Below are 72089 nucleotides of genomic sequence, written 5' to 3'. Positions count from 1 at the left end.
TTTACAGTAGCTATTTGTTCTCCTTGCTCAACTGCAACAACTGTTCCTAAATATTCATTTTTCTCTAAAATAATTAAAATAGAAGGAACAATATAACCTGTACAAAGATATAAGGTGCCTAATTTCACACCTTTTGCTACTATAAGGGAGCCTTTTGAAACCTTCCAATTTTTATTATTAAAAGTAACTACACAACCCTCATCACCAAGTTGCCCTACTGAAATTAAATTCGTACTCAACCTTGGAACATGTCTTAGCTCATGTAGTAGCCAATGATTCCCATTCTGCAACTTAATCTTAACTTTTCCTTTTCTAATAGTCTAACAACGTTCATTATCCCCCAAATAAACAAGTCCAAAATACCCTAGGACATAATCAATGAAATAACTTGTATGAGGTGTAGCATGAAATGAAGCACCAAAATCTAAAACCCATGTATCATAAATAGTTTCTAAAGATAGAAGCAAAGCATCCTCTTTGAATTTGTTACTTACCACATTTTCCTCCTTGTCTCCATCTAGTTGATCTCCTTCATTTTTTGTTCAATTCCAACAATATTTCTTTTTATGCCCTGGTTTTACATAGTACCAACAATCATTCGGTCCTCTTGATTGAGACCTCCTCCCCTTTGACTTGCCTCTTCATTTCGTATGATTTACATAATTAATTCCTCTCTCATTCATTCTACCTCTACCTTGGGCATTCAAAGCACTTCCTTGATCTAGATCCACTTGAGGTTTTCCTATGAGTTTCTTCAGTCAAAACAACACCGATCACATCATCATATTTTAGGGTACTAGAGCTAGGAACACAATTACTCATAGCCATTACCAAGCTATTCCAACTTTCAGGCAAAGAACACAAAATCAAGAGTGCCCTAATTTCTTCATCAAAATTGATACCCACAGAAGATAAGTGACTAGTAATAGTATTAAATTCATTTAAATGATCTACAATAGATCCACATACCATTTTCATATTAAATAAATGCTTCATGAGAAATACCTTGTTTGAAGCAGAGGGCTTTTTATACATTTTTGTTAGGTTTTGCATCAACTCTTATGTTGTCTTTTCTTTTGTAATATTAAATGCCACTAATGGTGCTAGGCATAATCAAATGCTTCCAAGTGCCTTTCTGTTTGAAAGATTCCAGTCGTCATTTGACATAGATCCCTGATTCTTGGTTTTGCCTTCCAACAACTTCCATAAATCCTTTTGATAAATATAGTCTTCCATTTGCATCTTCTATAACTAAAATTTTTGTCCATTAAACCTGTCAACCCTTAGCTTACTCTCATCTGCCATCGCTCCCACTCAACTGTGAGACTTTCTTATAGAGGATAACTAAGAAAAAACAACCTTGCTCTAATACCACTTGTTAGGATTAAACCACTGATAGAACTAACAATTACATGCAAATATAACCAATATTAGAAAATAATAGATCACACATAAAGAGAACACAAGACACCAAGATTTAATGTGGTTCACCCAATCCTTGGGCTACATCCACCAAACAACAAGTCTGATATTATTATGATCCAGTGATTACTACTTGATTACAATTTGTAATCCCTTACAGCTCAATACCGCCACAAGAACCAATTTTTGCATCACCACTATGAAATAATCCCTAATCCTAAGCTCTTTTAAATAAGTAATTTTACCAGTTTAGGGTTATAATTAATAATTACATGTCAGCCCAAACTCTTGATAAAATAGGGCCCAATGTTTTTTTTTTGGGGGCTCTACCCCAAAACTACTAGATAGTCATAGCCTAATGGCCCTAGCTGATTAGTCACCACAATCTAACAATCTCCCACTTGGGGAATGATTAGGCTCCACACTAAACAAAAATAAGACCATATATTGAGTATAAAAGTCTCTTAATACCATGCATTATGTTAAATTTTAATATGAAACCATAAGTCATAAGATGCTGAGAGTTATCAAAAATAGAAATCATAAAGCACCTTAAAAAATTATAAGAGTCGATATTAACAAGGCTTCTATGCTTAGGATATTATTCCTAAGATATAGGAGGGTCACCCATATTAACAAATGTGCAAGCAATTACTCTACCATACCAAAGATGTTTCCAACAACGAAGGTGATTTTACCTAGCTCACCAAAGATGCAAGTTGCCTCCCTTAGGTCTAATCTAGCACTAGCATTGGCTGCATTCTAAGCAACACCTTCTTTTTCAAATTAGTTCTCTAACAAATTCACATTAGTAAGGATGATAATCTCTAAGATGGTCATTAGAAACTTCATGTTTCTTTCAACGACATAATGTTAAGCCCAAAATCCCTCCATGTCCTTTGAAAATAAAATGTGATATATGTAGATGCTCAATATTGTCCTATAATATGTAATACCCATCCCTTTTCACTATCATTGTGTATTCTCTTTCAAGCTCTATTTGAATCTCATGTGAATGTGTTAGCCCATCAGTGATATTTGAATGCAAATACTTAATATGTAAATGTAATTATTTTCTTGATGATACCATATGATATGTCTTTAAATGATGATTATTTTATATTTATGATGATGAGTTGTTATGTTTGAATATGTGATTATTGGTACTCAAGATTTATTATAGTACTTGCCCCATACTTGCATGTGTATGGTGTGCATGTTTGTTTTACTTTTCTATCTAATGTGTCTAATGTGGTTAAGGGAGGGAGTTGTAGTCACCTCTTAGTTGGGATCTTCAAAATGTACCACTCACTTCTATTATTATTTTTAGCTTAGATGTATATATGCATATGCACATGCTCGTCTTTTATGTAGGTTGCAGGTATCAAACATTAACTTCCCTTAATTGCTAGGATGAGCGTACTGTATCACAATAACTCAATGGTAAGAATGAAAAGTTAATGATCAGATGCAATCCTAGCCATAGCCTAAATACTCATCCTACAAGGAGGAATTGTATATGACTCTCTACCCCTTTTAAACACATGAGTCTTTATGTGCATATGTTGTTTGACTTTTGCTTTTGTTGGTTTTCCTTATGCATTTCATGTGGTTTGACTTTGTGATTTTCTTGGTAAAACACTTATTTATGATTTTCGGATTAATCATTAATATTTGAATTACTAAAATGTTATTTAATTAAAAAGGGAAAATATTAAAATAAGAGGATATTTCATTTGTTAGAATTGTTGGAATATTTGGCTAAATTAAAATATTTAATTTGAGGTCTTAATTTAGAAAATCAAATTAAAATATTAAAATATTAGATATTGCTTAGTGTGAATATTTAATTAATATTGATTAAAATTAGAGTTGCATTCAAATAATGAACTCTAATTATCTTTATTGATTAAAATAATAAATAATTACTTTTATGTGTATGCATTAAATAATAAAGTGGGAAAATAAACTAAAAGAGTTTATTTAATTAAAAGGTGAGTTAGAAAATTTTTGAACACCTTTTTTTGAAATAGAGAAAGATTGGAGATCACTCTGCTAGGGTTTTGCATGTAGTATGCCTTTTTTTTCTTTTGAATTCACCTTTGCTTTTGTACTTGTCATATCACATTAATTGCTAGAGCATTAGTGATTTTTATTATGGCTACAACCAACTTTAGCCTAATAGGTGATACTAGTGTTAGAGTTACTATGATAAATGCTAATGGCACCTTATCTGAACAAATGATCATGAAAGTTTTTTCCGAAAGTGTTTCATGAGGTAAGCCCTCCCCTGATATTGTTCTTAACATTCAGGAGTTTGATGATGCATGTAGCTAGTTAGAGAAGCATACCTTGATAGGTTACTTTGGGGGTTGGTCTCCTCATGAAAGCATGCTCAAAGAATGGGTTGCCAAGAATTGGACTCCTCATGGAGTCTGCCTCAAGTGCATTCAAAGCCTTACCAAGGGATTTTTTTTATTTCAATGTGCAAACCCTTCCTAAGCTAACACAGTCTTCAAACATAGGCCCTGGTTAGTTAGGTCTTCACTGTTGGTTTTCTAGTAGTGGTCTTAGGATTTCTCTATCTCATATGACAAGAAACCAAAAGTCCCTATCTAGGTCAAGTTTTTGGGTCTTGCCATACCTTGCCAAAAGTTTATCCATGACATTGCTCAAACCCTTGGCAAAGTAGTTTGCATGGGACTAGAAAAATTCTTCAATGCATGTCCTCAAAGGAGGGTTTACATTGAAGTGGACCTCTCCTGTGATCTCAAATAAACCATTAAGGTTCAAGTTGGAGCACACACCTTCACTCATAAGGTGTTATATTTTAACCTATTGAACACTTATTATCAATGTCAATTAGCTGAACATAAGATCAAGGACTACCCTCTAGCCATGCCTTGTAGGCCGACTCCTATCAAAAAGACCTAGGAAAAGCCTATTGAAAATACCAAAAAAGATGAGTGAACTATTGTAGTGTGCAAGGGAAAAACTTCCTTTCTACTCAAGCAAAAACGGTCCTCCTCTGCTTAGCCTTTGTTGGAGATTTTTATTGTTAGCTCTGTCAAGGGACCAATCACACTGGTGATTTCACCACTCATTTCAAACCTTGTCCACCAAGGGATGACTTTTTTTGTGGGTGCTTCTTGACCCACATCGATCCACACTCCTTAAGTGGTGTCCATGGTTGTCCCACTTGGGTCTCGGCTCTTGTGATGCTCTCATAGCCTAGATGGTAATGAAGAAAACCTTGATGGTAGTTTAGAGAAGAGGAGAATCATCTTTGGTGGTGACTCTTCTCCTACTTTCACCTCTAGTTCATTTTTGCATAACAGTTTCCCCTCTCATGGGGATGAGGATGATATGCAAGAACTGTTTCCATGAATTTTCTCTCATGGAATGTGCAAGGTCTCACAAACCTCCCTCATAAATATTATGTGCAAGATACTAGATGTTAGCTTGGTATCCTGGACATCCTTTGTCTATAGGAAGTTAAGATTTTAGGATTTTCTCTCAACGATGCTTGTTGTGCTATTTGGTGAAACAACATGATTTTTTCTTCCCAACATGAAGCTAGTCAAGATGGTGTAGTCACTCTCCTTTCACCTTGTTTCTCTTCTTCTATTATTGCTCATGGTTCTGACCCCATCTACATGATTGTGTGGATCTTGATGTCCTCCCATAATCATTCTTTTGGGATACTTAATGTTTATGCTCCCAATTGTGGCATTGGATGATAGATTCTTTTCCAACAACCACTTGGGTTATCTTTGACGAATTCAATATGATTGGGATGGCCTATGATAAAGAAGGTATTCTTCCATTCTGATGGACAACTAGAGAAAGACAAGCATGGTATTACATGCACAATAAATTAGGTCTTTTGGATACTAATGCCCATCATCATCATTCTGGTGGGAATTAACATACTTGGTCTAATTTCATAGCTAGCTTTAATAGGGTATTTTTAAGACTCGATCATGCGATGATATATGTAGAATCTTTTTTTTTTCTTTTTTTCTTGAAGAAATAGATCTATTTTCCATTCCTCTATTAGATGTGACCTTTTCAGATCATTTTCCCATTCTCTTCATTCTCACTTGGCAAACAGCTTAGAGGCATCCTTTCAAAACTCATTTTTTTGTCAACACATCATTGTTGAGTCATGAACCCACTATGGCTCACATATTGCATGTTTTGAATTTAAAGCTTTAGCTCCACACCCATTTTGGGTGGATTCAGTGGTGGAATGATGCTATCACCCATATGACAAGATTTCTTTGGATCTGTGGTAGGAAACTTTCCTTATACCATAGGTAGTCCTATGATGTCACTACCAAAGCTCTTTATGTGGCTTTGGAGGCTCTAGCCTTGAATTTATTTGATCCAAACATGTAACTTCAGCTTGCCAATCTCCATCTTGACAATTGTGCCACTAGGGGGCCCTAGATCAAAGCCCGTCTCAACTAGCTTGAGGTTGGCAACCAAGCCTCAAAAGAATTCTATCAAGATCTTAGTGTAGTGCCTTGTTAGGGAACCCAAAAGAAATTAACCTATTATGTCACTAAGTTTGCTAAAAAATATATTTAAAGATTAAAACAAACAAGAGATAACATAATGGAAGCAATAAATCATATACATACATAAAAAGTACAATAAAAGTTACGTCTCTTAAGGGTTCCTTAATGTTGAATCACACACATAAGTTTTATTAATATTAAATCTAATAAGTAAACAAAGTCCATTTCATAGAATAATCATAAGTATGAAATCACATGAAATACTATACAAGTACATAAGATGCCAAATGACATAACCAAAATGCATAATTATGCTCTGTAGAAGTCACAGTGTATGAAATACTAAAAGAATATACATCATGATAGGGATGACTGCAAGAAGTTGGGTTGCAATTTTGCAAAATTCAGATTCGTGGAATTGTACTTCTCAAAAATGGGTACCCAATTTTTAAAAAATTGGGTAACCATTTCTAAAATTAAGCTTCGGGCACTCGAGCCTAATTTCAAAAATCCGGTACCTGATATTCAAAAGCGGATCGGGTGCCCGAGGCACTCAAATATCAAGCACTTGATTACTTTTGAAAAATAGGTACCCGATTTGGAAGACTTTATTTAACCCCATTTTTTGGCATTTTCGAAGTCATTTTCATGACCTCAAAAATAGGAGCCCGATTATAGACGCATATGGGAGCTTGACTTTTAGCCCTACCAACTACCCCCTTGCTACTAGTTTTTGATATACTAGGTATTTTAATATGTTTTGTATTATTTTACTTTATTTTTTTCAATTTTCAATTTAATATGTATGTTAATTTATTATTTTTTATTATTTTTAATATACTTAAAATTGTAAATTTACATTGTTAATGAGTACATGTTTAAATTTTTGTACTTGTTAATTAAAATATAGTTTCATAAATGTTTATTTAAAAAATTATTATTTTAGATGTTTTGAAATGTATTTAATTTATGTATTTATTACAATATTGAATGATTAGATTAGATGTAAATTCATTTTTTAAACATGTAATTTTACAAATAAATATAACCTTGACCTAGAACCATATAACCTTGACCTTGTTTTAACTATAACCTCGACCTAAATTCATTATTTAAACTATAATCTCGACCTAACCATATAGTTATGCACAATAAAACCCTAAACATATATAATTAAGTACTTAATCACATAACAACCCACCAAGGGATCCAAACGAAAAACTTCTAGTATTTAAAATGATTTTACTTAAATTGTATTGTACTTTGTTTCATGGATCAAAAATGGATGATGTAAACTATTTTATAAATGTATATTCTTTCAGCCTTTCATATCCTATGACATTTACAGTGGATGATTGTAAATTCTGAATTAATTTGCCAAGTGGCATTCAGAAAAAATGTATATAAATTACTTAAATGGATTGAACTGAAGTAGTTAATATTATTTCATGTGGATGTGTTATTTATTTTACTTTTAGTACTTATAATTATTTAAAAATGAAATGTAAATGTGCTCATTAAGGAATGCAATCTCTTATGATTTTTATAAATGTAAATTATTGTATGTATGTTATTGCTTGCTTAGTAAAACTTTTGATTAGTTCTTTGGATCCCTTGGCTGGGCATCATTTAGGATTAACTATAATGTCAATTTGTATTGAATTTAACTCTAATCATAACCCTTACTATCATCTTAACCTTAATTTTAATTTGCTAAAACCTACACTAGGTAATATATAAATAATTAAATAACTTTCTTATCTTACCTTGAGTACTAATTTGATAAATGTCAAACCCTAAAATTGTAACCTTATTTATGATTTAAACTAAATTATCCTAGAGGAACATCATATCTACATCTACATGTCATGTACATGTGAATCTAAAAACATTTGTACATATCTAATTACATCATTTATTGCATAGGAAGGATTTAAATTTTTTATTATATATATTATCCATGCATATCATATCAAAAGAATCATATAGAGATATGTCATTTGCAACACGTCCATCATAAATAATCAAGAAGGGTATGTAGGTAAATTTATATATATTTAACACTATATATTATAAGAAAAGAAAAACACCATATATAGGAGCATCTCATGTACATAAACTAAAAAAAATTACCATGACACGTAATGAGATCAAATAATATTTGTAAGATTCGTCGCATATAAGTTATCAACATGTATAGGGGTGATATAATAAAAATATCAAAAAATGAGTGATATCAAAGCATTATATCTTAATATTTAACACTAAAATAAGCTAACCCCTGGGTTAACCGTAAACCAAATTGAATATATCAAACTAGATTGAAAGGTAACCCTGGCCCTTAACTAATTAATATTATACTTATAAACCAAATTGAATTAAACTATGATCATAAACCTAATTATATATCCCAACTTAACAGTAGAAACCTTGAATTTAACCTTAAATCCTTTCCCCAACCATTAACCAAATTGAACCATTACCCTAAGATTGAACCAAGTTAAACATTGACCTTAAGACTAAACCAAATCACCCTAAAATAGAACTCAATAATATATTCAACACTTTAAAACAAAATTCAAACCTAACTTTTTTGAATTAATGTTGGTTTTTAATCTAAAAGCTCTAACTATAATTCTATATCTAAAACCAAATTTAGCACTTTAAAACTAAATTCAATTTATTAACTCTTGTCCTAATTGAAACCTAAGCATGTAAACCTAATCAAACAGTACAAACTAAATTGAACCCTAATCCTAAAACTAATTAAACATTGATATCAAGGTCTCAATATGATACATCATAAAAAAATTAGAAGATACTTGACTGAATCAAGCATCTAATTAAGTAACCCTCCCTCACCATCAAGAGGTGGAGGTGTCCACATCAGTGCGAGTAGGAGCTCGGACTACACCCTTGGATGCCTAAGAATATATCTAAAGTAGTGAATAACTTGTCTTTCCACTAGATGCCTAAACCTTTATATCCTAAGTGAGCATTCATCATGTAATATCTAATTAGGAGGGTATTGAAGCACTCTAACACCCCAATCCCTAACTAGATAATTATGTTAGGGTGGACTAATTTCTATTTATCTTGGGTTGGAAGTGCCTAAAAGTTTTTTTTGGAGATTGGAGATTCCCCTATTTGTTTCCTATTTTCCTGTATGGGTAGCCTAAATGTTAATTGCCTTTGTAGAATGGAAGGCCACATAACACAATATTGCCTTACTCTATAAAAAGAAATACCCACCCCCTAATGATATATAGTAAGATCTTTTTCCTAATTTTACTATCAATTTTTTTGGTTAGAAGATGATGATAGTTCAAAATAATTTAGAAGATAGGGATAAAATGAGAACCATCATTCCTAGAATGAAGATGCATTATTCCTTGATAAACCCATTTCTATCATAAATCAGCTCCTCCATCCAAAAAATTAGTAATGAGAAATCCCTATGTCAAGTAATCAATGGAGGGCTCATAAAATTGATCAAGCGATCAATGGAGGGCTCATAAAACCCCTAGATCAAGTAATCAATGGAGGGATCATAAAATTGATCCCCAAGGGGAGATACGAATCTCATTAAAAAATAGAGACAAGACACTCCTAAATACATATCATACAAAATTATTGCCAAGGTCTTAGCCTCTAGACTAGAAGATATCCTACCCAAGATCATTAACCCTACACAAAAGTGTTTTGGTAAGGATATTTATGCATATTGGAGAACTTGATAACCTATTGGAAGACTTTGGATTGGGAAACATTTCCAGGATAGAGCATAGGCATGCTCAAGTAATTGATTATGAAAATGTCTACAAAAGGGTGGAATGGAGTTTCACTATGATGATGTTGCAAGCCCAGGATTCCATCCAATATTATGTCAAATGGTGTCCTCTCTTATGATTGGTGTCAAGGTTTTAGTAAAGAAATTAATGGGGTTAGATCATAATTTTTAGGACTCTCTAGATAAATTATGAAAGGGTGTCCTCTTGCATCCTCTTTATTTTTTTATTGTTGTTGACTCATTACATTATCTCCTTAGAGATAACCAGTTGAAATAATTAATAAGTATCTAATGTATAGTTTGTTGATAATATTTGTATTATTTTTAAGCTAGAAGAGTGCAACATGAGTCATTTAATGATCAAATTGGACCTCTTTTCTTTGTATCAGGTAGTAAGATTTATGTCTATACATCTATCTTATTGGGGCTAAATATTGAGTCCCCTACCTTGTGTAGTAAATATGGTATTGGATGGAGATTTCATAATTGAGTGGTTAGGTACCTAGGGATTCCATTTGTAGTAAACCCTAACACATAAATGAAATGTGTCTTTATATCAACAAGAAAATCTTTGGAAAACTCAACAACTAGAACTCTAATTATCTCACTTTGGTTGGTAGAATTCAAGTATGATAAAAGATTCTCTCCTCATATTGGGTGTAAGTTTCTCTTCTTCCTACTCATTTTATTTAAATCAGTTTGGTCTTCTATATAAATCTATTAGGAACATTTTGTGGTCACATGGAAAAAGAAATATGAAGAATCATGCTACCAGGAGTAGTTCACATAAAGAAAGGAGATTAGTAAGTTGGAATGAAAACTTTAAGAAAGTTTAAGGGATTACTTTGGAAATAAAATGGATAGCCAAAGCTTCATAAGGTAATGAATTATGGATTATGATTAGAATTAGGATTATTATATGGTTAGGGATAGGGTTCACATGTATTAGTTCATTACCTGACATGATCTACACTTATAGTTTGCATTAAAAAGCGAATAATATTTAGGATTCAAACTACAATCATAAATATTTTTTAATCAAATCATAATTCTATCTCTAAGCTTTCATTCTAATTGTAACCTTAACTCTCATCCTAATGCCATCTATTATATATCCTATAAACAATAGGACCATAATAAATATCTGAAACCTAAATATAATTCTAACTAAAACCATAATCCTAGGTAAGTTCCCTAACATTAAAGGACCATAATAATTATAATAATCTTAAGCTTAGCCATCATGAAAACCATTAACATAACAAAATTGAAAACCATAACCTTGGACTATTATATTATGATTAGACTTAAAAATTTGGTATTTAATGTTTAATTTGACTTAAGTGTTTAACTTTATTTATTTAATTGATATGATTTTAATAAAGATATGCACATTTATATAGATCTAGTTGATAAATTTTAGATTTAAATTTTATTAAATAGTAATTTTGTCATGTTTTATGTTGTGATGTATTTTTGTCATGTTTTATGTTTTATGTTGTTTAAACATATATGCAGATTATATTTGATGGAACGACCACCACCCCCTCCCCCTCCCATACCCCTGCCTCCACCCCCTCCATCTCCACCTCCACCTCCAACTCCACCTCCACCCACACCTCCACCCACAACTCTACCACCCACCATAGATGTCTTGCAGAAAGCATGCAAGGCATGGTTGATTCCATCCATCATTTTGATTTAGACATTGATTCATTTAGATTGTGGAGGGAAAGCATGCGTGCCTTCTACTTTGACAGCTTATCATACAGAGATGATTATAACCTACATATAGGTAAAGGGAATTTTCAACATTATTTTGTAAACCCCAAGATGGGTGAAGCAATTAGTGATAAGAAGCCTCACATTTCCATTAGGTAGTGTACACATCTGCGTATAGCAACACATTTTTGGGAGTGGTGGTGGATGGTATTTGACCATCCACCACACGCTAACCATGAGGTGCCTATGTACTTCCTTAGGAATTTACGGGCTAAGTTTGAGTTGGGTTTGAAACCCAACTATTTTGATATGAAAGCATTTTAGGGGGTTGGTAGAGGGATACCTCAGGATAGGCCTAGGGAAAAGCTGAGTGATAGAATGAGAAATTGTAGGTGAGTTGAGCCCCTTGTACCTCTTCCTGCACCTGTTGTGCCTCCTCCTCACCATCATCAAGTAGTTTCATCGGCTTTTACCCATTTGAGTGCCCTTTTGAGAAATTTAGTACAGTAGTGGATGTAGGTAGTACACGCTTCTCCACTTGGACATGTTTGTACTAGTTGTCGAGGCATATGCATAGGCCCCCAAAGTGATCCTAGTGTAGCACACGATGGCCATTATGATGAGGGTGTAGATTTTGATGATGATGTATATGCTGCCCATGGTGATGGTAGTGATGAGATAGATGTGTCATCATTTGTTGACCTCATGCAGTAGGGAGAACCTGGAGAGAGTCAAGAGCAGTAGGTAAAATTTTAATTTTAATATAAATATAAAGTACACATAATTATTTACTTTCTACATACATGTGTAATTGTATTAACTTTATTAATTTGTAATTTTGAAATAACAGAGGATGGATGATACTGTTCCTCCTAGGAGGTAGTATAGTCTTTTTTTGAAACCTGCAGATGTTGGCATCCCTTATACATATGCATTTTGAATTACACTGTAAAAATGTACATTAAAATTCGAATTTAATAACATGTGCTCATATGTTCTTTTTATCTAATTTTGTAGGGATTGTCTGCATCTACACAGATTGATGTTAGTACAAGTCCTACTCCAGTAACCATTGAGGCACAACCTCAAATACATGTGGTATGAACTTTTGAGTGAAGACAAATAATTTGTATTATTTTTATATATGTACATTATTATTAACTTATAATCTAAACAATTTTGACTCACATGTATATATATTTTATGTGTTTTGATTTTACAAACAAGAGACATATCATACTCATCCATACAGGCCTCAGTATAGTTTATTTTTGACTCCATCTTATGATTATCGTGCTAGCATACCTGTAGACAGATATGTGACATTGGCTACCACTCAAGTATGATATATATTATATATATGTTAAATTTATAGTGTATAAAAAATGTAGTGTACAAATTATGTACTTTGTAATTATTCATGTATATTTAATTTTGACTAAACATTTATGTATCCATAATTTTAGGACTATGTCACCATGAGTGTTGTTGAGAGCACAGAACTTAGCCAAATGGAGGTACCTAAATCATCATTTGAGGTCAGTATTGTGATTTATGTACATAATGTATAGTTCATTATGCTCTAAAATTAAATTTAAAAAATGTATGTATTGTAAATTACATTTGGCAGTTTTGACAGTACGCCTCCTCCCATTACTGAGGGACACCTAGCTCGTGTGGTATTTATTTTACTATGTAGTGAATATTTAATTTAATTTCAAGCTAGATTTTGAGACCCATTTCAATTAAGCATGTACACGATGAGATGTGCCTCATGTTACATAGGGTGATCCATTTACCTCACAGGGTGTTTGACATAACCAGATGGCTCATATTACACATGATGATCCATCCAAGTCCTCTTCGTGTGGAGTAAAGAGGACATTTGATCAGATAGATTAGGTCTTGTTGGTACCTATAGATTGTGTTTTTATGATGTATATTATTTATGATGTATACACTTTGTGTTAGGATAGTTAAAACTGTATGTTAGACCATGTGTTTTTTCACTTCATAGATCATGTTATGATGTATGTTAGACCATGTACTATTTTTTTACGACTTCTTATCATGCTTGTGTATGTAGTATATATTATTATGTTTTACCATGTTTTAAGTATATTCAAACCATTTTCTTTATTTTGACATATTTTATTCATAAACATATGACACATTTTGTAAGTATATATGAAAGATAAACAATAATTTAAACTATCTATAGAGCATTATTGGATAAATATCACATCAAATTTATGCATTGAGATTCATACAAATAAAATTGACCTACTAGATTAAAAAATGTATTGATAACATACCTAACAATGTATCATAAGTGATCTTAATGTGTTGTTTGGTAATGTAAGACTCATTATCACCTAATAAGACCTATTATGTTGTAGTAAACATATGAATACCTATCATAACCTATAACAGACATAATGACCTATTAGGACTCCCATCTCCCCTTAAGACACACATGTATGGATAATTTACCTAACAACATATCATAAGTGATCTTAATGTGTTGTTTGGTAATGTAAGACTCATTATCAACTAATAATACCTATTATGTGCTACTAAACATATTAAGACTTATTAAAATGTATAGAAATTATTATGACCTATCAGGACTCCCATGTCCCCTTAAGACACACATGTATGAATAACGTACCTAAAAATGTATCATAAGTGATCTTAATGTGTTGTTTGGTAATGTAAGATATAATCAATAGAACGAATACAATGAGTAATGATCTAACATATAATCAATACAATGAGTAATGATCTTTAAATTATCATGTGAAAGTGACTTGTTTTTAATATTACAATCAATAGTAATTTGAAAATTCAAACAAACATTAATTTAAACATGCTTGAATGTAAAATTAATGGAACAAAATAGGAGGTCATTACTGAAATTGACAATTAATTTGTAATATATCAAGTGCATACCTTTAACTTTCAAATAGAAGTAAACTCTCATTTTTGAATTAGTTTGTACAACATATTTCACAATATATGTAAGACAATGTCAATGATATATTTATAGTTCAATTAACTCAAAACATAAAATTGGTTCAACACATCTCTTCAAATGAGGTCTTGTAAAATAAAAATGCAAAACAAAAACACACATGTTAATAAATACATAAATTAATATTCAAGATATTTGAACTATGTAAATATATGTGTAATTTGTATGTACTTACTATGTGAAATTGCACAAGATGTTGATGTTTGATCCACTTTAACATTTAAATTTGCATAAATTGTAATTGAGACTTGAATAAGAGGTATATAAGTTCTCAAAATTGGTATTGACAACACAAACATACATGTAATTAAATTATATAAGTACATATATATAAAAATAACACAATAATGAAAAAACTTACATGTGTTTGATTTAAATGTAGTCATCCCACTATACCATCTGCATCCTCTCTCTTTTGCAATGCATCTATGATTGTCTTGTGCTCATCCATTGAAATTGTCCATAATACCTTATTGGCGGGTCTCCCTTTGTATCTTTCTAATTTGATATTTGTTGCCACAACCAAATGAGAATAGTGTAAAATCTTCTTTTCGGTTTGGTAGTCTTCAAATGCTGGCAAACCATTTCTTCTTGTTAGGCATCTACGTAGCCAAGTGCCAGCTACAATGACAGACCCGATTGGATACTCAAAACCATCATCGTCTACTTGATGACATGTCAATTTTTTCTTAGGTTCCACACATCTAGCTAGCCAATACTCAGTCTGTTCATCATTATCACTAGGTGCAATAACAACATAAACATGTCCTACAAGATAAGATAAAGTATAGAAAAACTTTAATCACATGAGTGTACATATGCAAATTATATAAATTGAAACATGAGATCACAAAAAAATCTAATTAAATTGTGCATACCAGGTTCTATGAGGTTTGAAATACAATCATAGTCTTCCGATGCAAAAGCAACATTCTGGCCTTCATTTACTATATCATCTTCAAAATGCATGTCAGTAGGTGCTAATGATCTTTGTTGCCAATCTTCAACTCATTTTGTATTCTCACATTCTTCCCATTCACCTGCAAGACAAAATTGACAAAAACAAGCAAACTCCCTAGTCCATATAGTCCAAGTGTTAGAATCTGAACTCCTAAATGAATGCCATTTAGCTAACCCACTAATTGTATCACAATCATATCTTGAAGGGATATTATTTTCTTCAACTAGGTAGAAGAAATGTTTGATTGTAGAGTTTTGACTTGATCCTGTGTGTAAATATTTGCTACACCATTCGACAATCTCATGTGCATTTTTGAATTTAGCTTTTTTCTCAAATTTTAATTGCTCTCTACTAAGGGCTCTCTTCACGCATGCACTAGCACCATCATGTTCTCCTTTACCATGTCTAGCCTCAAAAAAACTCCACACATGTTGGATGTTAGTTTTCCTATGTGTCCTACTCAACCAATAGAACATTCTAGCATTCTTGAATTGTCCTGTAAAATTATTTGACCATATCCAATGTTGTGTCATTTGAATTTGTCTCTCTTTTAAATTATCATAAAAGACCTTGAAACAATATTGGACAAATTTAGATGAATGGAGTTTATTATCACTTAAATAAAAATGGCACTCTCTCAATATTTTTTGATCCTCCTCTGTACTATTAGGTGCATGCCTATAAACTATATGAACCTAAATTGTTACTTGCATTGAATTGTAATATTGTGGTTGTACCTCTTCTTGTGGTGCAAGTGTGTAGTTATTTGCAAAGTCAACAACTAAAAGTATAGTACCAATTGGAAATTTATTTTTACATCTACAAAATTGTCCATCAAGCCATCTAGAATATTGAGAGTGTTTAACATATTTTGGTATGATCACACTCTTAAAATCATCCATAAATGCATGCCAACTAATTTTATCTGTAACTAGATCACACCTTCTTCCAATCTTCCCATCCTTCAATGGATATTCAATAGCTTTGAATCTTTTTACCTCAACTAATTGTTGTCCAAAAGTAATCAAAGCATTTTCATGCAAACATTCATCTAACAAAGAAAGATTTCCAAACATATCACATGCACTAGAAAGACATGCATTAAAAAGAAAGTATTGATCATTAGGTGGCTTAAAAAACAAACTTGATATGAAATCTTTTATAGTTTGAGATGGTATTTTTACACCACATTCTTGCAACATTTCTTTACTATGCATGGTACCACGTATAGATCAAAATACATCATAATGGTAATGAAATTGAATATGAGTTTTACAACAACATGTGATTCTTTCCTTGTTAATCCTTACATACCATGGTTTACACTTTTCAAAAGATCTTTGACTAATGGTAATATTTAATACCTTACCATCTACAATTTTTTAAAATAATTCAGTTTGAGTCATGTCCAAAAGGTGTTTAGGATGTGGATCACATATTTTTGACCAAATTCTCAATTTAAGAACATCTCTTGAATTAGGTGACACTCTTGTTTTATCATGCTAAAAATTTTCAATCAAACTTTTGACTTCACTAGTAAGTTTCATATCACATCTCGAGAATCTACCACTAGAAGTACATAAAATATTTGCTGGATCACATTCAAAGTTAACCCTTCTCTTTATAGCTCTTTCTAAAGTCTTACGATTCACATTAAGATATCCACTTATGTTGCTAATCAATCTTTTGTCAGATGTTGATTTGTTAACTAAAGCTATTGTTATTTCTCATCATGCTGCATTCTTATCTTTAGATCAACTTCTCTTTCCGATAACATTAAAGGCACTAGCAATAGTGGATACAACTTGTTTTAAAGACTCATTTTTATTCTTCAATTTTGCATACATTCCCAACCTTCTCATTACTTTTCGCATTTTAGAAATTTTAATTGGTTGCAACATTAGCTGACATTGAAACCCAAATTTCTTATTATAAAAAAAATGCCTTTGCAATCTATTAGCATGTGTCCTAATTTGTCTCCATGAAACCAATCCCTCAATATTATGTAACACATCATTAGGAATATGAAAATTATGTTCAAACACTTTACTATTACCCTGACATGTTTGTTCAGTAGTTGGTGTTTCTATGTCTACATTCATGCAATTTTTATTTTCAGACACTTTACTATTTTCACTGTTATTTGAGATTTGAATATCATTTTAAAATTTTCTTGGTATTTCTTTTGGGGCAGGCATTTCAATTGGAGTGTTTTTTGCATGATCATTTGACAATTACTTCTCATGAAGAAAATCTAAATCGTTTAAATCATAACCTGCTTCTAAAAAATCACCAATTTTATCACGAGAGAAAATTTGAGGGTTTGGAGACACACCTGTATTGAATGCATGATTAGAATGTGCACCTAAATTTTCTTGTACTGGGTTCTCTTCTTTGACCTCTTCATCCATCGTGGTATCCTCAATGTCTTTCTCCTTTGAAACATTGTTCAAGTCTCTAATTCTCTATCTTCTCTCTTATTGATGTCATGCTTCATTCTCTTTATTTGCTGCAATCTCCTTATCTATAAGAACTTTTGCTTTCTTCTTTCTTCGTTGTTTTGATCCAATGGTTGCACCAATTTTGAATTTGAATCAGTAGCTTGCAAATTGTATATAAGAGGACAGAAAATAGAATAAGCATGACATAATTCATTGTTGCAGATCGAAACTATTATTCAATCATTTCAATCATTGAAACTCAGTTTGTGGTGTAGCTTTTGGGGCCCAACAGGTACATTAGAAATAGGTACTCGATTTCTTACAAATCGGGCACCCGATTCTTTAAAAATTGGGTACCCGTTTATAAATTGGGTACCCAATTTTAAAAAGAATCGGGTGCCCGATTTGTAAGCAATCGAGTGCAACAGTTGAAAGCAATCAGACACCTGATTTTTGAATTACAAATCGGGTGCCTGATTCTTGAGACATGAGCGGGAATTTGGTATGGCTCCTGACTTTTTCTAGGGGTTTTGCCTTGGGGAAAGGCATGGCATAGGCTTGGTCCCACCAATCCATGCCTTTATGATCTCTTTTTCTAAGGCATTTAATCAACAATTTCTGGTATTGTCATAATTTTTTTATAGTCGTTCCTATTGAATTTTTTGATGAGACAAAAACCCATTATAGGTCTTACTGTTCTAATTTCAAAAATGTAAATTTTATAGTGTTATTATTTTATTTTCTATTTTTCCATTATTTATTAATCAAAACTATCTCCTGAACATTGAAAAGTGACATTCACTAAAACTTTAATAACTTTTTTATTTTATAACTTTTCTTAAATTAATTTATATGTCATCAATCTACATACAATTCTTTTGATGTTAAAAAAAAAAATTGAAAAAAGTGAGATTTTGATCAAATTATGTGGTCCGTACACAAGAGGTTTTAAAATTTACCTTTATAGCTAATTAATAATTAATAATAAAATAATTATTCAATAAAAAATTAAGAAAACATATTGTCATCAATCTTAGGTGTATTAGGTAACTCCCTTTAAAAGGATTTGTGAAAATTCATTTATTTGTGTCAAATTATGGTGTCCATACACGAGTGTGGTATGGTCCTGAAACAAACATTTTGGAAAAGTCATTTTTAAAGATCCATACCAAAAAAATAATCTATCATATGGGTACACAAATAAATTACATATTCAAAAACTAGATTTTGAACACTAAAATTTTTATTTTGGAGTTTTTTTATATTCAATCTCTAAATACCTCAAATTTTGACATCAATTGACAAAAAATTTCAAAAATAGGAAAAACAATTCCACTTTTTGGCCAGAAGTGAGACCCAACTTCTTGCACTGACCCATAGGATACAACATCTCATAGGATCTTAATAATTGAAGTAAAATAAATTAGAATATGACCATAGAACATAATCACAAGATCAAAAGAATAGAACAATGGCACAAGGTATGTCTAGCATGACATCTAGCTATCGAATCTTAATGGTATAAGAAAAACTACCACCTAACCTTGTGGAACCTAAATAACCCACTCCCATCATGTTAAGGAGATAATATCAATACCCAAATAGATAACAATCCAAAGTCATAACAAGAATATAGGTCAAGGAATTCTGATAGAAATCTATCTCAAAGGTACCAAGTATACACATAACATCTAATCTCAAAGGAAACAAAGACACATATGAAACCTAATATGCATGTGGGAAAGTGTCATCACATGAGTTAACTCTAAGGTTGCCTTGGTAGTCTCTTTGGACTCTACCTCACTAGTGACTCTATGCGACATCAATATCCTTTCTTATAGACAAGGCATACTAACAAGGTAAGATCACAACTGAGCATCCTTTCTACTCCCATCCAAAAGCCTTTACTAGCACTCGAGGCATGGGTGAGGTAATACACTTGCTCTTGTTAATTCATTTTAACCCCATTAATGAAATGTTATCACTTATTAATACAACTTACAATGGGTTACCCAGGCATCCTCTTTAGGGCTCTGACCTCCATTGCAAGCCACTTCCTAGCATACATAAAGATAACCTACCCTAAGCTCATAACATAATATCTCATAAAATCAAAATAACCACATCAAACCTATACAAGCAACTGAAAAGCACAAACAGATAATTGATCAACCCTCAAAGATTATGTCATGAAAATCACAACAGGAACTTACATAATAGAACTGGTTCTCACCACAAAAATACATGATAGTATCACAATGGTCGAGAATGAAACAATCGTGACTAAACAACATTACTTAACAACATCATAATTTAATCTCTTCCCAAGCCTTTGATACACATACCTAACTAGTCAAAATACTAGGTTTTCCTGAAAACATCGCAAGAATAAAGTATGACATTTCGACATGCATTTACAACAGGTGTAGTAATTTAGCCATTTTAATTTTCCATAATAATTCTCTAAAGTTTGATTTGAATAATAATTAGGGTTTTAGTTTGACAAAGTTTTTAATTGATAAATTTAAAAATCTTAGTTTGATGAAACAAAATTTCATTTTTAGTTTAAGAATTCATATTTTCCCAATAACTATGTATTATCCTCTGAGTTCAATGACCAAATATCTAAATTAGAAAACATCCCCCTTTAAGCAAAATAAAAAACTATACAAAGAAATTAATAATATTTAATATTTAATTATAATTACATTAAATAATAATTACATTAAATAATAATTACATTTAATTAATTCAAGTTAATTAGCATTAAATAATAATTGAAAACTAAATATAATTAAATTTTAAATTAAATAATACTAAAATAAACTAAATTATTATTATAAACTAAAATTAACCAATTAAAAATAATACTAAACTAAATTTAATTTTTTTATAATAATAAAACAATAATAAAATATATCCTTTTGGGGGTGGGGCCCACGTTCATAGCCCATAGGGCCCACGCAGACCCTCTCCCAAAAGGGAGGTGACTTCACAAGCAATCATGCACTACTTGTAACTAGTTACAGGCTACCTTAGTAGTTACGACTTGCTTGTAGCAACAACACACTGCTTGGTAGTCATAGCAAGCGAAGGTAAGAGCGAGGGTCAGGGGTCATGGCCTGACTCCCCAAATTTTTTTTTTTAAAATAATTTTTTCTTACAAGAAATATATTCAATAAAATTTTATTCAGATCATATATTGAGATTTGTGCAGGTACATGCTTGGAAGATGACTTTTCAGTAACCCTCTTTTTTTTAAAAATAGATGAAAGGATACTTAAAACAAATTCCAATTTCAATCTAAATTAAATTTCAATTAAACCCTACCTTTACAAATTCATTTTCTCCCCAGGATTTCTTCTATAAACAATTAAGAATCATATTTCATTCATACAGATCTAAAAGAAGTAACCATAATGACAAACATGATTCAAACACCCAATCAAACATGAACCAAACAATTATTTTCCAATGAAAAATTAAACCTCAGGTATTTAAACCCTAGTTTATGCAAATGCTAAAAAAATATGATAGTGGGTGAAATTCGTGTAGCAACAAAATTCTTCAAGCCACCAAGATTCTCTTCTTTTCAAAAACTCAGAGTTGCTCTCCGAAACCCGTGTGTGGAGAAATGGGCTCTAATCTCTTAATAAAGAGTTTAACTCCTCTTAGGGTTTTGGATTTACAAACATGCAAAGGGCTCTTCTTTTATTATTTCAATTTATTTAATTCCTTTGTGTACACTTTTTGCCTTTAATTAAAATAAAACTAATTTAATTTTTTTTTGAAATCATATTTATTAATTTAACTAATAATAATATTTAAAGTTCATTATTTAAGGAAACTTCTAAATTTATTATTATTAAATTAAATAAATATAATTATGCTAAATTTTATGTTTTAATTAAATCTTTAAATTTATTTCTCCCATTTAATTAATTTCTTAATTTATTAAATATAATTAAAATTTGAGTTTTCTTTATTATTTTTTTGAATTAATTATCTCTTTGGTTGATTTAATTATATCCAAAAATCACAGAAGACCCACAAAATCAATAAGAAAACTTGTCTAAATGACAAAGTATGAACCAAACTCAAAGGTTAAAAGTCTTGAATTCACGTCACTTTGACAAATTTGGAAAGGTAAATAATTGTCCTAATTTTTTTAGGACAATTGGCTTAGGTTTAGGATTTGGACTTGAGAACTATCTCCCAACTTTTCCAATTGAGATACTATCATAGGACATGCTCATCCTGGTAACTCAGGGAAGTCGATGCTCAGTACCTACAATCTGCATAAAAGCCAAACATCTAGATATGCATATATATCTAAACTAAATAGATAATGATAGACAGTGGTACATCGTATAGATCCTAACTAGTAGGTGACTATGACTCCTTCCCTCAATGATATAACAAATATCAAGCATAAAGTGAAACATACATGTCCACCATACACATGCAAGTATGGGGTAAGTAACAAAAAGACCCATATAACTATCATTATGAAAACAAATGAGATCACTATATGAAGTATACAAAGCATTATCATCAAAAGAATAGCCATGAACACATGAAATATCTGAGTATAAAGTAGGTCATCAAATATATAATCTAAGTATAGAAAAACATCAACCGAATTAGGTAAACAAGTACCACTAAATCGCATCACATAACCATGAAAGTTGGCCTAAAGGAATTCAACAATATAACATAAATGTAAACTAGGGGTAGGCACTACATCCTCCCCCCTAGACTCAGGCTTACTCTTGTAAGCCTATAAATAAGTAGGGATATAAATCATTAATCTAGATGTATCCTCCCATGTAGTTGATGACTCATTAGTAGGGTCTCATTGGACCCTTGCCTACTATATGGTTTGACCCTTGAGGGTCAAATCCCACTCTTGAAGAATGCACACTGGCTCCAAAGCCAATTGCACATCCTCTACTTGTAACACATTCCAATCAAGAACATGTATCACATTAGGAATATATTTTCTAAGAAGAGAAAAACGGAAAACATCAAGTACATAAGCTAAGTTGGGTGACAATGCAACATAGTAGGCAACTGGACCTATCCTCTCAAGAATTTGAAATGACCTCACAAACTGAGATGCTAGCTTTGAACCCTTTCCATAATAGATTGGACTCTTCCACAAACACACTCTCAAGAATACCTTCTCTCCAAATGCAAACTGCTTATCTATCCTATGAGTATCTGCATAATTTATCTATCTATTTGATGGAAAACCGACATGGGAAGAATTTGTAGAGCATATAAAACAAGAATATTACCCTGAGGATACCTATGAACAAAAATATATGCAATGGAAATTACTCTAATAGAAGAAATACCAATCAGCTCAAGAGTACACCAACATATTTCATGCTCTCTCTACAAAGCTTAGCAATAAAGACTCATAAAAACACTGAGTTCTAAAGTATAAGAGTGGTCTTCATAGATACATTCAGACTGAAATAGATTTCTTGAATATATAAATATTGTCCAGTGCTTTCAAATAAGCATAAAAAATTGAGGAGAAGTTCAAACAAAAAAGGAGGAGGTAACATCCAATGAACAAAAAATGGAAAGGTGAAGGTAATAGGTCAATGGGAAAATAAATAGCCAAGGAACCATCTCCAAATTCACTAGAAAATAAGACATGGCAGGTAAAGAAAACATGGCAAGAATTAGGTATGTGGTGTGAGGTCCATAAAAGTCCCTCTCATAACACTAAATATTGTAGAACTATAAAGAATTTAATGATAGAAACCCATGAAGAAGTTATTGAACTCGAGGTGATAGATTTTGGAAAATAAAAGGAGGATGAACAAATCATTGAAGTGGACCCATATGCCACAACAACTACTGCAAAGGTATTTGCTTACGATGATGAAGAGAGATTACTCCATTCAAAAATGTGGGTAGGAGGAAAAGCTTTGCATTTTATTGTTGATAATGGTAGTCAAAAAAATTTGATATCTCCTAAGACTATAAAAAGATTGAATCTAAAGACACCATCACACCTGCAACCAGATTCTATGGGGTGGGTGAGCCAAGGGTGAGATATTCAAGTAAACAAGAAATGCCATCTTTCATTTCCCATAAAACCATCAAAGATGATGTAATCTATGATGTAGCTCCTCTTGATATGTGTTATATTTTGTTGGGACAACCATGCATGTATCAACATCATGGAGTGTATGAGTCAAGGCCATAAAGTGTCACAATTAAATTAGGTGGAAAAAGGTACCAGATTCTAGAGGTAAGTCCTGCACACTCTGCATCTTTAATTAGTGAAAAATAATGTAGAACGTTAATAGCCCAAATTGGTACATTTGTGTTATTAATGATCTGTTTGGAGGAACAAAAGAAAAATGTGTGTAATTCCCATTCAATAGTGTCCATCACAAGAAAACAACAAAGATCAATGGATCATATTTTAACAAAATATCAAAATGTGTTTGAGTTACCAATAGGGGTACCTTCACATTTCCTAGTTAGACACTCTACTAATTTGATACTAGGAACTCCATTGCCTAATGAACCAATATATAAGAGGTCACTTCTAGAAAATGATGAGATAAAAAGGGAAATACAATAATTAATTCAGAAAGGACATACCCACCCAAGTGCATCTCCCCATAGTAGCCTAATTGTTCTTGCAAAGAAAAAGGATGGTACATGGAGGCTCTATATTAATTATAGAGCATTGAATAAGATCACTGCAAAAATAGATATCCAATTCCTCGGATAGATGATCTCTTAGACCAACAAAGAGGGGAAAAATTCTTCACTAACATTGACTTAAAATTTGGGTACCATCAAGTACCAATTTATCCAACAGATGTATGGAAGACTGCTTTTAAATCTAAAGATGGACTATTTGAATGGCTGGTGATCTTGGTCTCACAAATTCCCCAACCACATTTCTGAGGATTATGAATGATGTTCTTAGGCCATTCATTGACTCATTTGTAGTTGTATATCTGGATGATATTCTAATTTTCAGTAAAACTTGGGAAGAACATCTACAACATGTGGAACTCATATTTTCTACATTACAAGTCCATGGACTCTATGCAAATAAGGAAAAATGTTATTTTGGTATGAAAAGTATCAAGTAATTGGGATATGATATTGATAGTGAGGGTGTTCATGTCGATCCTAAAATGATTTATGTAATGAAATATTGGCCTACTCCAAGGAATCTCACAGAGTTGTGTAGCTTCTTGGGGTTCATTAAATTTTATCGCAGATTTGTGTTTGGATTTTCACATTTGTCTTGGCATTTGAATCACTCATTATGAGGAGGTATGAAAGAAAAATTAAAGTGGATAGGTGCTCAAAAAAAAATTTGAGGATTTAAACTAAAGATTATGTTCTGCACCAAGTTTAGCTCTTTTTGTTTTACAACAGTCTTTTGAAATACAAATTGATGCATTTGAATATGCCTTGAAAGCAATCCTCATGTGACATGGGCATCTAGTTGCCTACAATAGTGAGACTTTTTCTGATATAGTCTGTCAACATGGCACCTATTATAAAGAATTATATGCCATTGTTCAAGCTTGCAAGCAATGAAAACATTATATATTGGGAAAGGAGACTATCATCCACACAAATTACAAACCCCTTCAATTTTTGCAAACACAAGGAAAATTATAGAATGATAGGCATCAAAGATGGTTGGTTTATCTTCAACAATTTCATCTCAACATGCATCATAAGAAAGGAAGCACCAATAAGGTAGAAAATTGTCTGAGTAGGCCTCCAATTTTAGGAATATGTATGGTATTAGAATCATGTTGTCACCAAATAGTAAATTGGGCCCACTTGTATGGACATGATAATGATTTTTTTGATATTTATAATTAGCTTGTGGAAGGTAAACATGTGAATGATTAGTACTTGCATGGTGGAATGCTTTTCCACTTTGGACAAATTTATGTTCCTGAGGAAGAACATAAGAAGTTAATATGGGAAGCTCACTACAATAAGGTTGGTAGTGATTTTGGAATAGGTAAGACTTCTACGATTCTACAAAGATATTTTTACTGACCAAAAATGAAAAATGATGTGATAGAATACATTCAAGCATGTACATCATGTGTCATTGCAAAGCCCACAAATCATAAGATGGGTTTATATTTATCACTTCCTATCCCAAGTAAACCTTGGCATTCAATTTCAATGGATTTTATGTGTAGTTTTCCTACCACTAAACATGGGCATGATTGTGTATATGTTATAGTCAATAGATTTTCAAAAATGGTAATCTTTGTGGCGTGTAGAAAGGAAATCTCTACAAAAGAAACTATAACACTCTTTTTTGAGCATGTTTAGGTTCATTTTAGGCTACCAAAAAGCATTATTTCAAATAGGGATAATCATTTTCTTAGTAAATTTTGGTCTTCATTATGGGCAATGTTGGATACAAAACTAACAAAGTCTACTACATTCCACCCTCAAATAGATGGTCAAACAGAGGTTGTTAATTGAATGATTATTTAAATCCTATGTATGTATCACTCCAAACATCCTCATACATGGGATGAGAGCCTTCCCTATGTACAACTTAGCTACAACATGGAAATTCACAGTTCAAATAGCCATAACACATTTGAATTTTGTCTCACATATCAACCCTTAGCACCAATAATTGTTTCTATTCCTCTTATGCAACCTAACTTGCTACCATGCTTGGATAAGGAGAAGGAAAAAGAAATGAAGTTAATTAATAGAATTTATCATTTGCAGCAACAAGTTCATGAAATTTTGGGGCAGAGTATTAAGAAGTATAAATAGAGGCATGATGAGCATCAAACTCCCCATAATTTTCAGGTTGAGGATATGGTATGTTTGCATTTCTAGAAGGAACAATAACAAGGCCCTCATAGGAAGTTTCATCCTCCTTATTATGGTCCCTATAAGATTATTAATAAAGTTTGTGAAAATGCATTTGAACTCAATTTGCCTCCATTTCTAGGTGGTCACCTAGTCTTCAATCTAGAACTATTGAAGCCATATTTCCCTCCTTTACTAGATATTGTAGCTATTGCTAAAGAAATCAGTCATAAAAAGTTGAATCTAGAAGCTATTATTCCACTTCAAAGTGATCAAATTGTGGAGATTTTCATGAAGAATTTGAGGAACCAAAAAATCTATTTGTACCATGTAGTAAAAGCAGGACAATTTGTTCAACATGGAAAGTGGCTTACATGTGAACAAATCCAACTTCATTTTCCACATTTGATGCAAAGTGTGGATGAAATGGAGCCCATTTCCTCTCAATAAGGAAGGAATGATCAAAACATAGTCAAGAAGATGTTGATGATGTTTTCATAAGAAAAAATGAGAAAACACCAAAATTTAATTTTTCAGTATTTTTTATGTTCTAGTATTTTACATTTTTAGAGGCCTCCAAGGCATTTCCAAGCTTTGGCGATGCCAAAGACTTATAGATATACTTAAAAATTTGAACATTGAATGTAGAACTTTAGAGGATCTTTCTAAAAAAATTTACGGCTCATGATTTTGACCTATGAGTAGAAAGTTATGACTTCTACAAGTAGATGCAAATTTTAATATAGATTTTTATAGTTTTTATAGTTATTAGAGTTTATTTTCTAATTAATTAGTTTTTGTACTTTTCATTTTAATTTCCAAGGTATAATGGTGACCCTTGGGATCCATAAAACTTGTATAAACTCTATTTTCAAAATGAATGGATCACTTTTTGGCTTGCAAAAAAAAACATCTAATGTTGCATATTAATTGCTTTCAATTAATTCACAATACCACAAGTTCTAAATCAAGTATTGTAATATGAATTCCTAATTAATATCACTTACTTATGAATGTACACTACCTATTGCTTCATATCAAACTGTGACAACCATTATTATAAGAAAAATCTACTAGATATAGATAATCCTCCTAATGAGTCTCTTTGTCCATAACATACATCCTCAAGATATCCTCCAGAACCTGATTGACTCTCTTTATTTGACCATCTGTCTCAAGGTGATATGTTGAGCTGAAGTTCAATTGTGCTCCAAGATCATGCTGTAAAGATATCCAAAATGTGGAAATGGATACAAGATCCCCATCCAAAATGATCTTTTGGGGAATGCCATACAATCTCACAATGTTATGCATAAAGATATTGGCTACTAAAGTTGTTGTGTGAGATTATCTCATTCGTGAGAATTGTGCCACCTTAGTCAATTGATCAACGATGACCATGATAGCAGCATGTTGACGAGTAGTCATAGAAATTCCACAATTAAGTCCATAGAGATTATATCCCACTTCCATGAAGGAATGAGATTAGGTTGTAAAAGCTCTGAAGGATGCTATGCTCTGCCTTAATCCTCTTGCACTCAAGACACCTAGCCACAAAATCAACGATATCATGATTCATCCTTGTCCAAAAGTGTAATCATCGTAAGTTTGCATGCATCTTCTTGAAACTAGGATGTGTCAAGTAAGGTGCAAGATGGGCCACAAATAGGATTAATATATGAAGCTCATCAAATAGTGGTACGTAAATCCTCCCTATATAATGTAAAAGGTTATTTGAATCTAGGATATAACTTGGAAATATGCCCTCTAAAGATCTACTTGAATCTATCTCAAGGTTTACTTCGTGAAACTAAGTATCTGTAGGAAGTGCTTGAAGTGTACAACTTATCAAATCCACACTAAGAGTTAATGATAATGTCTCATGTCTCCTGCAACTCAACATGTTAGCTACCACATTCTCCTTTCCTTGAATATACTTCACCTCAAATTCATACTCACATAAAAACTCAATCCATTGCCTCTGCCTAGCATTCCAATTAGGTTGCATAAAGATATACTACAAATTGTGATGGTCTCTATGAAGCTCAAAATGATGCCCCAACAAGAAGTGTCTCCATATGACTAGAGCATGAACAACTGCAACTAGATCAAGATCATGTGTGGGATAGTTCAACTTGTTGGTGCTAAAAATTGAAGGCCCAATTTTGAACACCGTTGAAGAAATTGAGTCCTATAAAAGCTTTTAAATGCGCATGTACCTGGCTATACCTTTGAGAATTTTGAGGTGTTTAATGTTTCTAACACCTTTAATTTAGTGCATCTATGTGTTCCATGAAGTTAAATTTCCATTTTGAGTCATTCTATGAAGTCCCACTTTGAGCAAATTCCAAATCTGCATATTTACTTAAGTGTCAAACAACGACAGGAGGCTATGTTTGTCATAGAATATCTCATGCCCATAAATGTTTCATGACTTGCCGGTTTGGAAGTCTCTAGTGCCCATACTTGAGAGCCTATGTTTCATATTTTGAGTTGTTTCAAGTCTGTTTGACTAGGTTTTGAATCCCTCAAAGTTGCTCATTTAATGTTGTCATGCTGATACAAATTGCACAAAATTCTGGGACGCCCTATTTGACAAGTTATAATTTTGACCCAGTTGACCAAAATGTAAATTTTCTTTTGCATTGTATTGTAGAGGTCAGAGACTTTCTACATTTCAAGTTTGAGTTTATGATGAATCTGCTTGATCAGTTTTCAAATGCAATTTCTATCTTTTTACTGGTGTCAGCATTTGTAGATTTGTCGAAACCCCTATTCGTGATGTCACAACTTGAAATCTGTGGTTGGTAAGATAAAATGGATTGTATCACTATGTTTTCCTCTAAAAATACTCTAAGTGTACCATTTTTAAAGTAATGATGAATCCATTTGCACACTTTTCCAGGTCAATTCTATTTGCAAAAAATTGCTTTTCTGCCATTGTTTCCAATTGTCAAATTCTGAGTAGCCCACTTTGAACGCTTTCCATTTGCACCTAGTTATTCATCATGAGCCCAAATTGAAGACTTAAAATGTACTCATGAAAAAGAACTAATGCCCCAATTTTCATCTTCCCAAGTGTCAGTTTGCCTGTTTTTGAAGCCGATTTTGAATGCAATTTGTTATTTTCTGACATGATTTCTTGTAGGCAGTTCTAAAAGGTCAAATTTGACAGAAAATATCTTTTGACTTTGAATTCTTCATGAGATGAGATTTGACATGGTACTAGTATGCAGAGCAAGAAGTTAGTTTGCCAATTTTCAGAGCTCGATCAGGTGTTCTGATCAATTTTTAAGGCCTGTCAATGGACCTCTTGGCACAATTTTGACAGGTGGTAGAGAGTGATGAAATGAGTTTTTAACAGTCAGTCAGTGATCACATTTGATTCAAATTAGTTTGAGATGATTAGTGGGTTAGTTTGATGGTTTAGATGTTTGAAAACAATTTTTTTTTTAGCTAGACCCACTTTGGGACCTGACTGATTCCATTAAATTAGTGAAGTGTCATGGTGACTGAATTATTTTGATTAAACTATTGAAATTAAAATGTTATGTAACCAACATTGTGGATAAAAGCAATACTCGAGATGGAAAATGAAAGGGAAGTATACTTATGTTCTTCTCCAGTCCAGGGAAATAGATAATGTGAAACCTAAAATGAAACTTCATGGAAAGCGGTAGGATGAATTAGGAAAATTTGATAAATATGGGAGACTAATGAGAAGAGACAACAATGATAGTGAATTAGATGATATACCTCCTACTAAAAAATTTTAGAGGAATTCTAGTTGGAGTTCTTGAAAGTTTTCCAGTGAACAAAGAGCTACTTTTTGAGAATTGAACTGCTAGACTTCTTTAAGGTCAAGATTATAAGTGATGACTTGGGCATTATTAAGAAAGTTTATTGTCTAAAGATGAAGGGTGGAAAATAGCTTGATAACCATATGAGGTCAAAGCCTAGACAATAGTAGGAACCTTGGATGATTAAGAAATATTATCTTTCAAAGAAGGCAAACCTCTACACTTTACATTTGGGGAGAATGACTAACCATTTAAAGTATAAGTTTTAAATGTTCAACCTCCAAGAAATTAACAATCCAAAAATAATAGGCTAACAATGAATACAGGCTTGTGGTAGGAGGTCGAGTATGAACAAACTTTTAGTTATGATCATTCATTTTTTTTACACATGGATTAAAATCCCAAGTTGCAAGGATTGTTTTATGCTCCCAACTATGGAATAAAGGGCAATGCAAAACAAAGACTACACACATAAAAAAAGAAGCAACCACTTGTGGAAAAGGAGAGGTGCAGATCCAAAGCAAAATTACAAATCATTAAAAAATGTAGTCAAAGCCAATCACAAAAGAAGTCAGTGCATTGGAATCAAAGCTACACACATGCATGAAGAAGATAAAGGTTGATTCAAAGGAGGAACCTCCCATGGCTAAGTAAGACAAAACACTCCATGCCCAAGAAGAAACTAACAACGAGGAAGAAGTACACAAATTTATAAAAGCTGCTTTGAAAATCATAGAGCAAATGATATAGGGAATCAACTCCATGTTGAATGGGCAGAAGGTGAATGCCAAGAGGAAAGAATATACAGAGAATAATTCACGTAGAGGAGCTATGGCAACTTGCAAGTGGCAACAACATGAAGAGGGATCCCCATGATTAAATAGAAGGTAGGCCAGTCCAAAACGTGGAGCAAATAAGAAGAAAGCACCCGAAAAAAGAAAAGGCCCCCAGTTCAAGAGATATACACATTCAAAATGGATAGGAAGCCAATTGAAGAGGCTCCCATCCCCATGCTTTCAGCATGATGCAGCTCTCATGGCTAACAGTGAGCCCACGTAGCATTAAATGTTTAGTAAGTAGCAAAAGAAAATACACATGAAGAGGAGCCATAACCACAAATGCCATAAAAAGAAAAGGGAAAGGGTGTGGATCAGAGGAGAAGAAAATGTGGGCCTCCTCATCTTTTATGCCCATAATAGATATGAAACCATCAAAGTCGTAATAAGAAAGGGAACATTAGTATATGAAAAAATTTGTAGTCAAATTAAGGAAGCCGTCTTGAGGCAGTAAAGAGGCATGTGAACTGAGGAAAGCCCATGCAAAGGCGATAGTACAAAAAGGATCCTCACATGTATGAGAAAAGACGTCTCCAGTTCATTGAAGCCATGCAATAAAAATGGATTTATAGTTAAGTCACGTAATCCCACATTGGTTGGGGAATGGGAGTTTTAAGTATTTAAATACAACTTCTTACAAAGCATACAATGTCTTATGACATGTGCCATTTGTGAACGCCATGTTGTGTTGTGTGGGACCTGTAGTTGACTTGGATGTGATAGATGGAGGTGATGATGTCACATATTTTAGATGAAGATGCATGTGAGTTGACATGGCACCAAGAACATAAATGCATCTAGATTTTACCGCGTGTTGGCATCATGTGGTGGGCGCAAGCCTGCAAGATGAAGGTGTCTGGGAGATAAATATTGTGAAAATGTAGGATGCCATCACTTGGTAGCGAGTCTCAGCTGGTCACGAGGTGGTGCCAAAGGTGCAGTTCAAGATGGATTCACCAGATGTCGCCACGTGTCAGATTCAACGGATGACACAAGCCCGCTTGATGAAGATGCACACCAGTTAAATAGTACGAGATTGCAGGAGGTTGACATGTGGCATCAGGGCTGAAATAGATGGTGACATGGTAGATGATGTAGATCGAGTAGCCAATCAGATGGCACCATGTGGTACTCGGTCAACCTTGAGTTGACCCCAAAATTGAAGGGGGTGAGGGGAAAAGAAATGATTTTAAAGTCTCATTTAAAAATTGGTTTCCACATTAGATTTTTTTTTAATAATCAAAAGGGAATTTAATCTAAAGCTCTAACTTTACATTATTTTAAAATTTTCAAATTTTAATTATTTTGAAGTTGTAGACCTGAGCTTTGTAATAGGGGGGCATTTTCAAACTGGCTTTTAGGGGGTTTCTGGTAGGCTAAATATGCAATGTTATATATCGCCAGAATCGTGAGAAGACAAACTTTCCTATTATGGAGTTCATTTTTGCATAGGAATTCACTTGTTCGAGATATAGCCAAAAATGTAAAATTTGGGCCTTCTCAATGAAATGAGTGAAAATTGGAAATACAGTTATAGGTTTGGTAAAAATACTTGGTAAAAGACCTATTAGATCAATTTTGAGGATATTATACCATTCTGGTATAATTTGGCTCCAATTTTTAGTTAGAGAGCAAAAAGTGATCAAGGATTTGATTGATTAGTTACAGAGAGAGATAAGAGAGATTCTTTTCACTACAAATAAATGGGATTTCAAGTGGACACATGTTAGATGCAGAGAAAATTTGGGAGTTCTTTCTTTCCTATATCATTCTTGTTCTTTCTCATTGTACAGGTTCCCATTTTTCACTGTGAGACCATTGTTTGTTGGAAATCTTTAGTCCTTCTCTGAGACCACTTTATTTGATCTAGATCTGTGATTCCACCTTCATTATTCAACATTTTCTCTTATATAAATAGCAATTGTAGAGATAATACAGATAGTTCAGATCTGTTAGGTTTTTCATGTTTTTGATTTCATGTATTTGATTGTATTGTTTCAAGGAAATGAATACAAGTGAGCTAGAATTCCATTAGTTTCATTCTGATTGTCATCTCTTGTCTCAATAATTTGCAATCTTATGTGGTCTAGGAGCAAAGATCTAAGATCCATTTGCATCCCTTTGAAGTTGTATGTCAAATAGGTTTTGCTGTTGGGACAAGGACCAAGTAAATGCTTGATGTGTTTGACATGATTGTTGGTTATGTTGAGAAGGATATTTCATGAGAATGAGGTCTAAATGAATGCCAATGTCTGAATCACAAGGCGACTAGATAGATTTGATGTTTGGGTATATGAAATATGTCTTGATATCATAGATATATGTATTGAATCCATGAAATTGCCCACTACTACATTTGACCTCAATTTTTGACCATTAATTAAAAAGGTAAATGTTGGTCGGATTATAGAAGGAAAAATTTTATTTTTCTTAAATCTAAGCCCGTGTTGGTCAAAATTTTGACCAACACAGGCTTAACTTCAAAATCAAAAATCATTTTAAATGGAGTGCGCGGGAAGGAGCTGGACCTGGAGCATGGTGTAGGGGTTTCCTTGAGTTTTTCTAAAATATTTAGAATCTCTACACTTGAATTCCTTCACAACATATTGTGATGCAGTTACTCCACATGCCAGATGCTCAGGATGTTGTGGGTGTTCACATGGAGCTCATGTTGTGTCTTGGTCTGCCTATAGGCTAGATGAGAGCAATTTGCAGGGATCGGGGCAAAATCTTGTCACATTCTTGTGCTACAGGATCAATGACTCTATGCTAAACTATAATTCCTTTTGATGGGCCCTTTGACTATATTCATGGAAAGCAAGGTATCACATTTGTTATGCAAGATACAGGGGATGAATGCATTGGTAAGCTAAAGATTTTATTTTTACCATTAATGGGTATCCTCTAGTAAGAAAGGCAATAGAAACAGTGGATGAAGATCAAGCACAAACTTTAAGCTTATACTTCTATGCTTGGACGCATAATGCCTTCAAAATGATTGAAAAGGAAAGTTTTGCTATGAATTATCTAATATCAGACTACAAACTTCTTTCACTTGACTAAGTAGTAGTCTGAAGATGTAGACTGCAAGAAAACAATACTATCTATTATACAAATAGAACTTTACACAACACTTAAATTAATTTTTGCAATTTTTCTTGTATACAATGAAAGTTCTCTGAATTGCTTCCATTTAGCGAGGTTGAATGTTCTTTGTGTTTGAGATAGGTAGTAATATCTATGAATAACCTGATCAACATAGTTGTATAAAGGCTTTTACACTTCATATGTTTACAAACTTGTTATGTATCCATGATGTTTTGTTTGTTGTCTTTGGCTCTTCTATTGGTTACATAGTTTGTCTCAGGTTGTCAAGGTTCATTTTATTAATCTTCTTAGAAGAGGTCAGTTAAATATTATTCTATTTCTAAACCATTATTCAAAACCTTTTATTTTGCAAGCCACCATTTTTTTTGCAAACCTAGCTGCAAAACAAATTGGTTTGGAAAATCATTTCATTCTTGGCCTTCCCCTATAGTAGAAGTCTACTAGTTTTGCTTTAAAAATATATGTGGTTGCAATAGATTTATCCATAATACAATTTTTTTATAAATATTATACATTTTTCGTTTAGCTTTATTAAGCCCAAGATCCATTGGAATCGTAAATGCTCTATTATGTGGCTGGTCAAGCTTATGATAGGTTTTCAAGACGAAATGTTTCATTGGGGTCTTAGCTGTGCAAGATTGGAAATTATTAAGATTAATTCTATTAAATTATATTGCCATAGTGGGTTGGAGATGGACATCAGAAAGTTCAATAAATTTTAAGATGGACTATTTTAACCATATGCCATGATGCTAGGAATTGAAAAATCTTTGCTAATATTGGAAATTGGATGACAACCTACAAAAGAGTTAGTAACTAATGAAGAAATAAGTAATTTAAATGCCCATACATGTTCAAGGTAGTTTGGGGGAGTAAATAGGAATTAAAAAAGAAGTCCTCAATTGCTAAAAGGGGTTGTAGAAAGGATCCAATCAAGGATGCTCTCTTGGAAAACAAAATTAAAGACTATTTTACATAGATGATGAGCAAGGCATAAGATTATTTCAAGTGACCAACGTGTGTTTGGGTAGATTTTTGGAGATATTTTTGTGTGGTGAGTGGGAATTACAAATCTTAAAGATGATAATATGGTATATGTTGAGAGAGATGAGGTTTGCAAATCTAGAAGTTCAAATACTATTTTATAGTGCAAGGGATGGAATGCTATTTTAAATGGTTCTCAAAATTATTGTCTAAAAGTATTAGCTTGAATCATAGTTGGTGGAAAAGATGCCAACATGATTTGAAATTATTGTACAAAGGTTTAGATAAGGTGGAAATGGTGATTTCCTAAACATAATTGAAAAATACTAGAAGAAAAAGACATTACAATTGGTTTATTTGTTATGGTCAAGGATTTGTTTTTTAAAATGTAGAGAATGTTAGTATCATGTTTGTATGTTTTGAATTTTAATTTGGCTGGTAGTTGACCCTCAATGTTGGTTGGGAGAGAAAATGTTGAGAAGTGACAAGGTGCCTTAGCAACAATTGACCTTTAAAATCTATTAGGAGGAGAGAATTTTGAGGATTATAAAGTGCTTAATAGATCTTGCAAGGGTAGATGTTTCATGTAGATATTTTACAGATCTGTTGCTATTTATTTAATATACAATTGTGGAGAAATTTTTAGATTATCTACTTTTTTTTTTTTGATGTTTTCTTACAAGTAAGAAACATTACTTGATTAAAAAATTCACAATGTATTTTAGACTCCTGTGGTTCTTCTTGATATGAACATTCCATCTGGCCTGACTTTTCTTTTAGCAAGTTGTTAATTGCAAGCTATGGTAAGGTGGCAAAGATCTTTGAATTGTATTAACTTGAATATTTTGTTTTTTTGGGTCAAAATATCCAGATCAAGACCCCATCATTCCACACATGAACTTATTGGAGGGTGTTAGACTAGTGACATATAGTGGTAATTAGAAAAAGCAATATGTATAGTAGCAAGCATTCGCTTTGAGTGTAATTATTCTAAATTCTCTTGTAGGATCATGATGTGCTATTTTTAAAACGTTTTGATCTATTGAAATAAGTTAAACTAAGCTATTTTACATACAATTATGGTCATATAAATCATTCTCATCAACCTTTCCTTTTGTGATCCGTGTACAAATACACATAACTGGATTGGCCTATTCATAATAAAGACAAGAACAAGAAGTTGTCCATTGCTCTCATTGAATCAATGAGGGAAGTCATTCAAAATGTTAGGTAGGTGACATGTCAAGAAAAAAATTGATTACGTTAGATTAGATTTTTTAGATGAACCAAAGCCCCAAAAATTTGGGAGGTTGCAAGTTCTAAAAAAAGTAGACAAGTATTGCATATGCTGGTGGATTAAGGTGGTTTTATTATGCTTTTCTCTATTGGCACTTGTATCTGCTTTCATCATCTAGAGAATGCCAATTCTAATTGACTAGGTTTTGACATGTTTTAAATCCTTGTGCTTTTCTTTCGAGATCTATAAAATTAACTTTTCATTTTCTTTTCATCATTGATAAATTTGGTATACCATCCAGCTTAATTGAGATGGCATTATTTTTCGAGTATGTGTTATGATAGTTTTTTGACTTATCCACTGCAATTGACACTTTTTCTTGACATAATTTAGTTTTAGATGGAAAATAATATGAGAATAAGCCAGAGGGAGGGAAGCATTGACATTTCTCTATGTGTGTTAATGGGAATTCACATTCATGTATGCTTGTAGTCATTTCTACCTATTTGGCTAAAAATGATTGTGAGTCACTATCATTTTCTAGGTGGTTTGTATATATTTGAAAGTTTTGGATAAGTAGATGGAGGAGCAAGATATCTATAGTTTAGAATGCTTCACATCTTTTGCTAGAGTTTATGATCATTTTTTTGTAACTAGCCAGACTGGAATTAATTTTTTTCCTACACATTAGTGTTGGAAGACAAATTACATGGATGTTGCCTTTCTTTGCTCTAAAAAAGAAACTCCTTCTCATAAAAGTCTTATGTTGTTCCTTGTTGTAGGTGATTATACCAATCTTGGATTGGGAAGCAATGACTTTTAGTGTGAAAGCACTTGTATTTGTGCTTATTGGGTCAATGGGTTTGTTTCCTATTTTTCTGCTATCTTCTACACCTTCAATGTGGCTAGTTGGAATGACATTTGGATACAACATTGGATTCCTGATAATAATGGAAGGAACCAGTATTGGCATGTTGATGCATGATGCCACTGATGTTCGAATATTTATGCTTGGATAGAGTTCATTGCGAAGGAGTATTTTCAGCAGCAAACAGTTGTTCCGACTAGGTGTTGGAAAAGAAGAAAGAAGGAAATATATCGGCATCAGATACTTGTTCCAGCTATGTGTTGGAGGAAAAGAAAAAAAAAAACTTTCAACAGTGGCTACTTCATTTTGTGAATCCATATTCACAAAATTTTTTCCTACCATGGGAGTCGGATGCAGGAGCATCATGCATCAGCAAAAAAAAATGTGGAAGATTTGCATGTTGGTTTTCTCGTCCTATTGAGGTGGAAGCTTGTGGTGAAGATGAAGATGGTTGTATATCTTTCTTTTGGCATTAAAGTGTGGGACACACTTTTCTATCTACCAAGGGAGTCTGATGCAGGAGCATCTTACATGGGAAAATTAAATTATTAGAAAAAAAAAAAGAGAGAAAAAAAAAAGGAAAAAAAAAAGAAGAAAAAACAAAAAAAAAAAAAAAAAAATTGTGGAGGAGAGAGAAACTGACGAAAATTAGAGGAGAAATAATAAAAAAAATAAAAAGGAGAAAAGAAAGGAAAAGGAGATTTCTATTTTCGAGGCACATAGGTGGCATAAAAAAAAAAAATAATAATAATAATAATAAAAATAGTTGTCATTCCATTAATCGAGGTGTATAGGTGGCAATTTAGAAGTTTGTGGAAAGATCCTTAAATCATGTATTTAATGTTTGTTGGGTGCTTAGTTGTATTTGGGTGGGAATTTAATATTTATTTAAAGGTGGTTGTATTTACCTTTTATCCCACATTGGTTGTGTTTGTAATGTCTTGGGTTAGAAGTGCCTATTTAAGAAAGGCCTATTATCATTTGTAATCAAGTTCAAGGAATAGAAGCTCTTCAAGACAAGCTCTTCAAGTAGAAGCTCTTCGGATGTAATTTCTTGTAGAAGCTCTTAGCGAGCAATCTCTCTTATATTGTAAGAATTTGGAGTTTTTCTATTTGGAGAATATTCTAATGAATTTCAAGTATTAATGGAAGTTTTATGAAGTATTTTGTTATCTCTCTTGTCTCCATATTGTTGCATTTTGGGTTGTGAGTTGGTACGGGTGGTGTGGCCCGTCATCAGCTGATGTAGGAGCATCTTACATGGGAAAATTAAATTTTTAGAAAAAAAAAAAGAGGGAAAAAAAAAAAAGAAAATAAAAGAAAATAAAATAAAATAAAATAAAATTGTGGAGGAGAGAGAAAGTGACGAAAATTAGAGGAGAAATAATAAAAAAATAAAAAGGAGAAAAGAAAGGAAAAGGAGATTTCTATTTTCGAGGCGCATAGGTGGCGTAAAAAGAAAAATAATAAAAATAGTTGTCATTCCATTAATCAAGGTGTATAGGTGGCAATTTAGAAGTTTGTGAAAAAATCCTTAAATCATGTATTTAATATTTGTTGGGTGCTTAGTTGTATTTGGGTGGGAATTTAATATTTATTTAAAGGTAGTTGTATTTACCTTTTATCCCACATTGGTTGTGTTTGTAATGTCTTGGGTTAAAAGTGCCTATTTAAGAAAGGCCTATTATCATTTGTAATCAAGTTCAAGAAGTTCAAGAAATGGAAGCTCTTCTAATGGAAGTTGGAGAAATAGAAGCTCTTCAAGTGTAACCTCTTCTAGTTGGAAGTTCTTAGTGAGGAATCTCTCTTATATTGTAAGAATTTGGAGTCCTTTCATTTGGAGAATATTTTAATGAATTTCAAGTATTAATGGAAGTTTTATGAAGCATTTTGTCATCTCTCTTGTCTCCATATTGTTGAATTTTTGGTTGTGAGTTGGTACGGGTGGTGTGGCCCGTCATCAGTGGTATCAGAGCAGGAGTTCCTGAGCGTGCGGACAGATCGCTGAACGTGAGGCAGTTTGCACCAGGACCTTGAGTTGGGTGAAGTTTGTGAAGAAGTTCTTGATTGTGTAGACAGAGCGCCGACTGTGAGGCAGTTTGCACGAGGTTCTTGTTTTGGACGAGATTTTTCTTCTGAAGACTTGATTATGGAGAAGAGAAAGAAGAAGATGACTTTTGTGATTGGATGGATTTTGAGGATTCCTCGACTTGAGAAATTTAGAGCAAGAAATCAACAATCATTGCTAGTTGATTTGCAGAAGCAAGTGAATGAATTAGAAGCTGAGTTGCGGAAACGAAGAGCATGTCACCAGAAAAGAGATGTTGATAATTATTTGGATGTGGAAAAGGAAGATGATCCAGTGGAAGAGCAAGCGGATGAAGAGAAAATTATTTGCGAACCAGAAGTTGAAGAAGATGAAATAGAAGAGGAAGAGCATGAAGATAACCAGATTTGTATGCCAAAAGTAGATGAAGGTGATTGGAAGACTAAAACAATGGAGGAAGAGTATAGTGCCTTAGTTGGAGATCAAGCAAGTGGAGTAGTTACGTCCATTGTTGACGACATAAAAGAGGCAAGTGAAGATGAAGATGTCAAACAGGTAAATTCTTGTGAATCATGGGATGTTGTCTTTGATATGAGTTTAAAAGATATTGATGATTTTTTGCATGAGGATCTTGTTAGTTATGTGTGGTATGCAAAGGAAGATTGGTATGGTGTTGCTGGATTTATTACAGGTGTGATTAATTCAACAAGATTGAATGAGGATGAGAGTTATACTTGGATAGAGTTCATTGCAGATAAGAGATTTCAGCAGCAAACACTTGTTCCAACCACGTGTTGGAAAAGAAGAAAGAAGGAAAAATATTGGCATCGGATACTTGTTCCAGCTATATGTTGGAGGAAGAGAAAAAAAAAAAATGTCAACAGTGCCTACTTCATTTTGTGAATCCATATTCACAAAATTTTTCCTACCATGGGAGTCGGATGCAGGAGCATCATGCATCAGCAAAAAAAAAGGTGGAAGATTTGCATGTTGGTTTTCTTGTCCTGTTGAGGTGGAAGCTTGTGGTGAAGATGAAGTTGGTTGTATATCTTTCTTTTGGCGTTAAAGTGTGGGACACACTTTTCTATCTAGCAAGGGAGTCTGATGCAAGAGCATCTTACATGGGAAAATTAAATTTTTAGAAAAAATAAAAGAGAGGGAAAAAAAAAAAGAAAAGAAAAAAGAAAAAAATAAAATAAAATAAAATTGTGGAGGAGAGAGAAAGTGACAAAAATTAGAGGAGAAATAATAAAAAAATAAAAAGGAGAAAAGAAAAGAAAAGGAGATTTCTATTTTCGAGGCGCATAGGTGGCGTAAAAAGAAAAATAATAAAAATAGTTGTCATTCCATTAATCAAGGTGTATAGGTGGCAATTTAGAAGTTTGTGAAAAAATCCTTAAATCATGTATTTAATATTTGTTGGGTGCTTAGTTGTATTTGGGTGGGAATTTAATATTTATTTAAAGGTAGTTGTATTTACCTTTTATCCAACATTGGTTGTGTTTGTAATGTCTTGGGTTAAAAGTGCCTATTTAAGAAAGGCCTATTATCATTTGTAATCAAGTTCAAGAAGTTCAAGAAATGGAAGCTCTTCTAATGGATGCTTTATGAAGCATTTTTTTTGTCATCTCTCTATCTCCATCTTGTTGCATTTTTTGGTTGTGAATTGGTACGGGTGGTGGCCCGTCATTAGAATTCTTACAATATAAGAATTCTTCAACATAGCTGGAACAAGTATCTGATGCCGATATATTTTCTTCTTTAATCAAAAAAAAAAGGAAAAAAAAAGAAGAAAAAAAAAAAAAAAAAAAAATTGTGGAGGAGAGAGAAACTGACGAAAATTAGAGGAGAAATAATAAAAAAAATAAAAAGGAGAAAAGAAAGGAAAAGGAGATTTCTATTTTCGAGGCGCATAGGTGGCGTAAAAAATAATAATAATAATAATAATAATAAAAATAGTTGTCATTCCATTAATTGAGGTGTATAGGTGGCAATTTAGAAGTTTGTGGAAAGATCCTTAAATCATGTATTTAATGTTTGTTGGGTGCTTAGTTGTATTTGGGTGGGAATTTAATATTTATTTAAAGGTAGTTGTATTTACCTTTTATCCCACATTGGTTGTGTTTGTAATGTCTTGGGTTAGAAGTGCCTATTTAAGAAAGGCCTATTATCATTTGTAATCAAGTTCAAGGAATAGAAGCTCTTCAAGACAAGCTCTTCAAGTAGAAGCTCTTCGGATGTAATTTCTTGTAGAAGCTCTTAGCGAGCAATCTCTCTTATATTGTAAGAATTTGGAGTTTTTCCATTTGGAGAATATTCTAATGAATTTCAAGTAGTAATGAAAGTTTTATGAAGCATTTTGTCATCTCTCTTGTCTCCATATAATTGCATTTTGGGTTGTGAGTTGGTACGGGTGGTGTGGCCCGTCATCAGTGGTATCAGAGCATACATTTATCAGTGGTATCAGAGCATACATTTGTCAGTGGTAGTAGAGTAGTACGTCATCAGTGGTATTAGAGCAAGAGTTCCTGAGTGTGCGGACAGATCGCCGAACGTGAGGCAATTTGCACCAGGACCTTGAGTTGGGTGAAGTTTGTGAAGAAGTTCTTGATTGTGTAGACAGAGTGCCGACTGTGAGGCAGTTTGCACGAGGTTCTTGTGTTGCATGAGATTTGTCTTCTGAAGACTTGATTATGGAGAAGAGAAAGAAGAAGATGAATTTTGTGATTGGATGGATTCTGAGGATTCCTCGACTTGAGAAATTTAGAGCAAGAAATCAACAATCATTGCTAGTTGATTTGTAGAAGCAAGTGAATGAATTAGAAGCTGAGTTGCAGATTCGAAGAGCATGTCACCAGAAAAGAGATGTTGATAATTCTTTGGATGTGGAAAAGGAAGATGATCCAGTGGAAGAGCAAGCGGATGAAGAGAAAATTATTTGCGAACCAGAAGTTGAAGAAGATGAAAGAGAAGAGGAAGAGCATGAAGATAACCAGATTTGTATGCCAAAAGTAGATGAAGGTGATTGGAAGACTAAAAAAATGGAGGAAGAGTATAGTGCCTTAGTTGAAGATCAAGCAAGTGGAGTAGTTACGTGCATTGTTGACGACATAAAAGAGGCAAGCAAAGATGAAGATGTCAAACAGGTAAATTCTTATGAATCATGGGATGTTGTCTTTGATATGAGTTTAAAAGATATTGATGATTTTTTGCATGAGGATCTTGTTCGTGATGTGTGGTATGCAAAGGAAGATTGGTATGGTGTTGCTGGATTTATTACAGGTGTGATTAATTCAACAAGATTGGATGAGGATGAGATTTATGCTTGGATAGAGTTCATTGCAAAGGAGAAATTTCAGCATCAGATACTTGTTCCAGCTATGTGTTGGAGGAAGAGAAAAAAGTTATGTCAACAATGGCTACTTCATTTTGTGACTCCATACTCACAAAATTTTTCCTACCATGAGAGTCGGATGCAGGAGCATCATGCATCAGCAAAAAAAAAAAGAGGTGGAAGATTTGCATGTTGTTTTTCTTGTCCCTATTGAGGTGGAAGCTTGTGGTGAAGATGAAGATGGTTCTATATCTCTCTTTTGACATCAAAGTGTGGGACACACTTTTCTATCTAGCAAGGGAGTTTGATGCAGGAGCATCTTGCATGGGAAAATTAAATTATTAGAAAAAAAAAAAAAAAAAAAAAGAGAAAAAAAAAAAGTTAAAAAAAAAAAAAATAAATAAAATTTGTGGAGGAGAGAGAAAGTGATGAAAATAGAAGGAAAAATAAGTTAAAAATAAAATAAGGGAGAAAGGAGAAAAGAGGAATTTCTATTTTCAAGATGCATAGGTGGCGTAAATAGAAAAATAATAAAAATAGTTGTTATTCCATTAATCGAGGTGTGTAGGTGGCATCTTAGAAGTTTGAGGAAATTTCCTTAAATCATGCATTTAATATTTGTTGTGATCCACAAAAGAAATGTAATTTTCTAATTGGGCCACATAGTGGTGCTTAGTTGTATTTAGGTGGAAATTCTAGAAGGTTGTAGATATTGTAGAAGGTTGTGGAGATTCTAGAATGTTGTGGATAAATCATGCCTTGGGTGGTAAGTGCCTATTTAAGAAAGACCTATTATCATTTGTAATAAAGTTCAAGAAGTTGAAGAAATGGAAGCTCTTCTAATGGAAGTTGGAGAAATAGAAGCTCTTCAAGACAAGCTCTTCAAGTAGAAGCTCTTCGGATGTAATTTCTTGTAGAAGCTCTTGGTGAGCAATCTCTCTTATATTGTAAGAATTTGGAGTTTTTCCATTTGGAGAATATTCTAATGAATTTTAAGTAGTAATGAAAGTTTTATGAAGCATTTTGTCATCTCTCTTGTCTCCATATAATTGCATTTTTGGTTGTGAGTTGGTACGGGTGGTGTGGCCCGTCATCAGTGGTATAATATGCCAACATTAGAATGACTACATTAGAATATAAAAAAAAAATGCAAAAAATAAATAAATATTCGAACTAATGTATTCAAACTAATTTTGGCATATAAAAATATTATATCTATCCAAGCATAAATATTCGAACTAATGTAGTCATTCTAATGTTGGCATATTATATCTATTTTATATTAGAATAAAAATGCATTTTTGATTTCTATTTTCAAGGTGCATGGGTGGCATAAATAGAAAATAATAAAAATAGTTGTCATTCCATTAATCGAGGTGTGTAGGTGGCAAGTTCCTTAAATCATGCATTTAATATTTGTTGGGTGCTTAGTTGTATTTGGGTGGGAATTTAATATTTATTTAAAGGTAGTTGTATTTACCTTTTATCCCACATTGCTTGTGTTTGTAATGTCTTGGGTTAGAAGTGCCTATTTAAGCAAGGCTTATAATCGTTTGTAATCAAGTTCAAGAAATGGAAGCTCTTCTAATGGAAGTTGGAGAAATGGAAGCTCTTCTAATGGAAGTTCGAGAAATAGAAGTTCTTGAATTGTAAGATCTTCAAATGTAATCTCTTCTAGTGGATTTCAAATATTAATGGATGCTTTATGAAGCATTTTTTTTGTCATCTCTCTATCTCCATCTTGTTGCATTTTTGGTTGTGAGTTGGTATGGGTGGTGTGGCCCCTCATCAGATATTTACTTCAGGTTCGTAAGTCTTGTCATCTTTATGTTCTTCCTCTTCTCGTTCATCTTCTTCAACTTTAGGTTCACAAATAATATCCTCTACATCCTCTTGCTCTTCTTTTGTACCACATGTCTCATACTCCACTGGATCCTCCTTCTTTTTCGCATCCAAGGAATTATCAACATCTCTTTTCTGGTGACATACTCCTCGTTTCCGCAACTCAGCTTCTAATTCATTCACTTGCTTCTGCAAATCAACTAGCAATGATTGTTGATTTCTTGCTCAAAATTTCTCAAGTCGAGGAATCCTCAGAATCCATCCAATCACAAAAGTCATCTTCGTCTATCTCTTCTCCATAATCAAGTCTTCAGAAGAAAAATCTTGTCCAAAACAAGAACCTCATGCAAACTGCCTCACAGTCGGCGCTCTGTCTACACAATCAAGAACTTCTTCACAAACTTCACCCAACTCAAGGTCCTGGTGCAAACTGCCTCACGTTCGGCGATCTGTCCGCACACTCAGGAACTCCCGCTCTGATACCACTGATGACGGGCCACACCACCCGTACCAACTCACAACCAAAAATGCAATAATATGGAGACAAGAGAGATGCCAAAATGCTTCATAAAAATTCCATTAATACTTGAAATTTATTAGAAGAGATTGCATACAAAGAGCTTTACTACAAGAGCTTACACTTGAAGAGCTTCTATTTCTCCAACTTCCATTAGAAGAGCTTCCATTTCTTGAACTTCTTGAACTTCTTGAACTTGATTACAAATGATAATAGGCCTTTCTTAAATAGGCACTTCTAACCCAAGACATTACAAACACAACCAATGTGGGATAAAAGGTAAATACAACTACCTTTAAATAAATATTAAATTCCCATCCAAATACAACTAAGCACCCAACAAATATTAAATGCATGATTTAAGGAACTTGCCACCTACACACTTTGATTAATGGAATGACAACTATTTTTATTATTTTCTATTTATGTCACCCATGCACCTTGAAAATAGAGATTCCTCTTTTCTCCACTTTTCCTATTTTCTATTTTAAATTATTTTTCTTCCATTTTCGTCACTTTCTCTCTCCTCCACAAATTTTTTTTTTTTCTTTTTCCCTTTTTTTTTCTCTCTCTTTTTTTTTTTTTTTTTCTAATAATTTAATTTTTCCATGCAAGATGCTCCTGCATCAGACTCCCCAGGTCCGAAAAGATGTGCTAATAGCTGGAAGAACATCTTTCGGGATTCAGTACATAAATCCCAAACTGGTTCTTCACATATATGTCCTCCAAATCTTCAACTTGCACACTCTTTCCCTTGTTTTTCTTCTTCTCCTTTACATCCACCATAGGTGTTCTATAGATTTGCTTCCCATGCTGATTTTCAATCTTCTCAAAATTTGCCAACTCAACTCGACTGCCAACACTCAAGTTTCTCCTACCAAGTGCTTCATTCTGCAAAGGAATCAAGGAAAACTTCCTACGACCTTTCTCAATAGTAAACACATTCCTAACACAATCATGCATAGCCCTACAATCATACTGCCAAGGTCTACCAAGTAACACATGACAACTGTTCATATCCACAATATCGCACAATACTTGATCCTTATACTGCCCAATCTGAAAATCAACAAGACATTGCTCTCTCACTTCCAAAGCATGCTCACCTTGCAACCAACCAATTCTATAAGGACAAGGATGTCTCAATCTCTTCAAACTAAGTTTTTGAACCATCTCCTCAGCAACAAGGTTATCAGTACTACCACTATCTATAATCACCTTGCAAACTTTCCCACCAGACTTACAACAAGTTTTGAACAAACTAGTCCTCTGACAAGAATCCAATGTCTTATTACCCATTAGTACTCGCCGAGCCAACAAAATTTCTCCTTCCTCAGGCTGATTTTCCTGGACTTCAACCTCATTCACAATAGTAGCTGTCCTACCAATAGAACATTCAAAAGATCTATGCCCTTCTTGACCACACTTGAAACAATTACCTCTGAATACACCTCCACCTGTTCTTCTTCTTTGTTCAATAGGTTTTGGTTCACCTTCTACTTTTGGTTTAGCTTGTACCGAACTATCTTGCTTCTCCTTCCCTCGGGAACTACCTTGATTCTTCCTCTTTAGCTTCTCCTCTGCTCTCAAAGCATACTGATAAGCATCCTCAACTGTGGAAATATTCAACATACCAACCTCATCTTGAATATTGAATCTCAAACCATTAATATACCGTGCTACCTTCTCCTTTGACAATTCTCTATGCCCAGACCGAATAGTCAACTTGTAGAACTCCTCAGTGTAATCCTTCACAGTCATATCCTTCTGTTTTAGATTCTGCAACCTCTTAAACAATTCAAGTTCATAATCAGCCGGAATGAACTTTGCCTTTAACTTGGTCACCATCAATTTCCATCTAGTGATCTTCATTTCACCTTCCTCTTCTCTGTCTCTTTGCAGTTCCTTCCACCAAAGAGCAGCATGTCCCTTCAACTTAGTTTGTGCCAACCTTACTCTCAATGGATCTTCAATACCCTCAAGCTCAAAGTAGTCCTCTAATTCACCAATCCAATCAATTAGGTCTTCAGGATTCAAAGTACCTAAAAAATTAGAAATCTCCATCTTATGCTTCAACTTCAACTGAGATCCAGGTCGAGCAAACTGACTAGCCCTAATTCCAATAGGTCTCTCCTCATGATCACTTCTATCCTCACTAGTAGCTTCAAAGTCTTCAGCAACTTTGTCATATCTGTCTTCAGTACCCACATGCCTAGGTACACCACCCAAAACACTCACAATTTCAGCAATCATGTCACTCTTTATCAATGCAATTTCTGATTTGACCTCTGCTCTTATCTTCTCTAAAATTCTTTCTTCCATCGCTTCACTAAGGTCATCATTTTCCTTGGGGTCCAATCTTCTTGGAAGCATCTTCCAAAAATTTAGCAAACCCTAAACAAATCCACCAATCTAAAAGATCAATCAACCAAAAGATCAACCTTCTTTGCAAATCCTGGTGTAAACTGCCTCACGTTCGACGATCTGTCCACACACTCAGGAACTCCCGCTCTGATACCACTTGATAGAGGGCCACACCACCCTTACTCACTCACAATCAAGAAAGCAACAATATGGAGACCAATAAAAAAAATGCTTCATAAGAAATTTTATTATACTTGAAGATCCTTACAACACCCACAAGATGATATCAAGCTTCTCCTTGAGCTTCTCCTTCCACAACTTCTACTTCTCAAGTTTCTACTCCTCGAGCTTCTATTTCTTGAACTTGATTACAAATGATAATAAGCCTTCCTTAAATAGGCACTTCTAACCCAAGACATTACAAACACAACCAATGTGGGATAAAAGGTAAATACAACTACCTTTAAATAAATATTAAATTCCCACCCAAATACAACTAAGCACCCAACAAATATTAAATACATGATTTATCCAAAATCTTCTAGAATTTCCACCTACACACCTCGATTAATGGAATGACAACTATTTTTATTATTTTCTATTTACGCCACCCATGCACCTTGAAAATAGAAATTCCTCTTTTCTCCTTTTTCCCTTATTTTATTTTTAAATTATTTTTTCTTCTATTTTCGTCACTTTCTCTCTCCTCCAGATATTTTGTATCTGATGACGGGCCACACCACCCGTACCAACTCACAACCAAAAATGCAACAATATGGAGACAAGAGAGATGACAAAATGCTTCATAAAAGTTCCATTAATACTTGAAATTCATTAAAATATTCTCCAAATGAAAGGACTCCAAATTCTTACAATATAAGAGAGATTCCTCACTAAGAACTTCCAACTAGAAGAGCTTACACTTGAAGAGCTTCTATTTCTCCAACTTCCATTAGAAGAGCTTCCATTTCTTGAACTTCTTGAACTTCTTGAACTTGATTACAAATGATAATAGGCCTTTCTTAAATAGGCACTTCTAACCCAAGACATTACAAACACAACCAATGTGGGATAAAAGGTAAATACAACTACCTTTAAATAAATATTAAATTCCCATCCAAATACAACTAAGCACCCAACAAATATTAAATGCATGATTTAAGGAACTTGCCACCTACACACCTCGATTAATGGAATGACAACTATTTTTATTATTTTCTATTTATGTCACCCATGCACCTTGAAAATAGAGATTCCTCTTTTCTCCACTTTTCCTATTTTCTATTTTTAATTATTTTCCTTCCATTTTCGTCACTTTCTCTCTTCTCGACAAATTTTTTTTTTTTTCCCTTTTTTTTTCTCTCTCTTTTTTTTTTTTTTTTCTTTTTTTTCTAATAATTTAATTTTTCCATGCAAGATGCTCCTGCATCAGACTCCCTTGGTAGATAGAAAAGTGTGTCCCACACTTTGATGTCAAAAGAAAGATATAGAACCATCTTCATCTTCACCACAAGCTTCCACCTCAACAGGACAAGAAAACCAACATGCAAATCTTCCACATTTTTTTTTTTTGCTGATGCATGATGCTTCTGCATCCGACTCCCATGGTAGGAAAAAATTTTGTGAGTATGGATTCACAAAATGAAGTAGCCACTGTTCACATTTTTTTTTCTCTTCCTCCAACACATAGCTGGAACAAGTATCCGATGTTGATATATTTCCTTCTTTCTTCTTTTCCAACACCTAGCTGGAACAAGTGTTTGTTGCTGAAATCTCTCTTCCTCATCCAATCTTGTTGAATTAATCACACCTGTAATAAACCCAGCAACACCATACCAATCTTCCTTTGCATACCATACATCACGAACAAGATCCTCATGCAAACCATCATTAGTATCTTTCAAAATCACCTCAAATTCAACATCATATAATATATAAGAATTTACCTCTTTGACATATTCATCTTTTCTTGCCTCTTTCATGCATGTAACTACTTCACTTGTTGGATCTCCAACTAAGGCACTATACTTCTCCTCCATTGCTGCAATCTTCAAATCATCTTGATCTACTTCAGGTTCGTAAGTCTTGTCATCGTTATGTTCTTCCTCTTCTCGTTCATCTTCTTCAACTTTAAGTTCACAAATAATATCCTCTACATCCTCTTGCTCTTCTTTTGTACCACATGTCTCATACTCCACTGGATCCTCCTTCTTTTCCGCATCCAAGGAATTATCAACATCTCTTTTCTGGTGACATACTCCTCGTTTCCGCAACTCAGCTTCTAATTCATTCACTTGCTTCTGCAAATCAACAAGAACCTCGTGCAAACTGCCTCACAGTCGGCACTCTATCTACACAATCAAGAACTTCTTCACAAACTTCACCCAACTCAAGGTCTTGGTGCAAACTGTCTCACGTTCGGCGATCTGTCCGCACACTCAGGAACTCCCGCTCTGATACCACTGATGACGGGCCACACCACCCATACCAACTCACAACAAAAAATGCAACAATATGGAGACAAGAGAGATGACAAAATGCTTCATAAAACTTCCATTAATACTTGAAATTCATTAAAATATTCTCCAAATGAAAGGACTCCAAATTCTTACAATATAAGAGAGATTCCTCACTAAGAACTTCCAACTAGAAGAGCTTACACTTGAAGAGCTTCTATTTCTCCAACTTCCATTAGAAGAGCTTCCATTTCTTGAACTTCTTGAATTTCTTGAACTTGATTACAAATGATAATAGGCCTTTCTTAAATAGGCACTTCTAACCCAAGACATTACAAACACAACCAATGTGGGATAAAAGGTAAATACAACTACTTTTAAATAAATATTAAATTCCCATCCAAATACAACTAAGCACCCAACAAATATTAAATGCATGATTTAAGGAACTTGCCACCTACACAGCTCGATTAATGGAATGACAACTATTTTTTATTATTTTCTATTTATGTCACCTTCCATTTCTTGAAGTTCTTGAACTTGATTACAAATGATAATAGGCCTTTCTTAAATAGGCACTTTTAACCCAAGACATTACAAACACAACCAATGTGGGATAAAAGGTGAATACAACTACCTTTAAATAAATATTAAATTCCCACCCAAATACAACTAAGTACCCAACAAATATTAAATACATGATTTAAGGATCTTTCCACAAACTTCTAAATTGCCACCTATACACCTTGATTAATGGAATGAGAACTATTTTTATTATTTTTATTTTTACGCCACCTATGCGCCTTGAAAATAGAAATCTCCTTTTCCTTTCTTTTCTCCTTTTTATTTTTTATTATTTCTCCTCTAATTTTCGTCACTTTCTCTCTCCTCCAGATTTTTTTTTTTTTTTTTAATTTTAAATTTTTATTTTTTCTCTTCTTTTTTTTTTTTTTTTTTTTTTTTTTCAAATAATTGAATTTTCCCATGCAAGATGCTCCTGCATCAGACTCCCTTGGTAGATAGAAAAGTGTGTCCCACACTTTGATGTCAAAAGAAAGATATAATATGCCAACATTAGTTCAAATATTAGAATAAAAATGCATTTTTATTCTAATTTCTGATGACGGGCCACACCACCCGTACCAACTCACAACCAAAAATGCAATAATATGGAGACAAGAGAGATGACAAAATGCTTCATAAAAATTCTATTAATACTTGAAATTCATTAGAAGAGATTACATTTGAAGAGCTTACAATTCCAAAACTTCTATTTCTCCAAATTCCATTTCTCCCACTCTCCTACAAATGATAATAGGCCTTTCTTAAATAGGCACTTACCACCCAAGGCATGATTTATCCACAACATTCTAGAATCTCCACAACCTTCTACAATATCTACAACCTTCTAAAATTTTCACCTAAATACAACTAAGCACCACTATGTGGCCCAATTAGAAAATTACATTTCTTTTGTGGATCACAACAAATATTAAATGCATGATGCCACCTACACACCTCAATTAATGGAATAACAGCTATTTTTATTATTTTCCTATGCATGATGCCACCTATACACCTCAATTAATGGAATAACAGCTATTTTTATTATTTTTCTATGCATGATGCCACCTACACACCTCAATTAATGGAATAACAACTATTTTTATTATTATTCTATTTATGCCACCCATGCACCTTGAAAATAGAGATTCCTCTTTTCTCCACTTTTCCTATTTTCTATTTTTAATTATTTTCCTTCCATTTTCGTCACTTTCTCTCTCCTTCACAATTTTTTTTTTTTTTTTTTTTTTTTAATAATTTAATTTTCCCATGCAAGATGCTCCTGCATCAGAATAAAAATAGATATAAAAAATGCAACAAGATGGAGATAGAGAGATGACAAAAAAAATGCTTCATAAAGCATCCATTAATATTTGAAATCCACTAGAAGAGATTACATTTGAAGAGCTTACAATTCAAGAACTTCTATTTCTCGAACTTCCATTAGAAGAGCTTCCATTTCTCCAACTTCCATTAGAAGAGATTCCATTTCTTGAACTTGATTACAAACGATTATAAGCCTTGCTTAAATAGGCACTTCTAACCCAAGACATTACAAACACAAGCAATGTGGGATAAAAGGTAAATACAACTACCTTTAAATAAATATTAAATTCCCACCCAAATACAACTAAGCACCCAACAAATATTAAATGCATGATTTAAGGAACTTGCCACCTACACACCTCGATTAATGGAATGACAACTATTTTTATTATTTTCTATTTATGCCACCCATGCACCTTGAAAATAGAAATCTCATTTTCCTTTCTTTTCTCCTTTTTATTTTTTATTATTTCTCCTCTAATTTTCGTCACTTTCTCTCTCCTCCACAATTTTTTTTTTCTAATAATTTAATTTTCCCATGTAAGATGCTCCTGCATTAGACTCCCTTGGTAGATAGAAAAGTGTGTCCCACACTTTAACGCCAAAAGAAAGATATACAACCATCTTCATCTTCACCACAAGCTTCCACCTCAACAGGGACAAGAAAACCAACATACAAATCTTGCACATTTTATTTTTTTGCTGATGCATGATGCTCCTGCATCCGACTCCCATGGTAGGAAAAATTTTGTGATTATGGATTCACAAAATGAAGTAGCCACTGTTGAAAGTTTTTTTTCCTCTTCCTCCAACACATAGCTGGAACAAGTATTCGGTGCCGATATATTTCCTTCTTTCTTTTTTTCCAACACCTGGCTGGAACAACTATTTGCTGCTGAAAATACTCCTTTGCAATGAACTCTATCCAAGTATAACTCTCATCCTCATCCAATCTTGTTGAATTAATCACACCTGTAATAAACCCAACAACACCATACCAATCTTCCTTTGCATACCATACATCACGAACAAGATCCTCATGCAAACCATCATTAGTATCTTTCAAAATCACCTCAAATTCAGCATCATATAATTCATAAGAATTTACCTCTTTGACATATTCATCTTTTCTTGCCTCTTTCATGCATGTAACTACTTCACTTGTTGGATCTCCAACTAAGGCACCATACTTCTCCTCCATTGCTGCAATCTTCAAATCATCTTGATCTACTTCAGGTTCGTAAATCTTGTCATCTTTATGCTCTTCCTCTTCTCGTTCATCTTCTTCAACTTTAGGTTCGCAAATAATTTTCTCTTCATTCGCTTGCTCTTCCACTGGATCATCTTTCTTTTCCACATCCAAGGAATTATCAACATCTCTTTTTTGGTGACATGCTCTTTGTTTCCACAACTCAGCTTTTAATTCATTCACTTGCTTCTACAAATCAACTAGCAATGATTGTTGATTTCTTGCTCTAAATTTCTCAAGTCGAGGAATCCTCAGAATCCATCCAATCACAAAAGTCATCTTCTTCTTTCTCTTCTCCATAATCAAGTCTTTAGAAGACAAATCTAGTGCAACACAAGAACCTCGTGCAAACTGCCTCACAGTCGGCGATCTGTCTACACAATTAAGAACTTCTTCACAAACTTCACCCAACTCAAGGTCCTGGTGCAAACTACCTCACGTTCGGCGATCTATCCGCACACTCAGGAACTCCTGTTCTGATACCACTGATGACGTACTACTCTGCTACCACTGACAAATGTATGCTCTGATACCACTGATGAGGGGCCACACCACCCGTACCAACTCACAACCAAAAATGCAACAAGATGGAGATAGAGAGATGACAAAAAAAATGCTTCATAAAGCATCCATTAATATTTGAAATCCACTAGAAGAGATTACATTTGAAGAGCTTACAATTCAAGAACTTCTATTTCTCGAACTTCCATTAGAAGAGCTTCCATTTCTCCAACTTCCATTAGAAGAGCTTCCATTTCTTGAACTTGATTACAAACGATTATAAGCCTTGCTTAAATAGGCACTTCTAACCCAAGACATTACAAACACAAGCAATGTGGGATAAAAGGTAAATACAACTACCTTTAAATAAATATTAAATTCCCACCCAAATACAACTAAGCACCCAACAAATATTAAATGCATGATTTAAGGAACTTGCCACCTACACACCTCGATTAATGGAATGACAACTATTTTTATTATTTTCTATTTATGCCACCCATGCACCTTGAAAATAGAAATCTCATTTTCCTTTCTTTTCTCCTTTTTATTTTTTATTATTTCTCCTCTAATTTTCGTCACTTTCTCTCTCCTCCACAAATTTTTTTTTTTTTTCCTTTTTTTTTTTTTTTTTTCCTCTTTTTTTTTTTTTTTCTAATAATTTAATTTTCCCATGTAAGATGCTCCTGCATCACATGTCCTTGCCTTACTTCATTGGGTCTACCTTTCATAGCCAAATACATGTAGATTTTTGTCCCTCATCTTATGGTTCCATGTTTATAAAATTTAGTTGATTGAATTTGTAAGATATCTTATAATGGTCAATATCTCTTTTCTAATGCAAAAATGGCTTGAAAGGTGGCCTTAGAAATGTGCATTGATCAGGCTAGTAGGAGAAGCAAATTGGTTCCATTAGTTCCAAGTTGTTTCTCTTTTGAGAATCTCACCATTTCCTTACATTATTTTAAACTATGCTAGTGTTGCTACAAATGTCAAGTATAGTCCATACATAATTGGCTCATTTGCTGGAACTGTTCCTGAAGTGTTTGTTACAATCTACAGGTCAGAGGTCTTCATCATATGACATTAAATTTGATGTTTAAGCATGTCTTTCCTAATCATTGGACCCATTCATGTAAAATATTGCCTCAAGATTTTGTTAAATAATGGTGTTGCATTGATATTGATAAGAATTAATAGTTTCCAATCACTACTACATTTGACCTCAATTTTCAACCAAAATTTTTGACCATCAATTAAAAAGGTAAATGTTCGTCAGATTATAGAAGGGAACATTTTATTTTTCTTAAATCTAAGCCCATGTTGGTCAAAATTTTGACCAACATGGGCTTAACTTCAAAATCAAAAATCATTTTTAATTTCATTAATGTTCATGGAGCGCATGGGAAGGAGCTGGACTTGGAGCATGGTGTAGGGGTTTCCTTGAGTTTTCCTAAAATATCTAGAATCTCTACACTTGAATTCCTTTGTAGCATACCGTGATGTAGTTACTCCACATGCCAGATGCTCAAGATGTTGTGGGTGTTCATAGGGAGCTCATGTTGTGTCTTGGTCTACCTACAGGCTGGATGAGAGCTGTTTGTAGGGATTGGGGCAAAATCTTGTCACATTCTTGTGCTATAGGATCAATGACTCTATGCTAAACTATAATACCTTTTGATGGGCCCTTTAACTATATTCATGGCATGTAGGGCATCACATTTGTTATGCAAGATACAGGTGATGAACGCATTGCTAAGCTAAAAATTTTATTTTTACCATTAATGGGTATCCTCTAGTAAGTTATGCAATCTTATCATTACCATATTTCTTCCCTCGCAGCACAGGATTCATTTATTTTCTTGATCAAGTGGTTTGTGAGGTTCCCACAATACAAATATAGAGAATTTTACATCATAGGAGAGAGCTATGCAGGTTCTCTTTTACTTAACCCATCATTCAATTGCCCATTGCACACAAATTTATAGTGTTCCCATATGTTGGCTGATAAAATTGTTCATTTAGATTTATCTTAGCCCATCATTTAATTTAGATTACTTGGTCTTTTGCATACAAGAATATATTTTATTGTATTGATTTTTTCAAATACATTTTTCAATTAGATCATCCATAGTGATTCATTGTTGAAATCGTTCTTCCTTTTCATAATGAATCATTGAATATGATCCAAACCGTATTGAAAAAACTATTCTACATGAACACTAAAAACTACATACCAACTGATAAATACAATTTCAATTCTAATTGATGCAGGACATTAAATCCCATAGCTTGCAAAGAAAATCTATAAGTACAACAAGAGACTCATTAAGCCCTTCATAAACCTCAAAGGATTCATGGTAAACACTCTTTGCTACTTCCTTATTCTCATTACTTAGTTGAATAAGGAAGATTCTAAAGATCATGTGAAACAAAAATATGAATATAACATGATTACAGGTTGGCAATGCAGTTATAGATGACTATTATGACAACTTGGGTGCTGTAAATTATTGGTGGAGTCATGCCATGATATCTGATCAGACTTATCAATCCATTCTCAGAAACTACAATTTTAGACTGGAAGACATTGGTGCTACTTGTAACTCTTTCATCAACTATGCAATGAATCAGGAGTTTGGAAACATTGATCAATATAGTATTTATACTCCTCCTTGTGGAAAGTCTAGTGGAGATGGAAAAAGGTCATCTTTAAGATTTAAGAAAAGGGTATACAATTATTATATTTACATTTGTAGTCTCATCTTTTATGAAACTTCGTTTATAATTTTTTAGTTGTTTTTTATGGATCTGAATTGTTTCTAAAGTTATTTAAAAACAATCAAACATGATTGTATGATTGGTTTTAAATCTAGATATTTTAGATAACACTCAATTCATGATAATTTTATACATTTTAGAAGTAGACAGATGACATTTTTTAACAATTTCACTCAATAGTTTCTTATGAGAGGTTATGATCCTTGCACTGAAAGTTATGCTGAGAAATAGTACAATAGAGTGGATGTGCACAAAGTTCTTCATGCCAATATTATAGGGATTCCATATAATTGGACTACGTGCAGGTGGTCATTCAATTTCTACTTATTTTTATTTTCATAAACATTAATAAAAATTAATCAATATTTTTTGGATTATATAAATCTTATTAGTAACATTTCAAATAGAATTTTATGATCAAAGAGAACATCATTAAGTTCAAAAAATAATAATTGAGGAAAGGTATTAATGGTGGCTCTTGGTTCAATAAAGGTTTACTTAATGTCAAATACACTTCCTATTCACTTAGATAATCTTTTATGTATCAATATTTGATCATATATGTGCTAGTAGTTGATTTTTTTTTTTTGTGGTTTTATCTTTTTTATTCTTCATTGATCCATTTGTGCACCACTCTTGGAAACTTGAGAACTAATACTAGGATATTGGTGCACCATTATTGAGACATTTGTCCACAAGTACTTGATTTTGGGTGAAATGTTATTGGCTCTGTAGAGATCAATGTATAGCTTGACACTTTGAAATGACCTTTTCTTAACTTGTGTACCTAAAGACTCCTACAATGTGCATTGTTAATACCCAAAAGCTGAAGTCAATGTAAAGATAATACCCAAAAAATAGTCTAATTTGAATATTACTTAAGAGATATATGTGTGTGATGTTAGCTATAACTATTATTAATGTCTCTTTCCTATAAACATAATAAATTGTAAATGAGTTTACTTAAAATTTCTAATTTACCAAAGGGTTGTAGTTTACTTGGTTGAACACATTTGATGAAGATGATGGTAAGAGGAGATAATGGCATCCACCAAGATTCAGTCCTCCAAAAAAGAAAATTGTTTAACTTGTAGATAACTACCAATAGTTTCTTATCAATTAGCCATTGAAATTATGTTTCTAATTACTAATAACCTAACCAAAAATGTCTCCATTAAAAAAAGATTTAAAAATTCCCCAATTTAAAAGTTAGAAAATAAAGAATTGGTTTAACTTCTTTCATGATAATAGTTATTTTCAATCTCGGACTTTCCTGAGAAAAGTGTGTAATAATTGGAGCTTTTCATTTTGCGCTTGTAGTGATGTTCTCATACGTAACTAGAAGGATGCAGAATTCTCTATGCTACCAACCTATAAAGAGCTCATTGAAGCTTCCAGACTTAGGATTTGGATGTACAGGTTTGTTTATACTATTTTTTCTTATTGTTTTCCATTGTTATCTTATCTTAAATTGTTTATACTTTTATCCTATTGTTGTCTTAAATGGTTATAACTCATTTTCTCTTGATCTCTATAAAATTCCTCCTTGCAAATACACTCCATTAGTGACAACTGTCATAACATTCCATTGTTTCTTATATTATAGAGTTTGAAAAAATATGGAAGATACATGTTATAGTTTGTTTTTGCAAAATTAATGCTCTTCATATATTATTATAAAATAAAAAGTTTCCTTACTCTAGAAAAAGCAGTAGATAATGAGGCAAAGCTATTAAAATTAGTGAATGTCATCAAATATTACTTTCTTATGAGTGCACTACATAGTAAAGACCTATGGCTCAAAAAATAGTGGTAGATAGCCAAATATCAAACAACCACATTAGCCTTATAAGGGTTTGATTACAAAGAAAACAAAATACATTTTTTTGAAAATTTCAAAAGACATATTTCTTATAACATAAAAATTCTAGAAAGTATGACTGCTCAACACAACTCAGCTCACTTTGCATTATAGAAATTTGGTGATTGATACCATGCCAATCAAAGCTATACATCTTGACTGTGGGAAATTTTGTGCATGTTGTAATATGCATTTTCTTGTACCTCTAAAAGATCTTGAGGCTATTAAGGAAACCATAGTCCAGATTCTTCAGCTTGCTGACTAGCAATATACAAATTATTTTCTTTATAATAGGATCCTCCAATATCATCAAAAAATGATACATTTCCTATAGTTGTAGTAAGACTTGCATTATATCCTAATGGTGTTGTGGTATAGTTACCATTACTTGCAAGAATGCCAATATGGGGAGAGTTCCCAATAGCCACCCCTGGCTTATACTATGATGACTTAGAGAATTTCACACTAGTAGCTACTGGTGGATATGACCTACTAGTAGGAAGTTGTGTAAAACCACTATTGCCTCCTAAATTGTGCATTTTTAGGATGGTACATACACATATGGAATATATGGATGGTATAGGATATAGCTAGGAGGATAGTGTTGAATATATATACTAGTAGGTTGATGAAAGAGAAGCATGGTCTGCTATGCCAATCGTATTGTTATTTGCACAATTCTAGTTGTTTGGGTTGCTAAAGCTGGGGACCTACATTGGAGAGTACCAAAGAGTTTCCACACTCTTGTGATGATGACCCATTCTAACTAGGTAAAATTGTAAGATTCCCATTATACTTGGTAGCAACAACAAATCCAAGAAATGTATAGAAACTAATATCTCCATCAGAACTAGGTCTCATTATTGGAGTATAAAAGCTTGTTGAAGGATCATATGTTGCCTCGGAAAAATTTGCAAATCATTCACATAGCTGAGACTCAAAATGTTCACAAGAAGGGTATTGGCTTTACGATATCACCAAACCAATACTATGATAGTTTGGATCAGTCTAAATAGGAGAATACTAAGGACCAAGTAGATCTACCACCTCTTTCTTCGTTGGATTAGATTGTGAAGACATGATTGGATTAGTGGGGACTGCAACATCATTATTTGATGACTAATGGAATGTCATCCAATGTGGTTTTATTCTACTATTTGTACCCAAATTAGTAGTATACTCTATAACAATACAATACCAGTCAGCAAAGAGTGCATACATTTGAGTCTATATGTGTGGAAATGTTTGAAACCACTGAAAAATAATTAATAGAGGAGTGGGTACCTTGGATGAAAAATCCAGTTCAGTCTTTTGATTATAGATCCATTCTCTCAGTCATTTTAGGGCCCTCGGTATTGTTCACCTACTGTTGATGGCTGTTACCCCACCTTTTTGTGTCTTCTGTTGGTAGTAATAAGACTACCAATTATGACTTCTCTAAAACTTTGTAATGAGACTACTCATTATGACTTCTCTAAAACTTTGTAATGAGACTACTCATTATGACTTCTCTAAAACATTTTGGAAATGATTTCAGCTCTGGAAAAATTTCCAAGGCTCAATCTACTTGATCTAAGGTGTAGGCATTAGACATTAAAATTTGGTGATTCCTTGGGCTTAGACTTGGCTCATCTCTTTGGAAAGATTTTTCACAAAAAAATTAAAATTATTTAATGATAAGAGTCTTATACTTTTAGTCGCTAAGCATACACTCTGCATTGCTAGCCGCCAAATTCTAGTTTCCCATAAAACATGTTGAGAAATAAAGCTCGTAAAATATATATTGTGTTGAAGTTTATTGGCATTTAAAACTTTAAAATTTACTATATAATTGCTTATATATGTCATCATTTAAGATAGAGAATTAACTAGGTCTTAGAGATAAAGCTTGGAGATGGTGATGAATGCTCATGCGTTGATGAAAACTTCCACATTCATACGGACAAGAGGGATGCTAGAGGTCATAGAGTTTTGATTGAGATTTGCTTGTATAATAGTTTTGAATTTTGAATGTTTTGCAAGAAGTATTAAATGCTGTCTAGGAATTGCCTAAATTGAAGTTTAGAGCTAGCTAACATCTTATGTGAATTATTTTCTAGGGATGTTGAAGTTCCATCATCTAAGATTGTTATGTTTCAAAGATTGATCAAAGGTAGTGTTTTATGATGGCTTTTAATAATTCTTTTGCATATGGTACCCATTTGGTGATACATAACATAATTAATTGTACTTGGCACAAATAGAAATGTCAGTTTCACTACCATTTCTATGAACAATATATTTGTTGTTCTCGCAATCAATGTCCCTTACTAATGTTTTTCATCCTAATTGTATAAACTGAGTCTTTTCTTGTGAACCATATTGAATTAAAGGATGCTTTTCCTTGAACAGGGTTGTTATAATTTTAGTAAATGTATAAACTATCAGTGTTGGGGCTCTATTTCTCATGATAGATTTTGAGTTTTTGATCGCTTCATGTATAAATCTTTTAGGCTCTGAAGAAATTTATGGATGGAGATGCCATATTAACATTAGATCCAAAAATAAATAAAAACCCTACTGCAAACTTGGTGATAGAGAAAGTGCTATTAAGGAGTGGTTAAAAGGCTTGGCAGTGATTTGATTTTGATCAATTAGGTACACTTCATGTGTGAAAACTTTGTCTACTTAGAATTTAGCTCTTGTTTATGGCCTTTTATTATTATGAACTTTATAAGTTTATATAGTTCATTTCTCTATTAAAAATTGCTATTACATTTTGGTTTTCTTTTTGTTGTACATAATCCAAATTAAACCCATTTATTTCTTATTACAAGGCCGCATCAACCTTATGCTTTAAAAAAGAAGAGGAAGCCTCATGTTATAAGAGTAGAACCACAAGATCCATAGGAAAATGTCGAAGATAGTCATGATGTGCCTATTAGCATCATGACTATCTTCAAAATTCTCCTATGGCTCGTAAGGGAGATCAGCTAGCAAAGATGCTCTATTAGCTTTTAATATGCTTCATAGATGAGATTGCATTATATGAGATTCATTAATACACTCACGAATGGGCTCATCTTCAATCCTTAGAAGATTGAAGATGAGAACATTCCCAAGTGTAGTAATGAATCTCAAAGCTCCTTCAGCCCGAGCATATGATGTCCTTCGGATGATCTTTTTGAAGGTGCATCAACATTGTATCCTTCAGGTGTTTGATTCTTCATCCTTCTTATTTATTATTCTATGGAAAAATTCTTATGGTTTAAGCTTTTTAGCATCAATTTGTAATTTTAATCAGAAATCTCTATATATCTTTTCTTGCCAGATAGGGTTGCTTAGTTTTTATGTAAATGTCTTTGCTTTTGCAGCTTGGAATTGAATTCACCACCAATGTTCTTTATACTTAGCCAACAATATATTTGTACCAAGTATAGTGCATTGTAATGGTATTGTTCATACAATGTTGATGTTTACTCAAGAAGACTATTTTTATTTAGTTTTATTCACCAATTTTCCTTTTCAGTTTGATTTTGAGCTGGTGATGCTTGAGACTCAAATGCCTAAAAATGCTTCATGTAGTTTCCAGTCTCAAGCCCTGATCACTAGGAAAGCTCCTAGCTCTTATTACAGTTTGCTTACTACAATGTCACATCCAGTTTGCATGTGATTCTACTGACCTAAAGGATCCTTAACCACAAACAATAGTAGTCTCCTCTGCCCAAGATATTACAACTTTGTTTGGATTTAAATAAGAAAATCACAACAACATTATTAGTGAGGATTTGTGTCTACTCAGAAACTTCTTATCTAAGAAAGCCTTCCTGAGGGTTGTGAGCTTGTGTACTTCTCCTTTACATCAAAGGTTCAATGCGAGCATGTTGCTAAGACCCTACCCAAGGTTACAAATGCAAAGTGAACTAGTTTTTAATGCTTCTCACTAGCAATAAAGCATGTTTTATTAGCCCATTATCTAGCTAGTTCACCTTTATTTCAAATTTAATGTAGGGACGAGGAGCTTCTTGGTCAAGGTCTTGCATTGAATGATGAATTAGATCGTGTGCTTGGGAAACATGACTCCATTACTACAGGGTTTCCTATTATGTGAAAAATAACATCAACTCATGCAACTTCTCTTGTCAATGTCAACCATGAGGAAGATGATATTGAGGATAATTTAACACAACTAGCTCACAGGTAGCTTATCTATGGATGGCTAGTTCTTATAGAAATGTGATTGTTGATTTAAACAAGTGGTAATTTAGTATATTTGAAAGTGTCTATAGAAGCTTTGCCAAGATGTTTCTTACACATGCCATGGGTTTGTGTAATTTTTAAATAATGTAGTTACTCATCAAATTCTTTCAACTAGTTCCTTTCATCTATTAAATCCATGTACTATGATTTGATAGGCTTCTATAGAGAAAAATCAATAGAGAAATAACAATATTTTATGCATTGTAGGTCAAGATCTAGTACACAAGCTCATCAGAGAGTTGATAACACTGAAAAGAATCAGTGAATAGGTTGACTCCCATTGATACCTCCACCACCAGGACTTTGATATATTGATACTTATGGCTAGTAAACTAAGCAGACAATGGATTTCCTCAGTGCTGATGCTTACGAGTCACCAACTGCTGTAGACTTCTTATCTGTAAAATGCAATGAGGTAACTTCACCTAGTAAAAGAAGAAGTTTTTAAAAATTAAAGGTTGTTCTCTAGGATGGTTTGTACTACATATTTTCAAGTTGCTTGCTATAAGTGATGGTTTAGGTGTAGCATCAGTTTTATTGAAGCCGCTATATAGTCTTTTGTTCAACTGAGGTTTAGTAATCATTATGTGCTATATTATTCCTAGTGCACTGCAATTTAATTTATTTTTTTGTTACTTTTTTTTTTTCTGATATGAAATTTGTTTTGAAGATTTGTATATTGAAACAAAATTATGTTCTTACCTAGAAGGTAAACGATTTTAGTAACAGTGCGAAAAGATCCATATATATATATATATATATATATATATATATATATATTGCAATGTATTGTTGAAGCTTGTTCTGTTTCAGATCTCAAGTAGTGTGTGAGCATTATCTTTTCTTATCATAGTATTTGTGGGAAGTAATTGCCTGTGTGGCCTTGCACTATTCTCTAGTTCACAATTTGATTGTGGCATTTTGTTCGAAGAAAAGCTTTATAATTATAAATCATGCTTAGAAAACCATTCCAAATTTTTGCAAGTTCTTCATTCACCATTGTTTTCATTGGTAGTTTATTCACCAGGTGACTTTAAATAATTGCATTATATTTGCAATGATCTAGTAATTGAAGCTCAGTTCCCTAATAATAGTATTTGGGACTTAACTGAAATTAAATAGACAAGAGAAGACTTTAGCACATGGATGCTAGATAGCGAGGTATAATCTGTTGATCACTTTTGCAGAAGGATAATTGAGATTCTTTTTAAATTTTTTTAGAATCTGACCATGTGAGGCAATTTATAGGCTGGTACATTCCTTGTAAGAACTAGAATAAAAAAGCCACCAAGAAGGTTTGCCTTGAGATTGGCTGATTAGACCAATTCCCATGAACCAGATCACTTAGTGATTGATGCCCAAGTACAAAGGATTTCAACAACACTTTTTGATGATTTTGGGGGTTTGGTAAGCATTTCATGGGTAGGAATCTTGTGATGTGACACTTTGCTTGCATGTACTTTGACAATTTAGCGATGAAAATGGCTATGTAAATATTATATCTCAATAGTTTTGATCTCTATGATGATGTTTAAATCATGGAATCCATTAGTGGTTTGACATTGGTTTTCACTTTTCATTTGTTTTCATTTTAGCATGATTCGATTTCAAAAAAATATCTATACACTTCCCTCACACCTTCCCTATCACTAGAGAGACATTAATTAGATAAGAAAGTAGTCCCTGCCTCTCACCTACCTAGAGAAAGAGAGAACTATTGCATAGCTAACCAGACAAGAAAGGATCTCCCTCACCTCCCCTTTCTAGAGAGAATATTTGCATTGCCAAGAAAACATGAAGGAGTTATTTTGCATAGCCAAGCATACAAGAAAGGAGCCTCCTTCAATTTCAATGAACATAACATTTTATTTATTTATTCCTACCCCCAAATAAGAGAAAAAGAGAAAAGAGAGTAAACTAGAATAAATTTGGTAACTTTCACATTTCAAATGTGGATTACACCTCTAAACTATTGCATAGAGAGAGAGGGGGGTAGGGTGTTGCAGAACTATTGCATAGCCAAGGAAACAACAAAGGAGCCTCCTTGTCTCCCCTACCCCCACATGTGAGAGAGAAAACTATTGCATAGAAAGGTAGGCAATAGAGCAAGAACATGCACTAGAGTTTTCCCTAAACTGGGTGTTCCGAAAGGTAAATAACTAAGGCTATTCCGCTAGTTTATTTTCATATTTTCCATTTGAATATATGCATTAGAATCTATTATCAATAACTCAACATAATATTTGTGTTGGTGACTTTGTCCATTAGAATTGGAATGTGGAAGACAAGTATGTGCCAACATTTTATTCTATTTGAGAGCACATGCTTTTCCCTCTTGTTTTATGGTCTATGGCAATCCAAATGACTATTAGAAAAACCAATCTAAGAATGGTAGAATGATAATATCTTCATGAGTTGATTTATAATCTTGTGTCGTTTACATTGAAATATAAGCATAATAGGTTAAATTGTAGGTTCAGTTCGGGGAGGGGTTAGGGTACATCCTGTTTGTGAATTTTTGTGGTTGAATTCATAAAACATTTTTTTTTAATAAATTTATAAAGTTCATGTGTTTATATATAAAAAGAAAAGAGAGAAATATATATAATTGTAAAATAAAACTATTTCATATGAATTTATGATGTTTGATCAATATCAAGATAAACATAATAATATAAATATAAGATCCAATATAGACTCTATCCAGATCCATCAGAACTAGTTGGCAAATAGATTTAAGTATCACTAAGAATCTTTGTAGTTGTATCTTCTAGTATGTATTCTTCTTTCAAACTTTTGTATGAAAACTAGGGTTCTTCTATCCATGGTTACAAGAAAATAGAGAATAAGTGCACATGATATAAAAGTAGCAACTCATGTTGAAGTAAACCATTAAAGATAATTCTTAGAATAGATAGAAAAGCATAAATAGGAGTAATAGTAGCAAATAACTTATAATGGAGTACCAATTCGACAAAGAACTTCCATGGAAGGCAAATATTGGGATTTGTTAAAAGGGTCTGGTAGATAGATTTGTTAAAAAACTAGGATTGAATTCATTTTGGATTCTGCATAATTTCATATGACAAATTAAATTGCTGTTAATTCATTTTGGATTATGCATAATTTATTGTCAATTTTTGACATAGCTTTTACATAATTAACATTGAAAAAACTAATTTATTGTCAAGGTAATCAATCTACAAAAAGGTCATCTAATCTGCCAAGCTAAAAGCATTTCAAATTCCATAGAGTAACTGATTTTCATAGTTATTCCTGATGGAAATACAAGACACAGTTTGGTTGCTTTGGTGTAACAACCTCAAAAATTAAGGTAGTGCTGAATGTGTGTGTTGTGAGTTTTACACTGCTTTTGCATGAAGCTGCTTAAACCAACACCACCAAAGTGGCATAAGATGCCATAGATGTTGCACATGTTTACTCTTCCACAAATTCATCACTTCCCTTACCTCACCATGATTCCTTATGTAAAGGAATACTAATTTCATAGTAAGGTTTTTCAAACATTAGGGTTATTATATTGCATATTAGTTTGACAGTTAAAATGGTAATTAGTTTCTCATTCTTTTCCCCTATCTTAATATTTTAGTAGATAAGAATATAAACTAAAAGAACCATCTCTTTAATACACTGCGTTAGTAAATTACATTTGTATGATACATTTTAGTGAAAAATGACAATTTGTTTGATTTTTCTTTGTGGGCAGGTTTTACAGGTTATGCTCCTCCACTCAGTAACAAGAATACCAAAGATAAAATTGCATTCAATCACATTGGATAAGGTTCAAAGTATTTCTAGGTATAAATAAAATCACTTTTTCCTATTTTATTCAAAGTATTTGCAAGGTACAATAGTGCTTCAATCATTTTTGGGAAAATAATTCTATTAATTTTCTTGCTGTCAAGATTCATTTTGTAATAGCTTCATCATGACACACTATATGCATGTTTCTTAAATCCTTAATATAATACTTCATGGCTTGATCAAGAATTTGCAATTTCTCATTATCATATAAATTATAAATATTAATTCACAAGCGAGCATCATCAAGACCCAAAAAAGTTTCTTTCTAATGATAATAAAGAACATAGTTGAGCATGGATAAAATTTCATAGTTTTTTCCCTAAATCATATCACATAATAGTCTATTTGATTTATATCAATGAATCATTATTAAGCATCAATACCAATTGGAGTATTTTTCATTTTGACATATTCTTGCCCCATAAGTGCCCATGCTGAAAGGTAGTTCTTTTGATATGTAGGAGATAATTTTCACATCAAGTCAGATTGTGATATTGCTGCCAGGATTTAACTATGTAGCTTTTGAGTCCAACTCATTGACTCATATTTCATGCGTAGTAATTCAATATGAATCCATCTCTCTTGAGAATAAATGGAATACTTAGTACTCATTAGATCTAGGTGATGGTCATAGAGGTGAACCACAGGGACTTCATGGGAGATTATCGATCCTAGTACTACTCTAGCTTGAGTGCACTTAACTAGGAAGTTTCCTCTAGATAGTTCTTTTTCATCTTTATTGCCCACATGAAATACAAAACAACCTTTTCATGCTGACCCTTGAGACTACAATAATTTCAAATTATAAAACTGGATTTAGGCCTATATATTTCATTAAAAAAATACTTTATGTGCTAGGTAGAGAAATAAGAAATTCTTTTACATATTATATGTTTGTAAAGATATCCATACTATCAATATGATAGGCATCATACTTGAGCATATCCATATATAAGCTTTCATCTCTCTTATAATCACTTGAATTATAAAATATTGATGTTGATATGACCTGAAATATACTCTCTAAAAGGAAATATTCCTGTAACATCATATATTTTTCTAAACTTTCAATAATTTTGTGGAGTTCCAAGTAAGCACTTACAAGAACAAAAATCTTTCATCCAATAATCTTTCAACTCAAGCCTATTTAGGATTCTAATATTTGTACATAAAGCCTATAGCTCAAGCCAGACACTCCAACTCCATGTATATTCATTTAAAGATATCACAAGAACATCACAGGCTGATTTATCCTTTCCATATTTATATAGCACAATGCCATACAAGTACATTCTAAATACATCAAGAGTGTCATTACTCTAAGTACTAGATAATTTTTCTTCCAATCAAATGGCTAACCCAAATGAAAAGAAGTAGTTGAGGTTTGATATGAGGTAGCCTACAACCTTAACACTCTCTTATAGGAAATTGCACTTATATCTAGTAGTCAACAATAAAAAAATTCACACAAGTGTTAATATGATTGGAATTAAATGAATTAACCCTCAAATTGCCTACAATCATTCAAGAATGAAGCCCTAGGTAGAGAATTTTCATGGGTCTACATTAAATGTTATATCTTTTATTTTTATATCAATTTTGTAATACTTGAATAACTTAAAATCGCTAAGATACACAATTTTAAAACTTACAATAATTGAATTTGATTATAAATGATGAATGTACACCTGTAGGAGTGATGTAGGTGCAATATTTGGCCTAGTGCATACCATAGCATACATCAAGCTTCCTATAGCTGAAGCATAGGGTACCATGGACATCTTATCCTCCTCTTCCTACGTCTTGGGACACATCTCCTTAGTCAATTTCAAATGACCAGGTAAAGGTGTACTGACAGCTTTAGCATTCTCCATAGAGAAACGTTGCAACACCTTCTCAACATAATCAGCTTGAGATAGCATCAATGTTCTGTTCTTCCTATCTCTATAAATCTTCATACCAAGGATTTTTTTTGCTACCCCAAAATCCTTCATAGCAAATGCATGTGCTAACTGGCGTTTCAACCCCTTAATATGATCCATGTTAGACCCAGCTACAAGCATATCATCAACATATAGACATAAAATAATGTAGCTATCATCATCCAACCTCTTAAAATAAACACAATAATCTGAATGACACATGTTATAGCCATGCTCATGCATAAACTGTCAAATTTCAGATACCATTTCCGAGGTGCTTGCTTCAAGCCATATAATTTTTTTTTCAATTTGCACACAAAGTTCTCCTTACCTTTGACCTCAAATCCCCGTGGCTAGGCAATATATATTTCTTCATCCAAATCACCATGAAGAAAGGCTATTTAACATCCAACTGCTCTAAATGCAAATCTTCAATAGCCACAAGACTTAAAACAGTACGGATAGAAGTCATTTTAAAAATAGGAGAAAATATCTCATTAAAATCAATTCCCTTTTTCTGTGCAAATATTTTTACAACTAACTTGGCCTTAAATCTTTTCTTACCCCCTTCCTCTTCTTTCAACCTATAAACTCGCTTATTTTGTAAAGCCTTTTTACCTGCAGGCAACTTGCATAGATCCCATGTCTTATTCTATAGCAAAGAGTCCATTTCATCTTTAATTGCAGACTCCTACTGAATCTTAGTATCCACCTACATAGCTTCATCATAACTTTCAGGTTCACCAGCACAAGTAAGTAAAATAGAATACAAAGAGGGAGAAAATATTTGTGGAGGTCTAATTTTCCTCGTTGGCCATCTAACATTCACTGGTGTGTGTGGTATTTGTTGTTGTAGTTGTTGCACATCATGAGAAATGGATGGAACATCAACTTTTGGAGTATCATCCAACACTACATAATCATCTTCTTTCTTCTTATGTTGCTGCAACAGATCTTTGTACAACACTTTCTCATTGAATATGACATCCCGACTTCTAACAATTTTAAGATTTTTAAAATCCCAAAGCCTATAACCAAATTCATTAATGCCATATCCAACAAAGACACATTCCTTTGATTTAGCTTCTAGCTTGGTTCTATTTTTAGAGTCTATATGAGCAAAAGCTTCACAATCAAAGGTCTTGAGAAAAGAATAATTCACCTTCTTACCAATCCATGCTTCCTCTGGAATACCACAGCCCAAAGGAGTAGAGGGACCTCTATTAATCAAATATATTGTAGTATTGGTAGCCTCTACCCACATGTGTAAGGGCAACCCAACATGCAACCTCATGCTCCTTGTGCTCTCCATTATAGTTGTGTTGATGCGTTCAACCACTCCATTTTCCTGTGGAGTCCTTCGAACAATTTTCTGTCTATGAATACCATTAGTGGAGCAATAATATTCAAATTCATGACTACAATACTCACCACCATTATCAGATTTGAGACATTTTAATTTCTTACCAGTCTCATTTTCAACCAAGCATTTCCATTTCTTAAAAGTTTGAAATACATCAGATTTCTGTCTAAGGAAATAAACCCATACTTTTCTAGTTGCATCATCAATAAATGTAACATAATAATGAGAGCCACCAAGGGAAGGTACCCGAGCTGGTCCCCATACATCTGTATGCACAAGCTCTAATTTCTCCTTTTTGTTTTCCTTCCCAGTCTTTACAAAACTCACTCTCTTTTGTTTTCCATACACACAACTTTCACAAAAATCCATATTAACACATTTTAGACCTGGTAAAACTTTCTTTGAATGAAGTACTTTCATACCTTTCTCACTCATATGCCCAAGTCTATTGTGCCACAACGCTGTATCAAAATCTACAACAGCTATTTGTTCTCCCTGCTCAACTGCAGCATTTGTTCCTGAACATTCATTTTTCTCTGAAACAATCAAAGTAGTAGGAACAATATGACCTGTACAAAGATATAAGGTGCCTACTTTGACACCTTTTTCTACTACAAGGGAACCTTTTGAAACCTTCCAATTTTTATCATTAAAAGTAACTACACAACCCTCATCACCGAGTTGCCTAGCTGAAATTAAATTTCTACTCAGCCTTGGAATATGTCTTACCTCATGTAGTAGCCAATGATTCCCATTTTGCAACTTAATCTTAATTTTTACCTTTCCAACAATCTGACAGGGTTCATTATCCCTCAAATAAACAAGCCCAAAATCCGCTTGGACATAATCAATGAAATAACCTCTATGAGGTGTAGCATGAAATGAAGCACCAAAATCTAAAACCCATGAATCATCAACACTCTCTAAAGATAGAAGCAAAGCATCCTCTTCGAATTTGTTACTTACTACATTTGCCTCCTTGTCTCCATCTAATTTATCTCCTTCATTTTTCTTTCCATTCCAACAATCTTTAATTTTGTGCCCTGGCTTCCCACAGTACTAGAAATCATTTTGTCCTCTTGATTGAGACCTCCTCCCCTTTGACTTTCCTCTTGATTTCCCATGATTTCCAAAGTTACTTCCTCTTTCAGTCATTCTACCCCTACTTTGTGCATTCAAAGCACTTCCTGATGTAGATCCACCTGAGGATTTTCTACGAGTTTTCTCACTCAAAACAACACCGATCACATCATCATATTTTAGGGTACTAGATCCAGGAATAGAATTAATCACCGTCATTACCAAGCCATTCTAGCTTTCAGGCAAAGAACATAAAATCAAGAGAGCCCTAATTTCTTCATCAAAATTGATACCCACTGAAGATAATTGACTAGTAATAGTATTAAACTCATTTAAATGATCTACAACAGATCCACCTTCTGCCATTTTCATATTAAATAAACACTTCATGGGAAATACCTTGTTTGAAGTGAAGGGATTTTCATATAGTGTTGCTAGGGTTTTCATCAAATCTTCTGTCATCTTTGCTTTTGTAATATTAAATGCCACCGATGGTGCCAAGCATAACTGAATGCTTTCGAGTTCCTTTCTATCAAAAAGATCCCATTCAACTTTTGACATAGTTCCCTAATTCTTGGCTTTGCCTTCCAATGGCTTCCATAAATCCTTTTGATATAGATAGTCTTCCATTTGCATCTTCCATAACTGGAAGTTCTACCCATTAAACCTATCAACCCTCAGCCTACCCTCATCTACCATCGCTCCCACTCAACCATGAGACTCCCACTTAACCGTGAGACTTTCTTGCAGAGGATAACTGAAAGACAACCTCGCTTTGATACCACTTTTTAGGATAAACCACAGACAAAAATAAAAACTACATGCAAATATAACCAATAAAAATAAAATAGATCACACAGAAATGAACACAAGGCACCAAGATTTAATGTGGTTCACCCAATCCCTGGGCTACATCCACCAAACAGCAAGTCTAAACTTATTACAATCCAGTGATTACAACCTGATTACAATCTGTAATCCCTTACAACTCAATACCGCCGCAAGAACCAATTTCACATCACACCATAATGAAAAATACCCAACTCTAAAACCCTTTTATACAAGTATTAATAGCTTTAGGGTTATAACATTTCGGCCATAACTAGCTCCATTACTTTAGTGGTGAGTCTACGAATGGTGAATAGTACCAAAATAATTGGCGAATAGTACCAAATTTTTTTTTTCGGGGTGATGCCCTGAACCCCACTAATTATGAAGTATGTACAATACTTTCCTAAT

General features: G+C 33.2%; 1 pseudogene; it reads left to right on the top strand.

Annotated features, from left to right (window-relative positions):
* Nucleotides 1-23561: 23561 nt before the first annotated feature.
* Nucleotides 23562-54896, top strand: LOC149527868 (uncharacterized; annotated as a pseudogene).
* Nucleotides 54897-72089: the final 17193 nt, after the last annotated feature.

Source organism: Cupressus sempervirens, unplaced genomic scaffold, assembly GCF_028749045.1.
Source record: "Cupressus sempervirens isolate cs-2001-9-10 unplaced genomic scaffold, ASM2874904v1 CseChr00s100001_01, whole genome shotgun sequence".
Classification (NCBI taxonomy): Eukaryota; Viridiplantae; Streptophyta; class Pinopsida; order Cupressales; family Cupressaceae; genus Cupressus; species Cupressus sempervirens.
This window is presented reverse-complemented; position numbering and strand designations above follow the sequence as displayed.